We start from the raw sequence: 72,089 nt of genomic DNA, 5'->3' as shown, positions 1-72,089 counted from the left end.
ATGGGGTGGTTAACAAAGAAAGATAGGATGCTGGGACCAGGACCCTATACACAAACACACACACACACACACACACAGTGGCCTGAGGCAGATTCTTGAGACTAAAGTCTCCATCCTGGGTGGCAAGATTCCCACACACACACACACACACAGTGCCGTACAGGTGATGGAAGTGCAGTGTGTAGTGTCATTGATAGATTAAAGAACATACCAGAAGTGTTGGAGTAATAAACCTGAACTGAAACCAGTCAAAAAATATCAATATCAATAGTTGCATGTGTATGTATATATATATGTGTGTGTGTGTTGCAGAGGGGTAGTAATTCCATCCGAGACCCCCAGAGTGACCCCAAAACACAAAGTAGCCCCTCTGGCCTAAGGCCGCACACAAGCCAAAACACACACTTAGCCAAGCCACACACAGTCACAGACAGACACCCTCACCTGCCCAACACACACACTCACTCTCACACACACACACACACAGAAACCGACAAAACCCGAAGAAGGTGCCCTTCATGGTGGTAGTCTCAACAGCAACAGCAGGTCACCTGGCCCGTTAGCATTAGCATCCACAGCTAATGTGAAACCCCAGGAAAGTACTGAAGACTTATAGTTTATATTTTCCAACAGTTGTGTTGATTGTCAAGCTCTCAGACACACCTGTAGATGTGGCTCATCTGTTTCAATAAAAACGATAGATTTAGATACACAAAACCCACTCAATGAATAATTCATGAATCGTAGCTCTCGTAGTGCCGCACTCAAGAAACATTCCTATCATAGTAGTCGTGTCACATTTCAGGTTATGTAAATATTCATGAGTGAGGATGATTGTAGTGCAGCTGAAACAGCTTTTCAGTGGACAGGCTTGAAGTTAAAATATGTTAAAATGTAGTCATTGGAATTTTGTCAAGATGTATATTTCAAACATACACTCAGTTTTAACCTAAACACCTTATTAACTGCACATTATCAAACTCATTATCCCTGGGTGGTACTATGAGATCATAGGTTGCAGCTTGATTGATATTTTTGGATTGCCGCCTGGATTTCGTTACAGGTTACAGCTGAACAAATGTATTTAAAAAATGTAGTGCAAAACATTCAGTAAGATTCTGCCACTGTCGTGAGGGGATGATGCTCGATGAAAACATAATATTGTGAACTTTTAGACTCTTTAAAAGCAGATATAAGTCACTGGTGTATGGTCTTTCAAATTAAAAGCACAGCCCCTGCTGCTGGGGCTGTGCTTTTAATTTGAAAGACCATGCACCAGTGACTTATATCTCATTTATACTGCAGCAGAATCACACAGAGGATTTGCTGAGCTCATCAGGAAGGTGGGTCTTCCGGACCAAGTTCCTTACGTCTGTATTCAGGTTTTTTGGCACAGGAGCTCCTCATCATCCAACCAGCCATTGAGTTGTGTTGGGCCAAACTTATATGGAACTAATGAACCAGGCCTATCAAATCAATCAAAAACTGCCGGACTACGGATTTGAAGTCCACGGGTCTTGGAAGTGCATCAATTCCACTGCAGTACCCAGTGTGTCTGTGAGTATAAATCTGGCAGAACCCTCAGATCAGGGTTATGGGTCTGACCTCATCAAGACGAGACGCTGCTTCAAAAAGGCCTCGGCAAGGTACGTCGGGCCAAAGCGTACGCTGCGCCCATGGAGCGAGACTGCGTACGTCACCGGGCAATCACATGTGATTAACGGTACCATGTGACCTACCCCGTAGCTATCCCACAGTCCAACAGCTGACTGGCAGGCGAGCCCTACCACATATCGACACTCATATTTAATATTTCACTTGTGCAATAATGTGAAGCCAAGCATTCAGTCTGATCATGTTTTTACTGTTAATTTTTTTTATTTTTTATGTATAGGTATAAATATATCCAGATATACCTTGACAGTTTGATTACCTATTTATTATACTTCTTAGTTTCTCACTGATGCCTCTTCTTCCTCCCTTTGCTGCTGTAATACTGAAAAATTGCCCCGTTGTTGGACCAAAAAAAAGGATAATGTTATCATATCTTATCTTATCTACCGGCGTACCACAGGAACTCGGTGGTGTGGCTGGCGCTGTGTTTCCAGCGACGTGTCTCCGCGTGATCAGCTCCTTGTGGCGCGTTAAAAGCAACATTTTAGAGAGTGTCATTTGGTATGGCAAACGAGTATTCTCCATATGATTGTATTGGGGACTAACGTATTGTGACTTGATTATCTATTATTGGTGTTTATCAAATCTAGCTTCATTATTAAAAAGTATTGTCATCATGTGTATTTAAGCATGTTTATGCAGGAGTGTATGCATGATATATGTTCGATATGTGCAGGTGAATTATGATGCTGATAAGTCACCACATTTAAGAGTAGACTTAAGACGTTCCTCTTTAATTGTGCTTTTAGGGCTGAATCAGGGTTCAATTCAGTTTTAGTTTAGTTTTCAGGGTTGCCCTGGTCCAGCCCCTTGAGATGCTGCTATAGACTTATAGGATGCTGGGGGATGTTTTTGCACCTATCTCCTCTTCTCTCTCTACTTATGGATGAATGTTCATCTCTCCATCACACATTACTAACTCTTCTTCCTCCCTGGAGTCTTTGTGACTTTACGTCTCATAGGATCCATTGGACCTGGCTGGGTCTGATGCCTCCTGCCATGGCCCTGCTGATGCTATATCAAATAAACTGAATTAAATTAAGTGTATTGTGTGATGCAGCGACTCGGAGCCCCGAGACAAATTTCCCTGCTGGACAATAAAGTGTATCTTATGTAATGTATGTGTATTAACCATAGTGTGTCCATGGTACAAACAGTAACGTCGCTAACGCATTTATGACTAAGTGAAGTTATTTTGGGTATCAATGGAGCCGCCAACGTTAGCTTAGCTTAGCACCGATCGATCCAAGCTCTTTTTAGGAAACACGCCTTCTAAAAGCTGTTTGCGTGTTGTCTCGCGGACACACCTGACAAAACATGAATCCAGACTGTTTTGCGAGTCGCCGTCATGATGAAGTCATTTAAAATCCCTTTTATCCCCAAAAATCTGTTTATTTTGAAATGCACGGAGCGCCTCATTGTAGTGAATCCAGATGCGACGGTGTTTGTCTCGCCCAGCGTACCCACAACATGCACAAAGCAGCAGCTGGAGTTATTACGGTCACGGTTGATGAAACGTTGTTGGTGTTTAAGTGGAGATAAGCTCCGCCCCCCCCTGTCCGTCTTGTCGATTGGGGCAAAAAAAAGAACGCCGCTTCAGAGTTTGTTGAACCTGCTTTCTGGAACAGGCTACTGGCAAGCATACGTCTTCATACGTCAGGATTTTTTTTGTATAGTCTGCTGTTGCTCTACCTTTCGTAAAAAAACGCAGCTTGATAATAAAGACGGGAGGCAGCTTCTCATTGAAGATAGACAGACCGCGGTGGTGAGCTCACCTCGGGGAGTGTCTGTGGTTACAGTGTTAAACCTCTCACAGCGAGATATGTATCGCTCCTTGTTGATTCAAGCTATTGCATTTTTAATCCCCGATACTTAAGATGATACCTTCGGTAAACTGTGCGCGTGTGTGAACTGTTGTTCTTGGCAACGTGGCCGATTTAGTAGAGGAGGGACGGAGCCAAATAAGTCGAAATGTTAACACCAAAGAAAAAGACACATGGATTGGATGGTTGCGAAGTTGCAGTACATTTAAAAATACCACTGGTGGGATTCTAATTCAACTACTAATTGAGTGTGTTTCGTTATGAATATATTTTAAAAGGTAATACAGTCAGTTACAGCACTTTGATGGTGGGAATACTAACAAGAAAATCTACCCGAAAACAATTTGAAATCAAACAAGAAAAATATCCTTTGAAATGTGTTGCACCATTGTTCCAAACTGCGAAAATAAAAATGTTACATTTCTGAGCAGCTGTCAGACGAGCTGTACATGTCCGATCCCTCTGAAGCCCGATCCACAACATGCTGCTCATTACCACACATGTTCTCCACATGTGTTTGTGCACAGAATGTATGAAAAACAGCAGTTGCGTAACGAATCGGACAGATTCATTGCAAATGGAAACAAAGGCTCGGATTCAGCCGCGATCAAATCTGATCCGACTCCGCGGCGTACCATCAGATAGCGCGCGGAGCCACCCAGAGATTGCACACAAGCCACATCTGCTCAACACATGACCCTGTATTCGTTTCCGAAAGAAGAAAAGACGAGCCGGGATGAGAGAGATGCACGAGACATGAGGGATGAGACCGACGTGTTGGCCGCGCCGAGAACGAGACGAGAGCCGACGGCACTGACGCGGCTATCGGTTATTGATTTCTGGTAAATTTGTCTTCTTGGTGATTTTTTCCAGATGATGCTTTAAATGACAATCGGGTGGCAATCAGAACTACCCGGCTCACCCACCTTGCGTCCTCCGGGCCAATCGTTCTCATCTCCTGACCGCCTCCGATCTCTGCCACGACCTCTGGGAACTCATCATTCTGTGCGGGTCCATTCGCACGTGTGCACCAATGAATTCATGCATTTACAACTCAGCGTGTGCATGTGCTTGTACGTATTTTTCTGTATCTATGTCAGAGCGGAAACAGGTCCCCCTCGCTGCCAGTAAAGTCCCATTAATCACCCCTGCAGCCACATGGCACGCCAGGCCGGCGGATGGGACCGTATGTCTGTAACTAAACACCACATTGTCTTGCCGCTTATGAACATCGTCCGTCCTCCCATCGATCACGCATCTGGATCCCATTGTCTTATGCCCCAACATCAGACACTCATCTGGAGCGCATGGAAGACAAGCGGGGGAACTGAGGGGGGAAGAAGGGCACTCCGATTACTGGTAGAGTGATTAATCATAAACATACTGGAAGCAGGACGAAGCAACGACAGAGTTGGACTACAGGGCGGTATGGTAATGGCCGCCCCTCTGGGGTCGGGGTGTCGGTGATACTGTAGAATCGCGGGGGCCGAAGCCAATAGGCGAACGCGAAGCCTGGATGAAAGGTTAAAGGGTTGGACCTGCAGGGTAATCGGAGAAGTTAAGGCGAATTAGCGCTTACGTTAGCAGTCACAGCTCTGTTTCACATTAGCATAAGAACGTTGTTGCTGTGTTCGAGTGATGCAGATCACCTGAGCCCCGACGGTCCCATTCCTGATTGTTAGTCTGTTTCTGGATGATATAAGAATGACTATTGTTCAGATTTTTCTTTCTTTATCAATGCTTTTTTGAAGTGGAAAAAGACAGCAGCCGAATTGCGTTGATTTAATTGCAATATTTACATAATTTGGTCCTGTTAGAGCTGAAACAAGGCTGGGGCAAACAGTATAGGCCCAACATGGAGGAACCTTCTCAGACTCAACTTGGTTTTCGAGGGTCCTTTGGGTGTCTGAGTGAGTGGATGCTTCATGTGCAGCTAACACATCTTGAGGAAAGTATGACTTCTTGAAGCTCTCACATTGACAGACTACATGCATCTTAAAAATGATCAGTCCGAGCATATAATTGGGTTCACTAAGATGCTTTGAGATCATTTTGATATGTTGTACGTCTGAACTAATTATAGCCTTTCGAGCTAAAATAACTTGAAATAAGTCAATGTCAACTTTTGATTTCACATCGGATGCAAACACCTGTCATCCTTGGGAAAGTCCTTTTAGTTTTTGGCCATTCCACCGACACTTACTTTCACATCATCGTTGGAAACAGATCAAGACGGCGTATTTGACAACTTGGGAGTGGAAACGAGCTGATAAGACGTTTAAAATAATTGCAACTGTCTGGCTTCAGATGAAGAAGAAGATATGGGGAACAGGCATGTTGATGTGGAAGAATGTGAAGATACAAGAGAAGGGGAACTATTCAAAGAAGACAGGGGGTTGTTAAGTATTTCTTAATGAGATATGTTTTTAGTTTGTGACAGAAGATGTGAAGGGAGGTGAGACCTTAAGGATGGATGACCGGCCTGCTTGTGGGGAAATGAAGGGAGGCAAGGATTCCCTGTACACTCCATCGTGGAGACATATTGTTGTCCTAGGGCCAAAGACGACGCACTTCAAACCCGAGGCCGCATCAGGAAACACCTGTACCTGCAGCGTGCTCTCTAGTCCCTCAGTGATTCCTTCACAATGAGCTAAAAGTGCAGTTCCATCCGGTTCACCTCTCTTTACTCGAGACAACTCTGACCAAAACAAGCCCTCTTGCCCTCACCAAAATGTCCTCTGGGCTTCAATCTCTAAATTCCTCTCAACTTCACCACGGGACAATCCTCTCGTCACGTGGCAGAGAAGGAGATGAGCTGTTGAAAGGTCAAATGTTTAAAGAAGAAAATCAATAAAAGTCTCTTGTGATTTCAGTGAGGCGCTCCAGATGCTGGACACCGGACAAATATCCATCTACGTCTTCTTCGCCTCCGCTCACAACAACAGCATCCCACGTTCAAAGGAATTCTCTCAACGGATGGAGAGTGAGTTGCAACTGTGCTTCCAAAACCCTCTCACCCTCTTTCCCCCGCAGTAACTTTATGTGGACACACAAATCTGACGCAAGTAATAAAATGCAGTAGTATGAGAATGAATATTGCTTGAAGTATAAAATATAAAATAGAATATATTTCTTTATTTCTTTAACTGATCATATATTTTATAATACGGCTGGCAGTGGAATAAAAAGTATTTTTCCTCGACGTTAAAAAGTACTTCAAAATTGTGAATGTCTGAATGGAAAATTAAATGCTTTGCCTTCGGGTCAATTTGACCCGATTCAATGTTTCACCCTCCTGTCGCCTTCGGGTCAATATGACCCGATTCAATGTTTAACCCTCCTGTTACCTTTATATTTACTAACATATTTTACCCTTGAGGTCAATATGACCCCAGCTATTAAAATCTCCAGAAAATTATTAGAATTAATATTGTTTTCCAAGTTTAAGTGTGAGGTACTTTATGTTTGTTTGTTGACTCCCGAAAGAACACCGACATTAAACATTGAATCGGGTCAAATTGACCCGAAGGCGACAGAAGGGTTAAATATTGAATCGGGTCAAAATGACCCGAAGGCAACACAAGGGTTAAGACGTCCATTTAGCATTTTCGCTTCCAAACTGCTCATTCTAAAAAATAAGTGACACAGGAAGTGACGTACCATGCGTAAGAGTTTTTTTTGTCGTGGCCGTGCTCGTTGATGTTGTTTTCGGCATACGCGTTCGCAAAATAGCTCGTTTCCACACGTCTTCACTTTTGTTTTCCGCGTTCACAAAACATTCAGTATTGTTCTCCAGGTTTCTCCTCAACTCGTCTCTTGCGCTGTCATTGGCTGCATCTCCCCTTCCTCCTGAGAGATCGGCGTTGGATCGAGGCCTCAGCTCTGTGGCTCCAAAAGAGACTTTCAGAGGTCAGAGAAGACTTTTCAGGGATCGATCATTGTCTCGTTGGCTGATTAAAATCCACCGTCTACTCTGATTTGAAATACCGAGAGTAGAGCGGAGGTGCCAGCGGGAGCCTGTTATCCAGAGAGTATCTGCAGATGAAATGAACTTCAAAGATTTTGGGCTATCTTTGATCTGCGGATTAAAGTAATTGATGCTGAGTTTTATGGGATGGACCGTGCTCGCAGTGTATGGAATATGTTCTCCGGCTGTGCCTGTAAGAATCTGGATGACTCATTACATCCACCCACCCAACTCCCCCACTCCCATTAAACTCCAGCTCTGGTCAGACGCCCACCCACCCCACCCACCCCTTCCCATCCCGCTCTGGCACCTCTCCTTCAGCCCCGTTCGGGGCGATAAGCCCCAATTATTACTGCCCTTGTCCGCAGTGCACACACACACACACACGCATAAAGGACGACACGTGAGTAAGCTCACACACACATACACACACACAGACACACACACACACACACCCACACACACAAAGTGAGAGGTCTGATGGTCAGGTGGCCCAGATAGCATTCCCCTGTGTGATTAGGCTTAGTGAGACATCTCCTCTCTCCAACCTGTCGCCAGTAGCTCTGCCCGGCCTTAACACCCGGCCAGCCGGCTACGCGACACCCCGCCGTCTGTGTCCGTGCGCGAGCCAGAGAGCCAGTGTGTGAAAGTATGCGTCCACAAATCCAGGCGGTGTGTGTGTGCGCTGTGTGTGTCTGTGCGTGTGTCAAATTTCTCTCTCACGTCGATCTACACTGTGTGTGTGTCTGCTGTCTGCAACCTCTAAAGCTGCGTGGATTAGTGACAGGGCCCCACCAGAGCATGACAAGGCTTTTGTCTCTGGAGCCCAGTGATTTTATGGCTGAGCACAGAGTGTTATGCATGTACGTGTGTGTGTGTGTGTGTGTGTGTGTGTGTGTGTGTGTGTGTGTGTGTGTGTGTGTGTGTGTGTGTGTGTGTGTGTGTGTGTGTGTGTGTGTGTGTGTGTGTGTGTGAGATGTAGCTCCACAGGCTGGAAGAAGCTGCTGTGTCACCAGCTGTCACTCAGGCAATCTCAGGCTACAGCTAAGACCGGAATGAAAGGGATGGATTTATTTTATAATTACAGTTCATCATGAAGTCCATAAGCATTGCTCTCGTAATTTTTGTGGACTCACAAAGGACAGTTTTTTTTTTTAAAGTGTAAAAATTGCGGCAGTTTACCTGTCGTTTTTTTTCTCCATTTATTCTTCCTCCACATTACCCACAATGCAATAGATCGCAGAGAGTTTGGTCAGAGGTTCATAAGGGCTGGACCATAGGCTGCGTATAAGAGGTGGACGTAGTCGTCGTGACGTCACCCATTGGTTTGTGCTTTTAAACCCCAAACTATTGTGTTACATGTAGAGTAACAAGCATAGTCCTTCACCTGGTTCACTTCACCTGGTCACGCTTCCTGTGTGTGTTTGCATCTACGTGTGTGTGTGTGTGTGTGTGTGTGTGTGTAGCTGAAGGAGCTCAGCCCGACAGAGAAAGCAGAGCAAATGTGAGCCGCAGCGTGATAAGAAAAGTCACCAAAACATTACATGAGCGGGGGCTAATCAATACTCCAATCTTTAATAATTTAGCATGGGGTATATTTAACACCAGGTTTCGGAACACATCCCCCCTTCAGGTAACTTAAAAATTGAGAATGGCTCTCGCCAGAGTCCGTGTCCGTTATGCTCCGTTGTAGAAACGTGGCGGTGCAACATGACGGACTTCGTTGAAGACATAAAAGGCTCATTTTAATCAGAGGAAAAGATCACGATTCTTAGTTTCAGGAGATAATATCTTGATTAAAATGAATATTATATTCCATTGCTGCCAACAGATCCCCCTGGAAGTCACTCGCTGTTCCTTGAACCCTGCTGTTTGTGTTTGCGTGTCCATGTGTCTGTGTGTGCTGGTAATTGGGGATCGTGGGGTTGACGCTGGGTTTTCCATGGAATTGTGATTCCGACTGGAAATACCAGAGCTCTGACCTCACGCAGCAAAGAGCCCCAACCCTAAATCCCTGTCTGCCATCTGATAGCACACACACACACACACACACACACACACACACACACACACACACACAGAGAGAGGTGTACTGAGGAACCACAAAGACCAGCGCGGTAAATTGGGGATGTTGGGGTACAGCTGGGGATTAGTGCCAGTATTGAATATATATTCACAATATATTGGTAAAAAAATACTAAAATGACAAGAAAAAACCCAATTCTGTTTACTCTACATAGGAACAACTAGCATCTGACATTTAAATGTTCTTGTTTCTCGGTGAAAGAGTATTCGCTTTGCAGACGAAACTGAGGGATGAAAAAGCCTCCTCACATGATTTATACTTTTTTATTTACTACAAAGAAATTACAAAAGCTAAAGGCACAAATAATTGATTTTTGGGGAATACAATTTGATAACAGTCTTGTGTGCCTTATATATTTATTATTAGATTTGAGATTTCCTCAAAAAAATTGTAAAAAGTGAAAGTGACTGGAGAGCAATGAGACCAGTGATGTGTCTGAGAGAGTAATCCTCTAATCTATGTTCCGAATGAACATGAAACCAAGACACTCTTATGTATTGCGTATATCTACTTTAAAGGAGCATGATAACCAGCTATAATACCACCTGCACCTCTCGAGGCACTAGTGAGTCACTATCACTTTTACAAGGTACAGGGTGATGGAAGTTTGTTTAATGGATGAGATCCAAATTGGCAGGAACAAAAAAAAACATTAATTTGGTTTCTTCCTTCAATTCTAAGACAGCATCCTGTGTATTACTCGTTTATTACCCTGTATGCTCCGCTCTTATTTGTTAATGCAACAAGTGTCCTTTCTAATGTCTGATCTGCATTAGTAAGGGGAAACGTTTGTGTGTGTGTGTGGGGGGGGGGGGGGGCGTGTGTGTGTGAGGGTGTGCATGCTTGCGTGTGTGTGTGTGTGTGTGTGTGTGTGTGCAACAAAAGAGGAGCAAACCGAGAGGTGAATCCCTGACAGCCGAGTCATCAGCAAAAACAACGAGCGGTGACGCGGTTCAGCATCCTCGGAAAACTAAGGAATGAACCAGATTAAATTAAACTCCGCTCTAAGCGTGTGCGTGCATGTGTGTGTGTGTGTGTGTGTCTTTGTGTGTGCGTGGGCAGGGAAGCCCGCGGTTAGCTGTTGTTGTTTTCACACGAGTGCTGTGCTGATGCCTGGAATACTTAAGCAAACCTCCGCGGCTGAAGGCAACTATCTGACTTCCTGTCCACGGCAGAAACGTCTCTGATAAGGCCGATGAACACACACCCGCCGAGAACCTGGATCCTCTCAACACGTTGACGCGCTCACTGTGCACGACGCTCCCTATCGCCTTTAACGACAGCGTGGGGCACTCCTGGCGACAGGCGCGCCGTGGAACGTTCAGCGCCAACGAACACAGCTTCTCTCACTTTTATTAGTATTTTTTTTTTCCTTTTGGGAGGAAACTGTTTCTGCTGGGTGACGCCGAGGGATAAACACACACATAGCTGCGGCTTCTGTCGCTAGAAACAGAGGAAGTCGCAGCCTGTAAATGTGGGGAAAGCGTGGGCCGAGCAACACTCCAGCCAGCACCTACGTTGTCGACGCCTCGGAGGCCCAACCGCCTCTACCTTGACTTTCTATGTCTCTCTTATTCCCCACATCGTTGCATACCCATGTGTGTTTGTGACCTGGATTGGATTTGAGTTTGCAGAAATCACCAAATGCGTCCGCATGAGTTACCGTGGTCACGGTTTAGGCGTCAAAAACCACGCTACCTATGCCGGTGCCGAAGCACGGTAAATTAAGGGATCCATAATTTCGAACCTCCAAACAGTCGCGCTGTCAGGTCGAGGTGCAGGACTCCTCCGTCGCATCCGACAATAAATCGTCCTCATTCAATTGTAAACAATTTATTGTCCTCTTAATGCTCTGCTGCACTGTTGCAGCACTTCCGCCACTTTGGATTTAAAGCCATCATTGCGCGTTGGCGAGTGACGCAAAAAGACATTTCCAGATCCGATCGAGACTGAGAAGCATCCGTGGGAATACGATTGGAATCGCAATATAAAACATCTCCAAGTGGTTTGGCTCACATTTACAAAAATGGCATGAAATGTGTTTTTATTTATTTGTATGTGCTGTCGAGACTTTCTGAAATCAAGCTGGATAGGGATTTGGATTGTCAGTCTGAGCGAGACCCGGGAGGCCGGCCATAAGTCTGTGAGAGGGGCCAGACGTTATGAGTTGCACAATGGAGATTAATGCTGCTCATATTCTGACAGTCTCTCCTTGAAAGCATTCGTAATATCACATTTGGTCGCACAGGGGAAACAAGTGATGGAAATATTGTGTAACAAATGTTGAAAAGGACACTTTTGATGTGGAGGTTCACCTGCCTCTTCTGCACATCTCGCCATTCACTGCATGAAGTGGGCACAATTTGAACGTGGTCCCCATATTTCTCATTTTAGCGACCTAAATAATACTCCAAAGGTGAAAACAATGTATATTGAAGAACTTCCACATTCAGTAGGCACCCAGTTTTTTATCTTGTACCATTTCAATGAAATCCTCTTAACTTAAGAGGGGGTATCCGAACTGCGAGGGAAGAGGTCGTTGGCTATGCTCACATTTTAGCCAACAGCTCGGCTTTAGGGATGGCAATGCCAATAAATTGGTCAGTTGGCTGCTCCACCATTTTGGTCCAAACTGAGAAAACTTTGATATGGATTGCTGTGGCATTTTGTATATTCATGGTCACCAGAAAAAGACTTTGGTGATCCTCACATTTTTATTCTAGCACCACCATGAGGTTTACGTTTTTGCCTTAATTGACTGTAGATAGATAATTCTTACGTGATGAGAGGCCTTGTTTTCTAGGATATTGTATATGTTGGAGCCTTTATTTTGTAAAACTGTCAATACAAGTATGTGTTGTCGTCTAACTTATGCTGGAAAGCTAGAAGAGCACTGGGAGAACAGTTTCCCTCCTCAGAGCAATAAAGAAAAAGGCCTCATTATATCACATTTTCTGACTAGATTGTCTCCAGACCTCCTTGTTAATCTCGCAAAGTCGTTTTTCGAGGTCTAATTATAATTTGATCCGATTCCAACCAGCTTTGCAGGTCTGTGTTTTGATTATTTCTGTATCGGATGTCTGAGCAGAGACATCATTCCACTGTGGTGTGGGAGAATTTTTCTCTCAAGTCAATAAAACCTGCAGTGAAACTGGCCTCGCCCTGTCTGCCATCATAACTTTGTAAAAATTTCACCAATGTGACTTTTCTGGAGGAGAGTTTTCAAAGTGTCCCTTCATGGGTAAAAAGAACCCTGTTCCGGGTGGACAAGAGGAGTACTCTGTGGCGTCAGATTTCTTTTCCATCCTTTGCGCCAGCTTGAGTGTGTGCACATCGGTGGAAGTGTGTGGTCAGTGTTGGCTTTTTTGTTGTTGCTGAAAGCCAAAGCTCTTCCAAAGCCACAGACAAAGCCACAGCAGGTGGATGGGTAACAGGGTGGAGGGGGAAGGTGGGGGGGTTACAGAGGGCTCAATGCCTCTCCTCATCACGCTCCTTGACTCTGAAGAAAAGGCCGATTAATCGGAGCCTAATAGGATGGAGGGGCCACACTCATCCTTTTGCTGCTGCCGGACAGGCCTGCAGGACACCGGCTCACAGGACCAGAAAGTGAGGAGAAAACAATGACAGTGAATTGCCGCAATGGAACAATGACTATCCTCGGCCCTGTCCAACACTGACTGAATAGTACATTTTATTTCTGATGAGGAGGTTTTCACTATTCCTGGCTGGTGGAGGTGTTCCTGCTGCGTTGATTTGATCAAGTAAAAGAACATCAGACACTGTTTGGTTTCACACCTAATGGTAAAAAATAGTCACCTTATCACGCATTCCAGCAACCTAAGCAGTCATATAAAGATTTGTTTCTGTCTCGGGACTCGGTAAACCCGGCTTGAAACCAGGGGGGGGGTACCGGAAATCCCTTTACGTCTGGAGCTGGAAGCTCGAGGCTGCATTAGCTGCTACTTAGAAAACACCAAGCAGAACCCCAAATCTCCAACCACACTGTCGGCGGTCGAGCCGCATTGCGGATAAAGTTTTGAAACAAGAATATCAGGAATGAATAAAAATGAGATCTCTGGTTCTGCTGCATAGGTTTTAGATAATGTTTCCAAATCCTCCATAGTCCATCGGACTGGAAATGCGTTTTGCGTCATTCGCCGGACCCTCGGCGAAAAACGAGCGGCGGGTGAGCAGGCGGGGGGGCGTTCCGGGCGTCGGTAACACAGAGGGAAGCCGCACGCCGTTGATTTGACTCAAACCACCCACATCGCAAAACGACACAAAAAGGTGCATTTAAGTTCCCCTTTAACATCGCTACACTCTGTCATGTCTCGTCGATTGTGTTAAGTTTTAGGTTTAAGTCCTGTTTTCCATGTCTGCTTTTATTTTGTAGTAACTGTCCTCTCTCATTTCAGAAACTTTATTTCCTGCACTGGTGTTTCCTCGTTAGTGTGATTGTCTGCTCCACCCCTGATTGTGTCCACCTGTTCCCCGTTTCCTCATATATTTAAGCCTGTGTCTACTTGTGAATTGTGGCAGATCGTCTTGTCTCGAGTCTCGTCATGATTGTTCTTTATAGTGTAGTTTTTTGTCCTAGTTTGCTTTTCCAATATAGTTGTGATTTTGTTTTGTACTTTGTTCAAAGTCATTTTCCAGCATAGCTGTGATTTTCTGTTTTTCTTATAAACCCTTTTTGATACCCCTGAACTTTGGAGTCGTGCTCTTGGGTCCTGCTTCTTGAGTCGTGACACACTCCACATCGGTTTGCAGTATATTCACGTTAGTTATTTGCCCACAAGCCATCGCCCTCTGAGGCTGAGTGTAGCCAGTGAAGGGGGGGGGGGCTCCCATGGGGGACTGCTGTGCTGCCCTGTGACGCCTGCCTGGCTTTGTAATGGACGCCTATTGCGTCCTTTCAACCGAGCTCAGTCCGGTCTCCTGGTCCATCGCAAGGCCTCTGGGAGCCCGCTGATGACTCCTCATTGTCTGCGTAGGCTAAGTGTGTGTGTGTGTGTGTGTGTTTTCAAAGGGGTCTTTGGAGGCCTCCTGGGGGACGATGACTCCTCTTTGTCTCCGGTTGGCCTGCTGTCAGAGTGTCTTTGTTATGACAGTTGGGCTGCTTTTATACAGACTAAATCACTGCTCTCAGCTGTTCATTTACTGGCCTAACCCCAGACAGCCCTCGTGACACCTAACACACACACACACACACACACTCACACACATCTCCAGCATCATCCTCATTTACTTCATTGCATCCACTTCTTTTACCAGACAATACGTCCACGTCCACCCCGTGGAAATCTCTATACGGTTACTTCTGAGAAGAAGGAGGGGGAAAAAAGGATTGAAACAAAAAGGAGGATGAGGAGGAAGGGTGACAAAGCAAATGAGAGGGGCAAAGGGCATTTGACCTTTGACCTTTGTGTTGTGGCTGGGGCACCAGGGGGGGGTCAGTGGACGCAGCAACCTGTGGTAATCAGTAACTACCCGCTCGATACGACACACAAACAGACAGCGCAACCAAATTCAGGCCAGTTTAAATCAGATTCATCTGCGTGGCGGGAAGCAGCAAACACAAACATAACACAAGATTCCCTCCGAGGCCATTAAGGCACCACAGCATTCAAAGTATCAAGTAATAATGAAGTTCATCTGGAAGGAAAACGCTGGGTAATCGTTGAAAAATACAACAAAGCATTAAAATTCCATTTAGAAAAATAGATCCATCAGTCATTTTATTCCGGCCTCTGATCAGCTGTAAAACACATTTAAAAAATAATTGAGCCAGATTATCGAGCTGCTGTTGCACTGGAAATTAACCCAAACAACGACCGTCCCACTGGCAGGATGCCGTCACTTGTTTGTAACATTTATCGTAAAATGGCTTAAAGAGTTAGAGAGCAGAGAGGAAGAGAGCAGAGAAGAAGAGAGGAAGAGAGCATGAGGAAGAGAGCAGAGAGGAAGAGAGCAGAGAGGAAGAGAGCATGAGGAAGAGAGCAGAGAGGAAGAGATCAGAGAGGAAGAGAGCAGAGAAGAAGAGAGGAAGAGAGCAGAGAGGAAGAGAGGAAGAGAGCAGAGAGGAAGAGAGCAGAGAGGAAGAGAGCAGAGAGGAAGAGAGGAAGAGAGCAGAGAGGAAGAGAGCAGAGAAGAAGAGAGGAAGAGAGCAGAGAGGAAGAGAGCAGAGAGGAAGAGAGGAAGAGAGCAGAGAGGAAGAGAGGATGGCATCCTCCTGATATCTACAGTCAATATTGGACAGCATCGATCTGGTTTGTGTTTGAAGAGGGAAGGAACATACACATGCATTCATTTTGTTACTACTTGGTGTGTGTGTGTGTGGGTGTGTGTCTCTGTGTGTGTGTGTGTGTGTGGGTGTGTGTGTGTGGGCCTCTGAATGCTGAGTGTGTTTACATACACACAAGTATCCTGGTTTAAAGAAAGTACCGTTTTTCATTTAAATCATTAGTAGGATGAACCTCTCCATAGAACATTAAAATGTATAAACCTAAAGATGTTTATCCTCTTTATCTCCTTGTCTCCATAAATAAAAGAGATTGGCGTCGCACATTTTCTCCAAAAAGGAAGATGGGAATGCGCTCGCTATTTGCGTCCAGTGTGAAATAAAAGTACGCCTACATGAAGTCTGCAAAGAAATCACACTATTCCCACTCTGCTCTCAGTCCATCCCGAACTGCAGCTTCTTCCTCATCCTCTTCGTCAAACTCTTTTCAGGCAGCGGGAGGAGGTCCAGTTTCAGAAAGAGAGAGAGAGAGAGAAAGAGAAGGGGAGAGAGATTAAGAAACAGTGGGAAAGAGGAAGAGACGTGTCATAGTTGTCATAACTCTTCCAGGGGTCACACCCTGCCTGTGTTAGTGTGTGTGTGTGTGTGTGTGTGTGTGTGTGTGTGTGTGTGTGTGTGTGTGTGTGTGTGAGAGAGAGTAAATGTTAGAGGGCCGAGCAGTATTAGTGTTACCTTGGTGATGGCACAGGAGTTTAAAGCCAGGGGGGCAATATAAAACCTGTGCTTTTCCCAGAATGCCTTTGTGCCGTGGCGTCCGTGCCAGCTCCCGTTGCCACGGGGACGGAGGTTGTAGTGGGTGAGGGGGGGGATAAGGGTTGTTAGGGTAACACGTCCTGACTCAGACCTTTTCTACCATGACCCCCTTTCACTGTGTTTTGTGAACACACACCGTCCACGCCTGTCCGTCTCTTCCGCTCACCGTCTTCATCTGTCGCACACACACAGTTGTGCACAGGTGTGTGTGTGTGTGTGTGTGTGTGGGCTGCCTGCACGCTGTGTGTAGCAAGCCCAGATGTCTGAGGCCTCCGTGGGGGATAATGGTTTATTTCACTGTGTGTGTGTGTGAGAAAGAGAGAGAGGCTATAGACCATATGTGAGCTCGCAGCGATCTTACTTCAGCAGACTGAATGGGAGTTAGCAACACCACACACACACACACACACACACACACACACGCACACGCACACACACACACAGCAGCGCAGAGGGGAGCAGCGCCTGCACGCTTACGTGTTTTGTGCAAAGCTTCGATTTGATCGTGATTGTGAGCAGCGGAGGACACTTCAGGACACAGCGGGCGAGTGAGGATGTCTGCTGACAGCTGACTGCTCTCTCTCTCTTTAGTTTATTAGAAAAAACATTGTTTAAGTATTTAAAGTGATATTTTTCTTTCTTTCCTATATTTATATATGTTCGTCCTCAGTGACTGTTTATGAATCCTTGATGGACTAAAAGAGGCTAAAGCAGTTCCAGTTTTGTTTTGGCCTATTCCATCCAACAGATGCACTTTGTGGTTCCCTCTGCAGATCAGCCTGAGCTCAAACATCTTGCAAACAAGCGTAGTAATATAGTGTTTGATGTCAATTTAAACCAGCTTTCCTTTTTAAGTTTTGAGGTTATGATTTAAATGCTGTTTCATGTTTATTCTCATTCTTATATCGACCCAAGATCTTCCCGGTGGCTCGTGTTTTGGTCCACTTTGTGAGACGAAAAAGAAGAAACAAACAGGTATGATGAAATATTTCAGCGAAGAGGAAGCAATTGATTTATGGTGTACATTTTGAACAACCGTGTCATTCACAAGTGCCTTCTTCATTTCAAGTGTTGATTGTACAAATGGATGTTATTTCTCCCCTGTAAGATTTAACATAAAACACTTAGTTTTTAGGAATACATATAAAAATCCATCACAGCACAAGTCATATTTGTGGTAACTAATTGTACATTTTTGCAAACCGAACAATTGTAATTAATACATCAACATCCCATCAAATGGTCTGATGACAATGAAATATTTTTTTCAAAAAACATGTTTGACCAAATATATAGGAATGTCCATGTATGGTAAGGTGGTTTTTGGAGATAATGTTGTCAGGTGATAAATGTAATGTTATTTTAATGTGTATTTTGATATCATTATGAGTTTTACAATGGAAATACAGTCATTGAGCCAGATACATGCAGGGTAATACTGATAACCTCTTATCTCTGGGGGTGGGCCGACCCCTGAGGAAGTGTCTTTTAGAGAAGTGTAACGGAAATAAAATGTTTAATGTTAGAATTAGATCATTTTAAATTTGATTTATGTCTCAAAAGAAATGTTTTCAGTTCATATGATGTCAAATGTTTAATTTATCAAATTTTACAAATTGTTCAATCGAATTTATTTTTTAATCTAGAACACGTATATGCCAATTATTACGACTTTTATTTTCGTTTGCTTTTACTATAACCATATTTTAAATCCATTCTCTCTGTTTATATTGGTGAATATGCGTTACATCATATCTTTAATTCCATTAACGTTGATTAATTTTACAAAAAGAAACCTCTTAACTATGCTCCCTGTAATATTCCAGTAATATAATATCATATTATTAATATTATTATATTATGAACTGTTGATTCCCTGCTGAGCATCAACGAGCTCCTCTACTCACTGCCCCCCTCTGTTGGCCGACCGGCAGCAGAGCTGCGGCAGGTGGCCTCTGGGAAACCCCGCGCGCGCTCGTGGGGTTGTCGCCCACTCCCTCTCACCGCCGAGGCCCTCGCGGGCGGTGGCGGCTCCCGGGGGGGCCACACTGTGAGGTACCACAGGGTCTCGTCCCAGCAGGGTGTATTCTTAGCTCCCTAAAACCCAATAAGTGAAAATGAGATTAGCCGAACACACATATACACAAACACACCCACACACAAACCTCAACCACCACACACACACACACACACACACACGCACACACACACACACAGGCTCAATACTTTTTTCTTCTGGCTGTTCCACATCTGCAGGCTGTGGATGCCACACGTTAACTCCACGTTCATCTTCCTTAACCACTTCACGTCCACCGCTCCTTTTTATTTACCCCCCCCCCCCCCCCCCACACACACACACACACACACACACACACACACACACACACACACACACGCACACACACACACACTAAAGTTGAAGTACTCATCTTGTATGGCTGCAACATTTGCTTTAGATGTCTCGTGCATTGTTTTTATGAGCATTTCTATGAGTTGTTGTCTCAGGGTTTGAATAAAGAGTTTTTGTTGGTTTCTCTGCATTCATGAGAGTTTGCCTGGACCTTTATTTACAGTGTTCTTCCATTCATGCATGGATATTTTCGTTTTTTTCTAATGTATTTACTCTATTGTATATAATGTGCATGTTTATAATGTATAATGAACAGAGCTCGGGTCCCCACTGACCCTCGTGAACAGATTTATTTGATTTATTTTATCTTATATGTTGACTGTTGATTGTTTTTGATTGTTGTTGTTTTGTTTGTCTGTCTAATCTACACACCAGCCATCAAGTCAAATTATGTACACATAGCTAATAAATGGTTCTGATTATGATGGTGTCCTAATTGCATCAGCCTGTTTGTAATGCTCATATTACATATTATTTTGATGTACATCTGTACTAGACAGCTCTCATTGATGAATAATGTGTTACTTTCTCCTCAATGTATCTGTATTTCTCAGTCTTTGTTAGTTGTGTTCCAATAACACCCACATTTCTCCTCTGGAGATCAATAAACAAAAATATTATCTTGTATATTAAATCCATTGAATTCATGTTGATATATGTAGAGAACATATACATAAATATCCATATTTGACTCATCTTCCTCTCGTCTTATTATTTATGTGCTGTTAAATGTATTTATTTAATGATGTATGTGTGTATGGCTGTATATGCATATATCTGTGGGTATTTTATGTATGTATCCATGTGTCTCTTTATGTATTTAGGTTCACTATTTATTTCACTCTGAATATTGAGCATCTTTGAATAAAGATACATGTATGTGAAATGAACCTCTCTGACTCTCCTCTTGAATAACTACAATTATTCTTCTCTGTTTCATCATTTCATTCAAACTGCTGCAGCTGAAATACTGAATGAGCATTCAGACCGAACACTCTGCGTCTCATGGCTGCAACATATTAGACAGAGGTACATATTTGTCCATCTTTTTATACACATTTACCTATAATTCAGTCTGGCATGTTTGGTAACTTTGGGATTCTCACTGGTGTTAAAAATAAAAGTCCTTGATATACACCCAGCCTGTGTTGATTGCACAATAAATAAGGTGATTATCCCTCTCATAATCTTTATGTTAATGTAAATAAAATATCATCTTGTAATCTTCAGTCGTCCACCTCGCTCCTCTTCTTCACCAGGTGAGTCATGGAGTCCTCCGTGGTGTTAATTACACGATGGCAGCATGGCTGCCTCTTCTTATTACCCTCCTCGCTTTCATCAATTAATAACGAGTGGCTGGACATCTGTCGGATTATTGGAATTGGCTGAGTTTTTTTCTTTAAAATGCTGATTTTTTTGCAGTCACGCTTTAAATAGCCCGCTGACCGCAGAATAATGTGTGTGTGTGTGTGCGTGCGTGTGTGTGCGTGCGTGTGTGTGTGTATGTGTGTGTGTGACAGGGAGAGCGACGCGCTGCCAAGACGTGTGTGTGCGGTTTTGAGGAGCGCGAGTGAAAGAGAGCGTGTTTATGTGTGCGTTGGAGAGGAGCGCACGCGCGCGAGGGGGAGCCGCGCGAGGGGCATTAGTGAATGGCTGCAGCTCTTGCACACACACACACACACACACACACACACATTGTCCCGTCCACACACACACGCACACAGACACGCACACACACACCGTACCTTAGCAGCGCGCTATGAACCCGCCTCCTTCACCCCCCCCCCCCCCCCAAAAAAAAAACTCCCATCTCACTGCCATACCTCTATATGCTCGCGCCGCCCCTCCACTAAAGTCAGCACACTTCTCTCCTCCGCCAGACGCACCGAGAGACGGTGGTGTGCGAGCAAGGGGAGCCCGTGCGTATTTACGCTCATCAGAAACCGGTGGGGGGGGTGGGTGGGGGGCGCGCGGGCGGAAAGTCCTGCGGAGAGCCCCGCTGGTCTGAGTGCGAAGCCCCGGGAGCCGGCAGTGAGTGACAGAGCCGTCAGAGAGGAGGAAGGAGCGCATGAGATTGCTTGCTCATATTTTGGCTTTTTTTTTTTTAAATATTGACTGCTCATCCGCGCGCGCTGTCCCGGCTGGCGTTCACGCGCGGCCGAGGAAAGAAAGCAAACAAGTTGTCTCTAAGAAGAAAGGTCCGATTCAGCCCGAGCGGCTCCAGATTTATATTCAAATATATATTTGTTCAAGCATCCCTCTTTCTCTGCCCTCCTTCGACCCGTCCCTTCTGAGTGCGGAGCGGCAGAGGGAGGGACGGGAGAACCCGGGCGGACTGACCGTGAAGCTGCGCGCCTCCCCGGTGGATGAGCCACTGCATGCGGGGCGATGGATTAACAGCCTCCTATACGGACCCCTGCGGCTGCTTCTTTTTTTCTTTTCTTTTTTTCACCCCCTGTTCACCTCGGGATTATTTCATCTTTCACCGACCTGCCCGACAGTCCTTCTCGAGATGACCGAGGAATATGTTTTGCGGTGGGTCCTGATGCTCTGCTGCGCGCTCCTCACGGCCAACGCAAGTAACTGGCTGTAAGTTGGACTCCACACTTTCTTCTTCTTCTATTCCTTGACTATAGAAAGTGAAGCACATCTCTCTCGCCTCGTTCACCTGACCTCTTTTCCGTTCCTCCTCATCTTCACGTGTTTACTCATCTGCCTCTTGTCTTCTTTCACTCAGTTGCCGCTCAGGTTAATTGTTAACCATCACGCACACACACACGCGCTCTCTCTCTCTCCCCCCTCTCTCTCAGACTTAATAACTAAACTTACGAACACGGCTACATCCCCCCCCCCCCCCCCCCCAGCAAAGACCTTTACAAAAAATAAATGCCAACAGAAACACGTGTTCTTTTTTGGAAAGGTGCAGATGTCCATAAAGGTGCAATTCCATATTACGGATTGAAAATGACATGCATGCGTAAAAAAATAATTTGTAAACTACTATATTTAATGTCAGGTGGAAATGGGACAATAAGATGCAATGCAAGTGCCTGAAGATAAAAAGGTGTATAAAGTTGGCGTTTGGTGGGATTTTGTTTTGCTGAAATATCACGTTTTCGTTTTGCCCAGATTAATGGGATTTGTTCATGAAGTAAATATCAGAACATTTGGGAAATCATTTGAGTAAAAAAGTGTGGAAAAAAATCTGATTTCTTTTTGTGCAGCCTGTAAAAATGAATGTGCTCATTTCCTTGTAAATGAGAAAAACTAATTGAGAAACTGAAAACAAATATATCTTGGAGGAACCATTAGGGGTCCTGACTTGTGTTCTTATAAAAAAAAAACTTTATGCAAAACGTCTTTTGTTGTCTTAACTTCATATTTTGTCATCAGCAACAGTCTTCAAGACCATGACAGTATAGACGGTGGTGCTGTTAACATGAGGCCGGTGTGTGTGAGGTCATGTTCAGCTGCTTTGTGCTGAACATGAGTTCATAAAAAACTCTTGAAAGAATTGTCATTTATTTAAATGTGAATGCTTTTATATCACAACAAACTATCAGTGCCTGCACATAGATATTAAAATGATACTAAAACAATAAACAAAATGCCCTGAATATGTTTTAAAAAAGTAGTAAGACATGCAGTAGCAGCATAACAGAAATGCGAATCTCTAATCAGGTCATGATAAGCTCATGCCGGCCCGGGGTGATACATGTATTTGAAGCGGTCGGACTGCGGTGGCTCCAAACACAACCGTGTGACTCCCATGTGCCACCTCTTCCTGAGGTCGCATGTGTGTGCCTGTGTGGGATGCGGTCAGGTGGGTTCTTGCATTCCTCCGCAAGCAGTGCTCCGCACTCATTTTACATTCATTCTCCTGCGTATAGATTCACAAGCAGCGCTCATCATTCAGTGGCGTGGTTGGTTGGTTGATTGATTGGTTGGTTTGTTTGTTGGCTGGTTGGCTGGTTGGTTGGTTGGGTGGTTGGGTGGTTGGTTGGTTGGTTGATTGGCTGGTTTGTTTGTTGGCTGGTTGGCTGGCTGGTTGGTTGGTTGGTTGGTTGGGTGGTTGGTTGATTGATTGGTTGGTTTGTTTGTTGGCTGGTTGGTTGGGTGGTTGGTTGGTTGGTTGATTGGTTGGTTTGTTTGTTGGCTGGTTGGTTGATTGGTTGGTTGATTGGTTGGGTGGTTGGTTTGTTGGTTGATTGGTTGGTTGGTTGGGTGGGGATGCACATCGTTATTCTCCCCAATGTAAAATCGAGGCTCTGGTTGGGAGGAACTATTCCTGGCATTGGCGGTTATTATTATACGACACACTTTGCCACTCTATACGAGTCTTCTTATAGGGGGGGGGGTCTTAGGTTGTCACCATTTAGCTTTTCTGCTTCTTTTACGTCGCTTCATGTCTCTGTGTTAAGAGGTTGTGAGACTTGCAATACGAGCACTGCAGCTTGGCGTGTTGGCATGCGCGTGCAGCGCGCGGCAGATGGCCTAACTGGTATCCCTGACAGATTTTTCAGAATAAATCAAACTGAGAGTCTCGCCAAACAGCACCGTCGGCCTTGAACTCTGTCACAGAGTGCAGGGTAATTGTGCTGTTTGGGGCTGAAGGTGTGGTGACAGCAGCAGCGCAGGGCAGGCGTGTACAGGCAGGCCATTTGAGCTGCCAGTCTGCTCGACGGGAATCGCTCCGGGGAGGAAAACCTGTGTCGTCAGTCCGCAACGCCTCAACAGACTCCTCGAGCTTCAGCTGGTGCGCTCGGGGCCAAAAGGATGGGAGGCAACGATAGGGGGAGAGAGTGTTGCTGTTAGGTATTGCCATTACCAATAAAAACATGCTAATCAACATGTACACACTGAGAAGTTTGCAAGGACTCTTCATCGGTATATTTTTCTATGGTTATTTGTGCTATAGACTGTGAGAAGTGTACGTAGCAATTGTGGCGTCACCCATTGGTTTATGGACCGTTGTTATGAACCCTTGAGTTTGGCTATTTGGTCGTTGCCATCTTGGCTTTTTTGCAACCGATGAACTGGATCTACCATATTTGGAATGCGGACGAGTGATGTAGAGACGCCGTACCGAATACGTCTCTGGTAGTGGCAGCGACCTGTCAATCACAGTAAGCCCGCCCTAAAGCATACTCTGCATCAAGTTCTATTTGACTTTAAATGGACCATCATTTACTGAATGAACATTATACTCTATTAAAGAAGACTTGGAACTAGTGATTGAGACCATAAACTCATGTTTACCATGTATACTGAGGGAATAAATCAAGTGAGAAGCAGAGTAATTTTCTCATAGACTTCTATACAATCAGAGAGCTGCCCCCTGCTGGTCGGTAGAGAGAATGCAGGTTTAGGACACCTCTGCATCAGCGCCACTCGACAGAGGCGGAGGTTGCCTGATGCGTACGCCATGTCGTCTGTGCTGGCTGCAATGTGAACGTATCTGTGTGACTGTGAAGTGACTTAGTTAAAAATGTGAGAGAGAGAGAAAGAGAGAGAGAGAGAGAGAGTGCAGGTGATTGGTCAGTGAGTGTTAGTCAGTGATGTTTGTGACGTGTTTTCCTGTTTCGTTGTTTCCATTAACTGTTTCACAAAGTTTCTGTACTTTTTTTACAGTGCTTTTTATTGTGTCATAAAAATATTGTAATTATTAAATATCTTATTATTACATAGTTTGGTGAAGAAATGTTGTATATTCATGTTGATAGATCATATTCAGACGGCCACTGTGATATGACACTAATATGACATAAGTGCGGTCTTTCCCTAGTCTGACTTCATGACAGTAGAGTGATGTGATTTTCTGAATTCAGTAAAAGCGGCAAAGATCGATGAAACAATAACGTTACTTTATCGATATCGAAGTATTAAAAAAAGGGCAGAATTTAAAAAAATTAAAGGCAGTGTTAAATGTACCATGCTTAATCACTATAGTGGTATTTATTATTGCACTTTCAACTTTCAGAAGACAGATTATAAATGTTTGGTGAAAATTAAATCCGAGCAGCAGGCAGACAGATATCCAGATTTACACACCGAGTCGGAATCAAGCTACAAATACACAGGTTCCTACATTTCCCATAATGCATCTTTTCATTAGTTGGTTCCTGCCTGTTAAATGACCTGTCTTTTAAACTCCAAACCTCCACTTCGTAACCTTGGCTATCGGTTATAAATGACCCAAACGAAGATGATCAATATGACATGTTTTTATTTATTTTTACTCATTGTAAATACATTATACTTACTTTATTACTTTGTCAAGGTTACTTTCTCAGACTTGACAAAGCTCCTCCACAGCTCTATTGTGCAGCTGTTTTTCTAAGGTCAACCAGTTCGGTCAGGTTGTGTGATTGATGAATGCGTCTTGCTACTTTTATGGGCTAGTGTTAACTTTTCAATAAAATGGATTGCATTGTGTTTTTCAAATTACTTTTCATCAGGTATGTTTTACTAGTCATCAGGTATGTTTTACCAGTCATCAGGTATATTTTACTAGTCATCAGGTATGTTTTACCAGTCATAAGGTATGTTTTACTAGTCATCAGGTATGTTTTACTAGTCATCAGGTATGTTTTACCAGTCATCAGGTATGTTTTACTAGTCATAAGGTATGTTTTACTAGTCATAAGGTATGTTTTACCAGTCATAAGGTATGTTTGCTGAGCTATTTTTACCCCAAAATATTCACCTCCATCTATAAATTGCATTATGTTGCCTTTGGCTGTTAGCGATTGTGACAGCTATTTTCCCTATTTCATGTTTATTAATTCATTAATTTTTAAACATTATTATGAGTTGCTGCCCTGTGTGGAGACATTTGACAGGTAATTATCGTTTGAAGAGCTTAAATCTCCACTGACACGTGTTGTGTATAGAACCACTTTATTATCAAGACCTCTATCGTGACCTCTTCAGGCCTCTTCCCTTTTCCACGCGCGTAGAAGTAGGTGAAGTTGTGCCAGAACCCTCCACCCTACTCGGCTCCTAAGTTATTATTGTTTCGCACTTCAAACGTGTCTTAAAATGACCGTGATTCAGGACAGCTGTAGAGTTTCTAACACCTCTCAGCTGTTCTGACGTCACGCTCAACCACAGCCTGTTTGTTTACCTGCAGCTCTGCCTTCAGACCCTCAGCCAGGATGTGATCACTTTGCCAAATCTCCGCGGCCGCTGAGTCATGCGCAGCGTCCCGCTGCCCGAACGGAGATTTAAATGCTACTTTTCATTAGTTTGTTCGTCATCACCCTCCTCCACCTCCTCTTCCTCCTCTTGCCCTGCTCCAACTGGTTCTACTGCACCTGCACGCTGCTCCAGGGCTGCAGTGTGTGTGTGTGTGTGTGTGTGTGTGTGTGTGTGTGTGTGTGTGTGTGTGTGTGTGTGTGTGTGTGTGTGTGTGTTGAGCGTGTAAACTGGCATCTTCCCCAACAGTGGCACACACTCAGTAATTACCACACTGGCCGTGGAAGAATGGTGGCCACACAACGCACGCTCCAACTCCCACGTAGACGCACACACAGCCGAACACCATGTTGGAGAAGAAGGAAAGTTGTGTGTGTGTGTGTGTGTGTGTGCATGTTTGTGTGTGTAAGAGCATGGGGTTTAAAATCAAATAAAACAATCTAGGAATGTACTGGCTAGTGAAAAACCGAATGAATTAGCAAGAGGACTTCAGTCTCATCTTTAGAGGAAACAATTCAGTGGTTTAACCTTTTCAGTTACTAATTACAGTTCTCACTTGATTTATTACCTCAGTATTAATATTGTAAACATGAGTTTATAAACTCAATCGCTAGTTTCAAGTCTCCTTCAATACAGCATGATGTTCATTTAGTACATTAGAGTATGTTTAGAGTAAAATAGACCATAAAGCAGAGTATGCTTTCGGGCCTTGTGATTGACAGGTCGTTACCACGGCAATGTTCAGTCTGGGTGTATACATCCCAAAAATGTCTTATTCAGCGTTTCTACCGACTACTTCTGGTTGCTAAAAACTGAGATGGCGACGGCCAAAAACCCGAGCCCTGAAAAACCGTAGTCCACAAACCAATGTGTGATCTCGCAGTCACTATCTCCACTTCTTAATTACAGTATATGATAGCACTAAACATCTAGCCGCTCATGAGATAATTATATGGTAAGTATATGGTCATAAACCAAAGTATTGGACAAATCAAAACATTTTGGAAAAATGGAAGCCGACAATGCTATGGTAAAGGTCTGGTTGGATTTCAGCACAAAAGACTTGGTTAAGGTAACGGAAATATCCAGATTTTTGGTTAAAATGAGAAGGAAATTCAATTAAGCTTAGCCAAACATTGTGGTCATGGTCAAAGGAAATAGAAGTTGACTGTAGGTATCGGGAAACGAAAAACAGTCTCCTGTGTTAAAGTCAAGTCTTCAGACTTTGTTTCTCTTCTAAACTGTGATGGGACTTCCTCCTTTGCTTGGAGCAGACAAGTGTCACCACTCTGCTAGAGGGCTTTGTCACTTCGTTGTAAATAAATTTAATTTTGGGGCATTTGCTGAAAAGATTTGTTCAGGTTTTCTTTGTTCTTGGGAAGATCGTCTCTTCTCTACTGCCTATAATATAGACATGTAAAAAAATTCTTTTTGTTGACATGATTTTGGGGATGGATATGAAAAGTCCGGTGATCACCAACATTATTACAATTCAGCCAACTGTAAACGTCAATGTCTGTACCAGATTTCAGAACAATCTATCTAGTGGTGGACCGACCAAACGACGGACTGACCAACATTGGCATCCATAAAGTAAAGTTTCAAATATGAATAAAGTATAAGAAATAGTGGGTTACTGCCAGGAGCAGATGATGAACCTTTTTAGATAAGTTATCACTTATGTTGTGTATCACATCCACACTTCTACCTGTATTGTAATTCAAAACATTGTCCCTCAACCATTGTTTTCGACACTTGGGGAGGACCGGCAGAATTATCTTTTGTCCAAAGAGAAACTTTAATTGCCGGATGTTTATCCAGGGAGTTTGTGGGAACTGTTTTCAATTTCCAACGTGTCTTTTTATAATACAATTAAGTAGCAACTGTAGAAAATGCCATGTTTGATGTGCACATAAGCATCAAGGTTTTTGGGGAGTTATTTTGCTAAATGGCTCATGCAAAATGCAACCAGTGGGTGTACAAGTGTGCAATTGTGGTGCAACATCGATCACCCAGTCGGAGTACGTGGAGCCGATCAGATTTAAATCATCACCAAAGTAAAGGAAAGGCCTTCATAAGCCTACTAACTGTTGCAAAACATAACTAAAAAAGTGTGTGTACTTCCCCAAAGGAAGTGACCAGATATTATGGACCGTGTGAGACAAACTCACACCGAGCCACAAAGATACAAAACTGGAGCAGTTCGGGGAATAAAACCAAAAACAGTACTCACAAGATGACACTGACTTAAAGCCACTACGAGGAACTTTCATTGTGTGTTGATTTAGCTTGTAGTGTTTTTAGAAAACCTTCCATTTGACTGCAGCAGGGTGGTTCTGGTTCTCCCGGGCCACCCTTACCTTCACTGGGCGCTGTAATATAGCCGTGGCGTCCAGCAGCGTGGCTGTCGGTGTTGGCTCTCGCCGGGGACGAGCGGAGCAGCAACGGCGAACCTAGACTCTACTCCTGGCTGGAACCTGCATGCCATGAATCGAAAGTCTGATATCACAGGGCAATCGGACCAGATGTCAGGGATTAAGAAAGACAATATTCTTATTGATGGAATTTTTTGCTTTAAAATGTCATACAAAGGCATCAGTTTTAGATTCGGACTTCATTACCAGTTAAAAACCTGATAAAGTAACTTAAAGCAAAAGCCACCTTGGTGGTTGTGAATAATCCATCCTGTTTAGCAAAAGAAGGATTCCATCTGGTATCCGTCTGAAGACGAGACAAAACCCCGAGAGCGGCCTTGCTCGGCTTCATTTATTTGTTCAGTTAAACTGTCACGAATCGACTCGGGAGAAAGGATTAGAATGCCCGTTTATTTGCTCAGGAAAGGACATCTCCTTTAAAGCCTTCGAATGGGTTGAGTGTTTGCTTTCTAAACACTTCACTTTGGGTCGGGAACAGTGGGTTCAAGTTTGGAGGACGTGTGCTGCCGTCAACGTGAAGCAGAAGATGCGGCAGAAGAGCGACCGCCATATGGAGAAAACAAAATGTGGTTAGAAGTTTGGTTGTGATTGTCTTCTATACTAGCAGATACTCTAGTGGTAGCATCACGGACTGACACATACAATAGACTAGAATGGGCACTCGGTAGAGCGCATACCTTCACATATCACAAGATTGGGCATTGAATTATGAAAATTTTGGCATAAGTTGCAGGCCAATTGGATACAAATTGACCGCTATGGTAAAAAGAAGATGTTGACCTTTTCATGACCTTGACCTTGACCTTTGACCCGATCGATCCCAAAATCGAATCAAATGGTCCCCGGATAATAACTAATAATCCCACCAAATTTCATGCGATTCGGTTTAATACTTTTTTAGTTATGCGAGTAACACGCATACAAATAAATAAATAAATACACGGCGATCAAAACATAACCTTCCGCATTTTCAATGCGAAGGTAATAACTCACCAACAGCACCTAAACCATATCATTTCATGCACTGTGTGAGCACACGCACTGGTCCCTCCTTCTGCGTCTCAGTGTCTGTGTCTCGGTGTGTCTTTGTGTGTAAGTGTGTGAACATGAATGCACATGTCCCCGGCCACCATGGTGAGGTGCTAAAGAGATGGCCAGCTGACGGGTAACCAGAGAAAGCAGGAACCTTGGCATTGCCGTACTTACTGGCGCCTCACACTTCTTTACGTCGTAAAAAAGCCGCGGCATGTTATTTTGAGCACTCTCGTCACAAGAGTGTGTGCAAATATATCGGAACACACTCCGGAGACGCTCGCGGCGAGCAGATCCCCGCCAGGACAAACTCCGGCTGACGAGGAAACACCCGGGTCGCCGAGAGACAAGAGATGGCTGTGTGGGATCAACAGCGGTGGCCATGTTTGAAGGGGCTCATGCTCCGCGGGGGCAACAATGGCTGTGAACAGCTGATCGTATTTCTGAATGTTCCCTGCAGCTTCTCTTGGATGCATTGGCTGGGAGGTAGTCATTGTAGTTCGGCCCGCTCGCCAACACGGTCAGCTGAACCAACAGTGGCTGGGACTCTAAAGCCTTGAGCCCGATTGCATATATTGACGTCAAAACTTCCCTTTGAAGTGTTTTTGACTTTCCGAGGATATTTCCATCCGACGGGCTGTCGAGAATCAACGTCCATTAGAAATCCTTCTTTTTTTTAAGTCGCTCTTCGTAAGTCCAGAATGTGCCTGGGAATCATTGAGTTCTCCTCGGATTCAAAGCAATCCAGTGGCGCTCCCAGAGCGCAGACCTTCGCCGAGGCCATTTCCATGGGGTGAAAAAGTGAATGTGCGAGTTCGCCTTGTGATTTAATTTGAATTCATTGGGATCCTCTTTGGCCTTTGCCTTTCAAACGGTTTCTTAAAAATTGGACACAGAGTTTTGTCCATCGTCCTGCTCACAAACCGAACCGAAAACATGACCTCCTTGGCGGAGGTAACGAGAACTAGTAATAGCTAATTTGGCATATACTTTTAATCGGGCCATTTTGCCAAAATGTACTGATATAGGTTCAAACAAAATAGGGCACCCGTTTGGGGTCTCTCGCATCAAGATCCTGTCCAGGGGGGAAAACCCCTTAGTTATTACTGCAAGAGTATAAAAAACATTTTAGGATATTTTGGGTAACATTTATGGTTTGATTTTGGTCTGTATAAAAAGGTATTTTTCTCCCTTTCAGTTACTAACTCCATAAACATTTCCTCTTTATTTGACAATGTAAAGCCTGAGGAGAACATGGTATTCTGCTCCGTCGCGATGGCTAAGTATCAGATAGGTGAGAACCGTGCTGAATGTTCTAATCACACACACAGAGGGTTCTCTACACACACAAACTTGTGTACAACACAGTTTATACACGCGTGTTAACTGTGTAAATAGTTAGCAGGAATGGTGCGTGTCCCAACCTGCCCGCCGCACATGAAGAATTCCACTTTCAACAGCAAGCTTATCTCCTTATCTATCCCAAACTGAATGTGGAAATAGAAAAAACAACAACCACAAACGCCATCAATTATGCAATCGCATTTCTTCTCAGCTCGTGATTTCATTACCTTTTTTTTTATCCAACAAATGGACAGTATGGGAGAGCCAGGCGTTAGTCTGCATTAGTTTCAAGCCGTCCTCTTCACTCGCTCAGTTGGCTGCCATTTCATTTGAAGCTTAACATTCTCAACGAAACCAAATTAGATGTTATTATCCTTTCACATTTAAAAAAAGGACATAATTAACCATGAATTAACCAGACACATTTATAATTTCCGATTTTGGCCCAACCAATTGACAGGGCCGGTTCCAAGAGGCACGGGACACTGGGCCCCCTAATCTGATCGGCCACCTCAATGCTTCATCACTGAAGCTACTATATTTTGTTTTATTCATGCTTACTACTGCAACTCCTGGATGGAATGCGGTTTTGTTTACAAAAGACAAATCCAAATGACTTTCGTAAAAAAACGTTATCTTATCATCTTGCGTTGTCATCCGGTCAAAATCTCAATTTGTCCAATACGTTGTTGGATTACCAACTACCAGCAAAACTAATGACATACCAGTCACCCTCAGTTGTACTTTTATGTTTTGTAAAAAATCGGCAAATGTTAGCATCGTCAGTGTGCGCGCGTTGGCTAGTCAATGTCATCGTTTAGTTCACAGCACTGGCCGGCGTGGCTGTGGTCTCCTAAGGCTGAGTAAATATTGGGTGAAAAAAGACGAAGTGCATACATTTTGTTTTGTGATCAAATCTTGTATTGGTTTTTGAGATATGCACATGCAAAGGAAAATATGTACACATTGTACGGATACAAAGGTTCTCAGACAAAAAACATTTTTTTTTTTAAATTAAAATAAAAAATAATATATATATAAATACGGGTAGAAATGCAAAAACCTGCACACATATTGACATATATATGCACATACATGCATACACTAATACATACACACACATAAATACTATTAAGAAGGTGAGAAGGTGCGCCGCAGAATGGTCGCACTGATGAGAGCTCCGCCAAAACTATCTTCTTGTACAGTGTGTATGTCATGTTATATTATGTTCGGCTATGATAGTTGTGTGGTGCCTTGTCCTAAGAATTTCAGTGCCCAGTCTGACCCTGTGTCATTCTGTGTATCTGACAATAAAAGACTTGACTTGACTTAATTTACCCCTCTCCCACTGTTGGCGACGCCCACCCCCCTCATACATCTCCAGATATTACATAAGGGAATGTATTATATTATGTTACAATTATAATATATATTGTTGAATTTTGCTTAAAGCCGTGGACCAGGATACGATTGAGATGCATACATTTGTAATAACAAGTCATTCAACAGAAGGAGGAGAAATAAAAAAACATGTTTCAGCTCTTCGGAAAGTCGTGAGAGAAACGTTGTGAATATTTACGCCAAACAGAGAAACTCGTCCACCAACGAGTCTGCCTTTACGGACTCTACTGTCTTTACAAGCAGTCGTTGTGTTTCTACTCGTGTTATTGCGAACTAAACTCTCCAACTTGTAGATTCACGCTGGATGTCGTTGTTAAGAGGAAAGGCTTCTGTAGAGAGAAGTACGTAAAGGCTTGGCGGTGGTGACGTATGCCACATGTTGGAGCAGCTTTAGCCATGTGGTAAGCTAACTGATGAGATGACTTTACCGAAACACAACAATGGTGACCGGAACACGCCACAGGAATCTTCCTCCTGCATTTAAGTGGTTACCAAGAGCTGCACACCTCCAACATGGTGTTAGTGTTACATCACCTGGAAGACCTTCGTGGGCAGAAACAAGACGATAGAAAGCACGACAGTCACAGTCGGACAGGCTGATGCCAACGGTTGGGTGAGGCATTAAACTTAGACTCACACACTAATTGATGCCTGGCCTTAAGTGGGCCACGGCACTAACACCCGGCAAGGAGGTCGATTTCATGGCTTTTATTGCCACTTTCCCCCCTGTGTGAAAGTGTGTTGTTGTGTATACGTGTGTGTGTGTCTGTGTGTGAGTGGTTGTGGTGTTGGCAGAGCATGTTATTTTTAGGGGGAAATGAGCTCTAGTGGAGCCAGCAGCATATAAATACACCCAGACACGCGCGTGGACACACACACACACACACACACACATGCAAGCCTCGAGATGCTCAGTAACTACGTTAACTGGACTTACCAGACACATTTCACCTCCACCTCTTTCCCCTCTTATCACTTTCCTGTCTCCACGCTTTGCTTTCCATTTTTTTTTCCTTTTGTGCTACGAAATGATCCCCTTTGACCTTTTCCATTGTCTCATGCTCCCTTCCCTTCTAATCTTCCATTCCTTTCTTTGAAGCTACCGTTTCCCCTCTGCCTTGATGTAATTTGTCACCGAATACATAAGAGCAAAGGCTATTTTGAGCATTGTGATTTAAAATTAGATCTACGTCGTCCTTTATATAAAAGCCGACCCACTGTTGCTACCACCACCGCCCAAAAGCTCCTGAACCGACTGCTGCAGGTCAGCGGGGCTTTATTTTTCATTTGGAAGTTTTGTTCAAAAGGCATTTTATGAGTTTCATTCCTCAATGAGACATCCATGCTTTCGCAATGGTTAGTATTTAATTTTTTTTAAATGCTCTGATCAAAAAAATATTAATAGAGCAAATGCATGTTATTTCAATATCTCAAAGCGAAGTTTATGTCAAAAATTCCAATGTTTTTTTAACTATATGTTATAAAATCACTATTTTGTTCTTCTTTTTTTCTTTATTTTAGTATTTAAAATCAACAAAAGGCTTTCATTATGCAGGTGGCCATTCATTTCACATTAACTGGTCTGACTTCAGAGCCCAAGAATATTTTTGATACTCTTATATCAATCCATTATTTTTGGGACATTCCAACAACAAGCCTGTAGTGAGCCATAGTCTGATCAAATAAAACTATCTAGAAATGTAACCCCCCTTTCCCCCTCACCCCCTCTTCCCCCCGAAAATGAAAGTGGGTTGCATTGTTATTCTTATATCATGGACACTTACCAAGAAAAGAAAACTGAACTGACAGACATGTTACTTTTTACCGTGGGGAAACTTCTTTATTTTTCATGTGTTTGTATCAAAGTGACGAATGTGGACAGTCATTTTTTTAATCGGTCCAGTGAGAGTTGACTCGTTGCCAGAGAGAGGAGGGCCGGTGTTGTCGGAGTGGGGAAATTGTGACTCGGTGTTATCGAGAAGATCTTCGACGTCATGGCTGGATATTTGACCGAGTCGTGCGATGTGGACGAGGCCTTTGACTTAAACGTCACCTCTCATGAGATTGCGGAACAGACTCCTCCTTGAGCCTCTCCTGGTTAGACGCAGTAACAGAATGGAGCCAGTGAAACGGTGAGGGGGGAAAAGTTCTGATTTGTTTGTGTTTTCAGAAACACGCAAAAACATTGGGAGCCCGTCAGTGGTGAAAAACTAGCGATTTTTAGCTCATTGGCGCGTGGGCAGTTTCCCCTCTCTGCAGCGTTGCTCCTCAATACTGGACAAATGTGTTTGTCATTGTCCACTTAAACACAACAACATGGGGACAACAGGGTACAGGAGGAAAGATACCCTTTCAGATCTCTAAAGGATAGCTCAAATGCGTAAACATGATGGATTCAGAACACAGGTCAGAGGTCCGAGGTCAGAGGTCAGCTTCAGCTTTGCTCAGATTCAGTGTCTTCTTAAGCCATTGGCCTCGGGACGACAGGCCAACATAGTGCTGAAGTGTGTCATAATGAGAACGCTTTCATTTCTGTGCTGCTCTGCCTGATCTTTATTTCTCCCTTTGGAAATAACCGAGGTCTGGTGGCAGCTTTTATTGGACGTGCAGATCGATGCTCACCGCGGACACATATTGAAGCATTTTATCTATATTTTCTCTGACAGTACTCAATTGTTTCACATGCTGATTTCTATAAATGTAGATCGTTAATGTTTATGTCCAGACTCCAGATTTAAACTCATACATATCTGTCATTCCAGAACATTCCATCACAAACTAGTCTAACGAGGAAAATGGGGTCTATTTTTTTCTTCTTCTTGCAATCTGTTTTTGGGCTACATGACCCTGATTAGACAATCAACAGAGGTGTTTTTCCTCAGGGACCATCTGGTTCATCAGCCACAACAGGTTCAGTGGCTGGAGGTAAACTGAGAGGACAGTGCCCTCTTCAGCTCACTATGTGTTTTACATCCTGTAGGTGTCCACTGCGGAGGGGGGTCGGGGGAGGGTTAGCTCAGGTCACACTCATCTTCATCACGAGCACTTTGAACCTGCGCAGCCTGGCCGGCTCTCTGCCCGCCGCACGCCGAATGAAAAGGGGTTTCATTCTGTCGCACTTCACTTCATTGCCACAAAACTAACGCACTAAATATAAAGCCCGCGCCGCGTCAAAGTCGAGGAACCGTAACCCTGACACGGCGCCGCTCGCGGGCCTGTACCCAGCGCCTGGGTGGAGGAGAGCTCTCTTAGGCCCTTTTCTTGCAGCTCTCCTCCTTGCGTTTCCCACCCATGCTATATTTACCTGTCACTGTGTGCCTCCGCTGTGTGCTCAGCGCTGGAAAGGCAAACACCAGGGTATTTTCATATAAATACACAGAGGACGGGATGGATGCATAGAGTGCGCTACAGTAGTTTGCTGAAGCGCATTACTGTCATGCAGATGTGTCCAGTCTCCACCTGTCACCCCCCCCCCCCCCCCCTTAATATAGTTTTCTCTTCATGCTGAACACTAAAGCTTAATATGTCAACAGTTTACCAAATCAAATTGTGAAATACGCTGTTCACAAGTTGCCAGAACCCAGAGGGATATTTACAATTTTAAAAAATCGTACCAAAGAGTAAAAAACTAATAAGTATCAAAATAATACTCATGTTTTAAATGTAAAACCAGCGTATATGCAGTTTGACATTTTGGGGAAATACGCTTCTTGGTTTCCAGCTGAGAGTTAGATGAGGAGACCTGAACCTCTGAAGCCAATAGACAAAATAGCCTGGCCAACTTGTTGTTTCACTCGTCTGTGTATTGATCGAGCAATTAATAATCATTAATAGATTGAGTCTTTTTGCTTTGGACAAAGCCAAGTCAGATGTTTCTCCCTGTTTCCAATCTTCATGCGAAGCTAAACTATTTACCATACAGACATTACGGATTATTGCTTTAAAAAAAAGACATTTTAATCAATCTTCTCTTCTTACGCTGCAAAAAAGCAATATATGTATTTTCCGAAAGAACTTAAGTGCTTTAACCACTGGAGGGGAAAAAAAGGTTTGGCACCTGGACCCGTGGTTCCCCTTTAGTAACAGAGACAGGTCCACTTACCAGCTCCCTGAGCTCTCAGTCACATCTCAAGGTTTTCATTCAGAGTGAAGCTCTGATAGATAGGAAGTGGACCTTCATGCTTTCTTTCTTTCTTTTATTTCATCGGACATAACAATCGAATAAAGATCTTTTCAAAGCAAGAACTAATTTTCCTTTAGAATTATTTTAAATAAATAAAAAAACACATAGATTAGTAAAGTAATATAAAACTAAATAATCATGAAAGAAAGAAACAACAACAACAAAGAACTCCCAAGAAAATAAATAAGACTTAGCCTTAAGGAGACAATTTCTATGATCTCCAAATATGTCTGTCAAGTCAGCATCCATCACCGAATGAGGCAGCACAATGGCGACCCATCGATGAAGTGCGCCGCACACCTACAGTCTATACCAGCGACTGGGCGTCTGTGGCGACGCCCAGAAAAGTGCACACACACAAATGGGACTATGCACACAATTCCCAAAAACCTAAAGCTCATGACCAACAGAAACACTCCAGACTGCCAAACTCCAACTACACAAATCCCATTGTCCTCCCTCCAGTAGAAATCCAAATCATCCAAGACTGGAGTGCCACCCTTACTATATGCAAGATTTAGGATTATGTTCATAAAGTGTTTTTGACTTCAATAACGGCAACGTTTCCATGACAGTAATTCATATCTACGATGCATGAAAGTGCTTCGGATGGGAGTTTTGTTTGGTATTCACTATTTTCGAACGTTAGCCTTTATTTCCTGCCTCCAGATAACAACCCGCTTCACAAACGGCTCCTCTGTTGAGAATGATCTCTTATGTTCAGTCCGAGCCTCCCATGGGGGCCGTGTGGGGGGTGGGGGAGAGGGGGGGAGGGATGCTCTGGGTGGGAGGTATGGAGCGTTCCACCTGGACCGCGGTGCGTCGGCGTGTTTGTGTTGCATGACGCGTCGCAGCCTTCACAACACCAACCGGCTCCACTGGGCTTTAGGCCCCCTGGGATTTGAGCACGCAAACCACCAAGAGGGGGGGGGGGGGGCAATGAGGATGAGATGGGGGGTATGATGGCGCGCGGTTTGGACTCCTCCGTCTCCTTGTTGAGGCGTTTGGTTAACCTCGTCTCTGGGAAGCGAAGGGCACGCACGTGCAGAGGGAGCAGATAAAAGGGAGACGGGGATGAAACGCTCACACACACACACACAATGGCCCAAGGCCTCTGCTGAACTTTTCCCAGGCGTCTACACACACACACACACACACACACACAGACATAGACGTATCCAGAAAATAACCGGCATAGCAGCTTATCCGATGTTTATGAAACGTTTCCAAGGTGAACGTCGGGCCAGTGGGGTTGCCGTCCAGCTGTTTGTGTCTCGTGGGACGCTGCGCCGCCCCGACGGTTGTCGCCTCGTGTTGTTTTCACCGCGGTCGTTCTCATCGCCGTCGGATCGGTCTCCCGGCTGGATGCCTCCACCCCAACGTAGCGCTGTGGCCAAGGCTACGCTAAACAACAAAGAGGGATCAAACGGCACACATGGCTTTGATGACCCCCCCCCCCCACCTCACGACTGCAATAGAGCCAATCAGAGCTGGGCAGAGCCGAGTTGGACTCCATCCACACCGGGAAAGGGGGGGTCGGGACCTGTATATTTTGGGAAAAGATATAACCACGCAAAGGGATCGTGGATAGAGATGGGCTTTAGAGTTCCCCCAAGATTTTAGATTTACAGCAACTCAATTAGTATATTTTTAAAGTGTTATATTTATGAGTGAAATACACTAATCTAGGATGATTTGGGGAGTTTTTCCTGATCCGATGTGAGGTCCCGGGACAGGGATGTCGTATGTGTACAGATTGTTAAGCCCTTTGAGGTAAATTTGTCATTTGTGATATTGGGCTATGTAAAATAAACTGAATTGAATTGATTCTATCCTTCCTGCCACAATTGTCTTTGTTCTGGTTTCGTGGTTGCAGCCATGACTCCGTAACATGAGGTCTTCATATCAGTTATTGGCCACTTGGAGGCAGCGGAAGCAAGTTGTGAACACAACATTGACATATTATCCCCCTTTTAAGGTTTTTGATACGGCGGACTTCAGTACTTAGGACACATTGTAGAGCTCCTCTTGTCGACTGTGACGGCCTCTTCATTGATAGAGCCTCATGCCGGTCTATTAGGGTTGATTGCTCTTTGATTCGGGTCTAATTATACGACAATGTCTCTTTAAATGGTGAATGTGAGCTCTGGCAACGTGAACATATCCCTACTCCTCCTATTTTGTCTCTTGGATAGAAGCCTTTGTCTTCGTATCCTGACGCAGGCGCGTGGTCAACGTCGGGAAACGGTCGCAGTTAAGTTTATGCAATACAACTGTTTGGTGTAAGTTAAAAAAACACAAGGTTTGGTTACGTGACGTCACGTGACTCAGTGTCTTGTAACCTTATTGTCGTCAGTAAATATAACAAGTATAGTATAGTAATATACATTTTGGTATTACACGGGGCACAAAAGCATCAAGGCGCAGGGCGCTGCTGCCCAAGTGCCGTTGTTTGAAGCCCTGGGAGCGACATCTGGCTGGCTCAGGTCTCTCTTTTTACCTTCGCATTGAAAATGCGGAAGGTTATGTTTTGATCGCCGTGTATTTATTTATTTATTTGTATGCGTGTTACTCGCATAACTAAAAAAGTATTAAACCGAATCGCATGAAATTTGGTGGGATGATTGGTTATTATCCGGGGACCATTTGATTCGATTTTGGGATCGATCGGGTCAAAGGTCAAGGTCATGAAAAAGTCAACATCTTCTTGTTACCATAGCACGGTCCATTTTTATCCAATTGGCATGCAACTAATGCCAAAATGTTCATAATTCAATGCCCAATCTTGTGATATGCGAAGGTATGCGCTCTACCGAGTGCCCATTCTAGTTTGAAAATGAATTGATGCACCGGTTCGGGTCGGGTTTCCACAGGTCCATCTTGGATCAGTAATATGTTGGACCTGTAAAGACCTCTACCTGTAGTTTAACTCTGAAGCCAAAGATGCAGCCTTGCTCATAGCTTTTCAAAAATATTGTCAGGCCTGGTTTCCTGAGTCAACCTCACGAGAGAGTGAGGTCACCTGTGAGAGCGGATGTGGCGGAGTGGCCGGAGAGCGGGGTTATCGCAGCGATGAGTGCTAAATACTGACAGTGTCTGAAGGGGAAGAGAAGAGGAAGGCCATCAAAGAGACGGAGAGAGAGAGAGAGAGAGATGTTATCTGAGCTGTTGAGAGGAGGAGACGAGAGGGTGGATGGAGAGGAGGAGCTGTTTGACCTCTGGAAGGATGATGCACTAATTATACGACCACATTTACAAACAGTACTGAAGATGATGCACTGAGGCAACACGTGCACATTACCAACCAAACTCAGGAAGGTGTAAAGGAGCAACAAGCTGATCCATGTGTAATAAAATCAATAATTTGGATTTCACTAGAACTCTTTGATACCATTCAGCTGGTGTGCAACATTGGTGGTGCCACTTTGTATATATAATTCCCAAATATTATTATTATTATTATTATATATATATATATGTATATATTTATATATATATACATATATATATCCCAGAAATATATAGATATACATATATATATATATATATTATATATGTATTTCCCAACATTTTTGAACTATTCCTTTCAGGGAGTTTAAAGAAAAAACATGCTGGTGTTACTAGGCAAAGTCCAAAGTATATTTTATTATTTTATATATAGAAAATATATAAAACATAAACTGCATTAAATCCAAGCGGCACATTTACATTTGATTGTCCATAGCTGACATCCTATATGAAATATACCACCACTGCTGACTCTTTAAGGACAACAACAACAACACCTGTAGCTCATGAAAACTATTATTATAATAGTAAAAAACTATTAAATGTTTCAGTATTTGCAGGCTCCTCCATACGGTGGACAGAGTCTGAATATCAAAAATATCCCTTAATAAAGGCAAATTCAAACCAAATTAATTCCGTTCAGGCGGACATGTTTTCCCTTCAGGGTTCTCGAAAGCTTGTTTCATGAGTCCCGGGTTATGAGTTCCCAAGAACACACATACCTCGGCAAAGCCCCGCTAGCCCGTCTCAATCAAGCCGTGGCACACATCCAGATTGCAGAGAATTCGTCTGTCGGATCATTGACAGCGCTATAATAATGCACAACAAGGAAATCTATACCAACAGTCTGTCTACTTATTCTAATGCTGAAGTGATGAATATAAAGTAAACAGAAAACGTCTAACTAGTTTCCACTTTTTACAGTGTAGTTAAACTTTCCTTCAAAACTCCTTGACTGTGACTCTGACTTTCCATTGTTTGAGGAAAGTACACATTTTAGACTCAATAAACGTTTACATGAGTCGTGTGTAGACGGTACATAATCAGGGAGACTCACCGCCAGCTTACGAGGAAGCCTATTTCTGTAAGGTGCAGCTGGGACTGAAGATATGAGACTGAAGTGAGGTGAGGTGAATGTGTGAGGGTCAGGGCATCCAGACTGATGCCATTTTCTCACACATCTTAGATTGTGTGTGTGTGTCTGTATGTGTGTGGGTGTGTGTGTGTGTGTGTGCCGTATATCTCCCGGACCTGTCTGGCCTGGAGGTGGTGTGTATGATAAGCCACTTTCCCTCCTCTCAGTGTCCTCACAACCAGACATTTATCCAAAACATTCCCACAACGTCATGGGAACCAAACGCCCTTCTGTACGCGAGCTGTGCTTCTTCTGAACGGCGTGCCTAAAAATCTCCGTCTCGCCCGTATCTCACCTCACGGCGCGTTAAACACAGACATCCAGATGCTGTACTTTCAGCCTCTTACTAACGAGGTCCTGATGGTTGTGTTTCAGGTACCTGGCCAAGCTGTCGTCAGTGGGAAGCATCCGGGACGAGGAGACGTGCGAGAGGTTACGAGGCCTCATCCAGAGACAGGTACAGACCTCCACCTGTGTGCACCTGGTTTACTGTAAAGTGTAGACAGCAGTGTTTTCTCGTCTTTTTTTCTTTTCTTTGCTTTGTGTACTGTTCCTTTAAAAAATATATATATATATTTATTTAGTTTTGAAAGAAAATTACAATACAGGACTTTAAGGATACAATACAAAGGGAAAGGAGAAATAAAAGAGTAAAAAACAATAAAGAAATAATAAGAAATAATTCGAAAAACCACAACAAATATCACTTTCACACATCACCAGTCTGACAGAAGCACATCTTGGTTGTATCATCAAATCAAGTCAGCATCGGTACCAGTGTTTTTAATCGGGCACGGCAAAGTCCAGCCAGGAGGGGTCCACCATGTCTAAGATGGAGAACTTTCAAAATCCCCTTGTAATTTCCCGCTTGCGGGATCAATAAAGTATACATCTATCTATCTATCTATCCGTAGAAGGGGTATCTTTAGAAATCAAAAATGTAAGAATAGTCTTTCGTGCAATGTACAATAGTATTCCAATCTGTTTCGCGTTGTTGTTGCTCCTTGCACGCCTCACTTTAGCTGCCAGAACACATTGAGGAGGTGAAAGCTCCAGGTAGCAGTGTTTTCTTTCAGCATGTGGTATCTACTTTCTATATCTGCTTTTAATTTGACAAATTTATTCCAGGAAAAATAGATTAGATGAGATATTCCTTTATTAGTCCCACAGTGGGGAAATTGCAGGATCACAGCAGCGGGTGCACATAAGAGCATTAATAAAAGATAAAGATAAAACACAAAACACAATAACAACACTAAATACTAATACTAAAATACCAAATATACAGAGGAAAGAAAATACATACACAAGGCAGTGACCAAAGAAAGTGAAGTATTTTGTTGGTATGTATTTTATTGCTGTCTCCGCTCCAGGTCCAGATCTGTAAGCGCAATGTGGAGGTGATGGACGCGGTGCGTCGTGGAGCCCAGCTGGCTATCGACGAGTGTCAGTTCCAGTTCCGCAGCCGCCGATGGAACTGCTCCACTCTGGAGACCATGCCCGTGTTTGGCAAAATCGTCACCCAGAGTAAGATGATGCACCGCGCGGCCATCTTGACGCAAAAAGAGATCAGCCTCTATCCCAACGTGTCGCATGAGACGGACGTTTTATCCCACGGGGAAGTTATCCACTACCGTTCAAAAGTTTGGGGTCATCCAGACAATTTCGTGTCTTCCATGAAAACTCACTTTTATTTATCAAATGAATTGAAAATTGAATAGAACATATAGTCAAGACATTGACAAGGTTAGAAATAATGATTAATATTTGAAGTATTAATTTTGTTCTTCAAACTTCAAGCTCAAAGGAAGGCCAGTTGTATAGCTTATATCACCAGCATAACTGTTTTCAGCTGTGCTAGCATAATTGCACAAGGGTTTTCTAATCAGATATTAGTCTTCTAAGGCGATTAGCAAACACAATGTACCATTAGAACACTGGAGTGATAGTTGATGGAAATGGGCCTCTCTGCACCTATGGAGATATTTCATTAGAAACCAGACACTTCCACCTAGAATAGTCATTTACCACATTAACAATGTAGAGAGTGTATTTTTGATTAATGTTATCTTTATTGAAAAAACAGTGATTTTCTTTGAAAAATAAAGACATTTCTAAGTGACCCCAAACTTTTGAACGGTAGTGTAGGTTTGGGTGAAGATGACATCACTTCAGTTAACTACGTAGCTTATGTTCAGCGGCGTGATGTAAGTTAAGAAAGTTGCGCAACGTGGCGTACTTAAACTGCCGAAAACAGATTTCACCGTGAACACAAACAGTGCTCTCCCTTATGCGCTTGATCCATCCATCCATCGTCTCCAACCACCACCCCCTTGGCCTTGTCGCTCGTTATACTATGCCATCGTGGGCGGGCCAGAGGAAGTCCCTTTGAGTGACAGATATTGCTTTACATTGGGGTTACTTGACAGCCATGTGCATCGGTATCAGACGTCAAGGGCCATGAAAATTTTTTGGTATTTGACGATATTTAACGCCCTGGGAACCGAGCTGGCCTCACAGCTGATTGACACTGAAACAACTTCATCAGTCGACTGTCCAACCTGCAGGCGTTTATAAAATGTGGATTATTCCATTCCGTTCTAACACATTCTGACATTTTAGAGCTGGTTTCCATTTGTATTGGCTTAACCAGCTCCTGTAAGTCAATGTCGGTGCTCCCCTCCCTGAGACTTTAACACAGTCTTCATCTGTAGAACTTTTCTTGCCATTACAAATGAGAAGCTCTTTTCGGTTACAGAATGAAACAATACGACTGTGTGTGCCTGTGTTTGTGTGTGTGTTAGGCACCCGTGAGGCAGCCTTTGTGTACGCCATCTCAGCAGCCAGTGTGGCGTTTGCGGTCACGAGGGCCTGCAGCAGTGGAGAGCTGGAAAAATGTGGCTGCGACCACAATGTGCATGGAGTCAGTCCAGAGGGTAGGTCTCTCTTTTCCCTTTCACACACACACACACACACACACACACACACACACACACACACAAACCCAAAGGAAACAGAAGGACCAACTGATCCAGTACATTTGAATGCAATGCAATTTGAAGGTTAATAATGCCAGATTTAAAATATTCATTTTGTTTAAAAAAAAAGGCCAGACAGATGTCATTAGTAGCATTTTAATAATGCCATCTTATCTCCATGTGCTCATAGGTTTCCAGTGGTCGGGCTGCAGTGATAACATCGCCTATGGCGTGGCCTTTTCCCAGTCCTTTGTGGACGTGAGGGAGAGGAGTAAAGGCCAGTCCTCCAGTCGAGCTCTCATGAACTTGCACAACAACGAGGCTGGCAGGAAGGTAACTTATATGCACTTTACATATATACACTTCTTTTAGTACAACGCACCTGAAGAGTCAAGGCTTCTTTTTTTCTGTACTGCTTTGGCAGTTGCTTCACAACATTTGTTCGACACAACTTGTTATGTCTTAAGTCATCCAAGAGAAGTCCAGGTACAGCCTTTATTCATTTAAGACAAGTCACAGCCAAGTTTAAAGTCATTCAAATAATTCCAGCTCAAGTCATTTAAGTCATTTAACCCTCCTGTTACCTTTAGGGTCAATTTGACCCCATTCAATGTTTAATGTCGGTGTTCTTTGGGTTTTTATATATTTAAAGGGCTATTTAGGTAGTCAACAAACAAACAGAAAGTACCTCACACTTAAACTTGGGAAACAATATTAATTCTAATAATTTTCTGGAGGTTTTAATTGCTGGGGTCAAATTGACCCCGAGGGTAAAATATGTGAGTAAATGTGAAGTTAACAGGAGGGTTAAGACATGTCAATTTCAAAATAGCTTATAAAATATGTACGTTTCACTCAAAGCAGTCACAATCAAATACCAATCCTTAGTTGTTGTGACTCAAGTCCTCAGGGAGCAGTAGAAGATGTGATTATGCATTGTCATCATATTATTTCAAGGTCTTTCTGTTCACTAAAACCTTCTTTGGCATCTCCGCAGGCCATCTTGTCCCACATGCGTGTGGAGTGCAAATGTCACGGCGTGTCAGGGTCCTGTGAGGTCAAGACCTGCTGGAAAGCCATGCCGCCCTTCCGCAAAGTGGGCAACATCATCAAGGAGAAGTTCGACGGCGCCACTGAGGTGGAGCAGCGCAAGGTGGGCACCACCAAAGTCCTGATGCCTCGGAACTCCCAGTTCAAACCTCACACGGACGAAGATCTGGTCTACCTGGAACCCAGTCCGGATTTCTGCGACTATGACCCGCGCACTCCGGGTATGCTGGGCACCGTGGGCCGCCAGTGCAACCGAACGTCGAAGGCCATCGACGGCTGCGAGCTGATGTGCTGCGGCCGCGGCTTCCAGACGCAGGAAGTGGAGGTGGTGGACAGGTGCAGCTGTAAGTTCCACTGGTGCTGTTATGTCAAATGCAAACAGTGTCGCAAAATGGTGGAGATGCACACTTGCCGGTGATGGGAGTGGCGGGGGGACACAGAGGGCACTGCTGATGAACAAAACAAACGCCCCCACACTCGATTACGAAACGCCAAAGGGAGCAAGGAGGACTTCCTGCTTGAAACCACCCCACCCCCCGACTACTGGTCAACGGAAACAGACTGAATGGCTCAGAAGTCAATTGTCATCTTATTCATGCTACGACACCTTCATGGACTTCAGTAGATATTATGCATGAGGATTTCCTACAAAACCACAGAGGCAGGTTGTTTCTTCTCAAGTCGAGAGCGTCTTTCCCTTTCTGCCTCCTCCCCTCACTCTGATGTTTGCTTTGTCATTGATGCTTCTTATTTTTGTAATGTTTAACTTATTTGTGTTGAGACTGATGAGGGGTGGACCTAGAAGGAGGGGACAGACCAATGGAGATAATAAGGGACAAACTGGACCCACGGGTGGGCAGACGGGTGGGTGGGGTTCAAATGGGTTGGGGGTCGGAGGGTCAAGGGGAGGGGTTGTTTGCCCTCGATCCTTGCTGCTGCTGCTGCTGCTTTTGGAGGACTCAGTTGGAGTGCCGGATGTCAAAAAATAAATGAAAAAGGGAGACGGCGAGTCGGTCGGAGGACGGACTTGAACAACAAGGAGGAACATGTCGCAGACGACTTTCTGTGATTCGCTTCCTGAGTGTAACGTGGCTGTTCTGCACTGAGGGTCGGTTGCTGTCGAGTCATTTATTTTGCCCCCTGCAATGCCCTGATGCTGCTCCACTCACTCACACACACACACACACATACACATTCACTGTCTTTCTATCAGAGGGAGGATGCTGATAAGACAGGTGAACGGCCACTGTCAGCTCCTTCCTTGTCTTTTCTTTACAATTCAGGCGATAGTCACAACGAGACACACATACCCAGCAAACATTGATTTAAAAAAATGGACACCCGTATTCAACCTCGGCTGCTCTGCCGGCAACAAAGAAACCAGACACCTTGCAACACAAAGAGCTTCCAAATCCGATTTGAAATAATTTGTGAAAAAGTCTTCCCGTTCTGGTTTGCCTGTCGGTCTCGGCCTCCGCGCGACCGTCGCCGTCTGCTTAAGATGCGAGACGGGTTCATGCAAAACATGAGTGAACGCATGCAACGGCAAACACGTGGGTTCTGCCAGAGGGTTGCCGAGCACACTCACCACGCATGAAGACTGAAGCACTTTCTCTCCAGGCGCACATAGAGCCCTCGACCCGCATCTCAAGGAACCATCGCACCACGTACTCAACTTTCCCTGTTCCTCTTACTCACACACACACACACACACACGGTTTCCCATGCCACTGTCAGGACTCTATTGTCGTCTTGTATCACCACCATAAAGCCAAGCTTTCCTATAATAACGTGCTATCATTATAGAGACATACTGTAGATCTGTAAAGACGTATACACTGAAGAAGACTATACTGCCTATGAATGTATGTTAATACGGAATATATGCTGTGTCAAAAATGACTGTTGTCGCTTCTTTCACTTAGTGTTGTGTGGTGTGTGTGTGTGTGGGGGGGGGGCGGGAGCGAGAGAGAGAACGCCAACACAAAACCGTGTTGCCAAGAAGGAAAGAAAGAACATGAGAGGGATAGAAATATGGAAAGCGAGAGAGTCGAACCCCATTCCACCACCGGGCCCTGACACACACACACACACACACACACACACACACAGCCCTGCTGACAGACATATATTTCAATACAATGTCCATTTCCCGTGTCTATCAACTGCGTTATTATGTGGCTACAGTGTGCACTGTGCAGCAATTTCTTAGTGTGTGTGTGTGTGTGTGTTTTTGATGTTTGTGTGAGGTACATGACACCCCGAGGTCCATCCCACGCCCCCCCCGACACGTACGAACACAATATTTAAATGTGACATGTATTCCTGCATACAGCACATCGATCAGAGATAAATGGATGTGTTCCCCGCGGCGCTGGGAACCTGGTATTCTGGTTTTGGGAAGAACTAGAGCGGCCGCTCGGGTTTCAGCGACCGCCTGATTGGGTTTGGGGCTGAAGAGGGAACAGAGGCAAGGAACTCCGAGCTCGAGCAGGGATTACAGCGAAATGCAGACCACATGGCACAAGCTTTTTCCCTCCTTCTGTCTCTATCAATATCATCCTGCCCCCACCCACCACCCCACTCAAGCTTTCTCGCTCTTTCTCCTTCAATATCTTTGAGTCGCGCCGGTTCCAGTCCGCTCTGCGGAAAAGTGTAACCCTAACCGCCCTCGGTCTGCGACGGTGAGGATCTGTCCTACATTAAGCCACCGTGATGGGCCGGGATGAGGTGGGTGGTGGGGGGCCGCACTGATTGGGAAATGTCTGTGGGTTTGACTGTGTGTGTGTGTGTGTGTGTGTGTGTGTGTGTGTTAGCGCAGGCTGTCAGACAGCCAGATAGTCAGTCAGTCAGAGAACTCTAATGCCGTTTGTGGTTTGCTGCGGTTGTGGCGCAGACAAGAGGCTGACAGTGGGGTTTTACCACTTAGTATGTGTGTGGGTGTCTGGGTGTGTGTGTGGTGTCGAAGTTGAGATGCAACAAATACAGGGTTTTAAATACTGGTTCAAATATGTGTGTATTAAAAACTACTCTTTGTGTTTATGCTTTATTAATATCTTACATCCATACAAACAATTTTCAGTCTAAAAAATACCCCAAATATGTATACTCCATATGTACACTGCTTTGATAGACATAGTCTTGTTCAGAACTAGTGTGTAGTCTACTGAAAACCAACTGCTTCATCATCATCATCATCATCATCATCATCATCATGTCTTTCTTTTTAGTAGGCTACTCATTTAAAACGTGTGTTTAACAGGGAGCTTAGCTTGCATCGTAACTCATGTAGTCTACTGGATCAGAATGATGGCCAAATGTAGTAAAACCAAATATATATATTATATATGTATATCAGAATATATCAGAAGTGGACGTCGTCATCATTACGTTACCCGTTGATTTGTGAGCTACCATTACGAAACCTTGAATTCGTAAAACATAGCTTAACATTAGGAAGTTTTTCTTTGACAAATGTTTTTACAAGAAAAGGGTGAAGGCAAGACTAGAAATTACCATGTTATAACTTGCAGGCTATGAATAGAGTCAGGTGTGTTGCTGCTGCAGCTGCACATCGTCTGGTAAAATCGGTAGCTCTTAGGTGGCTAATGTTAGCTAACGTTAGCTAACTTTAGATATTGCTGTGTTATTAACATAATTGTGCCAGTTAATTAAATTGTCTCTATGTGTGCTACTGTTACTATTATTCTGTAGTCATCACTTGTTCAGCAGAAGTTACATTAGCGCACTAAAATCAAACATTGTTGGTGAAATGTTGCTGTTATAAATGATGTGTATTATTCATGAGATTACAAAGCATGACAATATTTAACCAATGTGTTTCACTTTCTTATTTGACTCAGGGGTCATTAGGGGTTCATGTGCCACATTGTAATCAACAGAGTGCGAGAATTAAGAATATAAATACACATAATACATTTTAAATACTTGTTTTTTAATAAGCCCATCCCTCTATTTTCTTGAAACAATGGGATGAGATGCATGTCCCATCTCGGATGCAAACCTCTGTGGTATCTAAAAAAAAAATACTATGTTAAATAAAAAGTCATAAAAAAATGTAAAAAATCATATTTACAAAATTATTTTAAAAAATGGATAGTATAAAAAGAGGAACATAAAATTCATAGTATAGTATAACAAAATAATAAATAAGGAATAGTGTAGTATGTCGAAAAAAGTGAACAAAAAAGTGATAATAAGTCTGCCAAAAAATGTCACGATGATAAAATAGTGCCGTTAGCTGCCATCCGCTGGCTCGGCCCGCCGCCGCATTCAGAGCCGCGTGGAAGCCACAGATGATGGCCGGAATTTTGCATTTGGCGCCGAAACCAAAACATGGATCCAGTGATGAAAACAACGTGAGGAAACAAATGAATGAATACAATGTGACATTTGGCTAATTAGCATGTGTTATTCGTGAGCCACGGGAGCAAGGGAGCTTCTCCCGGCGTACTTTCCTGAAGGCATGAGAGGTAATGGCATAACGACGGTGTGATTTCGCCCTATCACATAAATCTTCCAGACAATTCTCTTCCCAGACAGTCGAATTACACCTCGGGTCCCTGTGCATACCTCGGGTTCAAGGTTTTCTGATGCCGCCTCTCGCTCTGTCTGTCTGTCTGTCTGTGCCGTGAGTGTGAAGGGTTAAAAGTGCAGGTTGGCTGGATATTAATGCCACTCGCTCAGAGAACCCGGGAGAAGGCTGGCTTTAGCCCAGGGCCCGGCCCTCCCAGGCCTCTCTCAAACTCCTAGATTTCTTCGGCATACTTCTCATATTAAAAGTAAACAAGTCACACAAATGAGACAGATGGTTCTTGTTTGTGATGACAGTTGCAATTCTTTGTGTGTGTCCCCCCCCCCCTCCTCCTCCTCTATTCCCTCTCAGCTTCTCCTCTGGTGTTGCGCAATACAAGTCGGTCTCTGCAGGGCAACACTCTCCACATCGGACATGGCTACGCACTGGCAGGGGACCCGTCTGTTTACTGATTTGACCTTTACACTGCTTCGGCTTATTATGTCCCGAGTCAATCAAACGAAGGGCAAAACAGGGTTTTTGTGTTTTCATTCATACTTTTTCAAGAAAGGACATGAATAAACATCACAGAAAATGTGAAATGGCAGCCAAACACTTTGGCATCAAAACTACTCATGCCATGCAGCAATGCAGATTTACGCCAGTTGCAATTAATTAAAGATTTGAATAGATGGGTGCAGGTACAGAGCACCAGGATCCTATTGACCCATGAGCGGCTCTGTCAGTCTAGTCCAGTGGTCCCCAAACTATGGCCCGCGGGCCGGATGCGGCCCGCCTCCACATTTGGACCGGCCCCCTGAACAATACCAGAGACGCGTTCCGATTTATTATTTTTTTCACCTGGACCGCTGCCGTTGAGATTGCAGTGAGACGCGGAGAAAATGTGAAGTGGTGCTCTTCGCAATAGAACATCTTTGATGGACGTGTCGCGTCTCGGCCAATCAGCGTTCAGATGTCCACAGCGTTTGGGAAGTTAGGTTAGCTTGAATGTTAGTCCGCTACATCTGCTGCTGTCACGCTGCACGGTGTAGCGATACTAACAAAGTACCCGTGCGTTAAAAACGATGTGATTTAGCATATTTTTAGGATCGATACTTCATTAAAGTGGCCCTCCAGCAGACAAGGGAAACGTTATGTGGCCCTCTCAGGAAAAAGTTTGGAGACCCCTGGTCTAGTCTGAGGGTCTATTGTTGTAAAGCCAAAGCTATACTGTGACTTCTTTTCATTTTGGAAAACATTCTCAAGTCAATTTGAGTTCCCTCTGGTAAACAGTTACGCGGTGTATACGTCTAGGGCTTTTATTGTGAAAGGTAAAACTGATTAGTTGATGCTTTTATTCTCGGCGCGAAAGGCCAGAAAAACGAAACCTCTTTTTACCGAAATAAATTACATTGCGAAATCTGGAACGTGCGTCAACGACCAAACAATGTGATCATTGATCTATTGCGGCATCAGACTAAGACGGAGCGATTGGAACATCGTTGAAATTTCATAAGCGGAAGGAGGAGAGGGAGCTTGATCATTGGTCACTCTGCCTCGGAAGCTTCTTCACCCCGTGGAAATGCAATATGTATTTATTTTAAGCGGAATTGAGGCTAAAAACCCAGCATCAAGCATGCAGTGTGCACTCTTTGTGGAAATGCTTTCGATTCCTTCGCGTTGACTTCAGGCCCGAGACTTGACCTTTACCCTCAAAATGAGCCCAAAACAGCTCGATGTAATGGTGGACACTGGACAAGACGTACATGTAAAGGGTTAATCCAGCAAAACAGATTCAGAGTGAAATCTAACCAGGTCTGTCGTTCACGTTCATCCAAAACAAACTCACTGAGCTTCACCGGAGCGAATTCCAAGCAGTCATCTTGAGGCAACGTTGTATCCCAGCGCGAGAAGATCAGATAAGAACAGATGAGTTTAGAGTGAAAGTGACAACACACACACACACACACACACACACACACGGTGGATCAGGCTTAAGCTGCCACAGTTTCATCTCTGGATGCAGGTATGAAGGATCACTGTGAGCTTACGTCTCCACACACACACACACACACTCTCTCTCTCTCTCTCTTCATGGATGACTATAGCCGTGTGTCTGTCATCGGGGGAGATTTGAGCCCAACTGCAAAGAACTTTCCCATCACACCTGAACACTAAACACCCAAAGATGTGTGTGCATGCGGGCCAAATGAGGTCGGAGCGTGTGTGTTCGGTGTATCACAATAGTCCTCGCCGTGACCAGCGGTGGCGTCGCTTGATGGTCGCCCTGAAAAGGTCATCGGCGAGGAGAGCAATGCTCGTCTCTGCCTCTCATCGGAGGCTCATCTCTTTGGAACGGCGGCAGCACAGTGCAACCACAACATGGTGGGTTATGAGGAATGAGAAGTATGAAATAGAGGAATTACTGCATTCATGGACCGGATGCAAAATAGTTCAATAAATAAAAACCAACAACTTAATTTCTTCATCGAACATCCCTTGGATACTAATTACCCCCTCCCTCTCGTCAGACTGGCATGTCCTCACTTATCCTACTTAAACTGATTTTCTAAAATATTAAATGTGTTGTGGCAGGGGGGGGGCAGCATCAACAAGGTGTTTTAGCCACCTAAAATAAAGGCCAACCAAAAGTGGCTGCAGCACACAAAGGCAGCTCTGTGCCAGCATTGTGTGTGTGTGTGTGTGTGTGTGTGTGTGTGTGTGTGTCAGGTAGTTAAAATGAGGTTGCTTGATCATTACATTCCCATCCCTGGCTCCTCGGTCCAGGCTGCATGGTGATTGGACGATCTCGGAGGGCCACAAATATTTCGCCTCATTTGTCAAAACACGATGAAGACCAATGACGGCCAGGTGGTGTGTGTCTCTCTGCGTTTGTGTTTGTGTGTGTGTGCGTCGTGCGCGCACACCGATATTTCAGCAGAGAGGAATGCCCTTCTTTTGACCTCCGTGATAATTAATAGCTGTCAGTGTCTCTTTTGTGGAACGAGGCCGCTGACAGACAGCACTCCAGAAACGTGGGGAATGTGTGAACACCTCTCGGGGGTTGGGTGGGGGCCGAGGGTCGTGGTGGAGAGACGCTGGGTGGTGCAAGCAGCACTCCAAAACCGTTCGTTTTAGATGATCCGGCTCACCAAACCCGGGATATATCATCCTCATTTGGTGGCATCTGAGAAATTCCGTGACATCTGTGAAAGTGATAGTGGTGCTATACTGAGTGTATGTGTGTGTGTGTGTGTGTGTGTGTGTGTGTGTGTATAGCTGTGAGGCCAAACTGATTTAAGTTGAACATAAAACTGATAGGATAGCCTACTATCAGTGCTATATTTGACTGCTTAATTATGGCTTGTATGTGGTGGCTAACTGTTTGCTGGCCTATTGCTATTTCTCTTAATTCAGGTGTCTCCCCTAGAAGAACTCCTCTCTGGATCCAGAGGTATAACTGAACTACAGAAAGGTGAAACTTTCCTCTCCTCTCCTGAAGAAGCCCATCTGGAGAAAAACCCTTCTCCTTCCATCCGTTTATCATATAGGCAAATTTTATTTCAATTTCTACATCAAAATTTAGAATTTGAGAGGCGGCAGACAGATTACAAAATACCAATGACACAAAGAGGGCAAACTGGCAGAAATAAATGATCCTGGTCTTGGCAGACCTACCTGTCTCTGTAAAATTGTTTGACAGATCTGCACCAGACACCGAGACTGGAGCATCGATGACAATTTCAGGCAGGCACTAATTTTCGATAGTTCCACACTGATCGATCTCAGTTTGTATTTGTAAACGATTGGCATTCGAGATCCACCGTTATTTTTGTAACGATGGCCTCACAGATCGATCTCAGTTTTTATTTCCACTAGGTTTCATACTGCTTCAATTAAATTTTTATATCACAAACACTCCATAAAAATTCATAACACTGACAGAAAATAAACTTTCATTGTTATATTAGAAAAACTACCTTAATGTAAAACCAAAACTGAGCCATCAACATAAAAACATAAAACATCAAAACTTCGATGATAAAAACATGGATGCGCTGCAAAGAATTAAAAAACAATCAAGACGAAAGTAAATAATGGAGATCAATTATCTGGTGATTTGCCTCTGCATTGCCCTGTGAATGTACACAATCTGGGCTCTATCACGGATCTATCTTGTCTTTAACTGTCTCGTAACTCCCACGTAAAGCTACCTTTCATCATCACTCTAACATCTACTAAAATTTCAATAAATATATCATCTTGTCTCAAAAACAAAAGAAAATCTTGTCTCAAAACTCGAAACTGATTACTGCAGACTGGATTAGTGCCTTGCTCACTTAAGAACTATTAAATCTCTTAGGTCCCTCCTCCAGACTGGATTACTGCAACCTCTCGGCATCTAAATCTGAAGAATCAAACTAATCAACAAGAGATCCAGAATCTTGCCTAGGCAAAATCCTGATCTCACTTTCAAAATTAAATCTCCTTCTTTTAACTACTTTGGAAAAATCCATCATATCTTATATCTTTGTCTATATTCATTGCATAAGACTAGACTCGCTCACTCTAAACTAGAACTACTAGTCTTCTAATCCCACTAGAGTGTAGTTCAGAGAAATGCGAAGTAGATTGGTCTCTAGAGCCAGAACTTACTTCCAATTTCAGTCCGGGAAGCAGCCTTTAATTATCGTTAAGAGTACAACTTCCTACCTCGTTTAAGAAGACTTATAGTTAGGCTGAATCAGGACAGGTTAGGGGTCCATTTGGTTTGCACTGCTGCTAATAGCTAGCCAGCCGGGGACGTTTTAGGATGCTCTGATAGAGAGTTTAGGATTTTTATCCTCTCTCTTTCTTTTCTCTCTCTCTCGCTTTTCACTCTCTCTCTCTCACTTCCTTACTAACTCTGCTTTCTCCCCCTTGACTGGTTTTCATGGGGTCGCCGGACGCCCCATCTGAGCATCGATCTATCTGATTGCCTGTCGTCGTCTGGGCTGTCCAATTCTACGCCACTGTCCTGTGTTGAGACCCACCCTCCTCCTCCTCGCCATCTGCCTGATGGATCGATGGATCTCCATCGTGCCATCTATGAACTATAACTACTATGAACTATTCATACACTCTGTATTATTCATTTTTAACTCTAAATCTGTCCTTCTGTACATACACTCTCATGCATCACCATCTTGCATCTGTAGGATCCTCCTCCTCTCCTCTCTCCTTTTTCCTTTTTTTTTTTTTTCCCTATTTGGGAGTTTTTTTCCCTGTCCCGTGAGGTTTTTTGGCAGAGGGATGATGTGTGTACAGTAAAGCAAAGCACTCGAGACAAAATTTTGTGAAATTGGGCTATACAAATAAACTGAATTGAATTGAATTGAATTAATTGATATTGATTTCCATAAAGTGATGATGATGACAGACACAAAGATAGGAAATGTGTTTTTGACATGGCCCACAAACCACATGGAGGTAAAACAATTACAAAAGGTGTACCACAAGGCACTATACGAGCCCATGTTCTAGTTTACATTTGTAATGATGAATAGGACAGAATAGCCACGATTCTTATTTGATTGTATTCCCAAATTTTAAAGGGGACATATCACTCTGATTTTCTTGTTCATAATTGTATTTTCGGTTCTTCTCAGAACACGTTGACACACCTTACTGTTCAAAAACACACCACAAAATTTACGTTGCTAATTTTTTTAGTAACGTGAGTCGTTAGCGTAGTTAATCACGTGGCTTGTTTGAGTCGTTATTCTGAGTGAATTGTTGTATTTTGTAGTTTATGGGTGGTTATAAACAAGTTCGTTTTTCTTGTCCCTGAGCACATATACCTTGATGCGTGACTTTTTCATATCACGTTTCTTTATTTATATCACTAAAGCCATTGTTTATCCATTAAGTGGTTTTCAAATGTGGCTTCCTTAATGTTGGTTAATGTAATCCTGACGTCCAGCTAACGTTGGATTTTTGAACAGAATTTAAAGGGATTTGTTGTGTATTCATACAGTGTGACTGCAATGTGTTTCTGCCAACACAATTCAATAACCATAAACCAACTAAGAAAGAGATCTTTTTAAAATCTTTAACTTAAAAAAGAGGTGGAGCTTAAACTGCTAAATCTGTTTTCAGCTAAGTGAACCCTGTAGTTATGAATGTGAATGAAGCATTAAATGATTTAAAGATATTTAACCACATATTCATCCCAATTTGTGTAACCGACACCAGAGTGTGGATGGACAGCGCCTCCTGCTGGCTGAACACGCCATGACAGATGTGATGGAAATCAAACCATCGATGCGGTGGTCCACGAATTGCTCGATAAACATAGTTATACATAAATAACATGTGCTCGGTCAATAATCTGCTTTGTTTACTCACTCTCTTAAACTAACATACAGGAAAAAAATAAGAAAATATTCTCGTCATGGTAATCATAGTTTGGTTATACAACGGTGCATTGGCCACAATAAACACAGAATGGCAACAGACAAGTGGTAAAGGCAATTAAGGTATAAGTTTAATATTTTTTTAAAGAATGCATATACAAATAACCAATACTTTCGACAGAGCATTTGGTTTTGCACCAAAACAACAACGGGTTATAATAATTATACTGACTTGGGCTAGAAATTTACCCAACTCTAAGCCACCAGTAAAGAAAAACAAGAACCAACTGATCACAAATCATCTTTACCTAAACAGACTGTCGTTGGGGATTTTTAAATTTTTTTATTCAACTAAACCAATCAGAGCATTTTCTTGGTATAAACAGGCAGGGAAGAGTTTACATGAGTTTCCACCCCTAAATGTAAAAGGAGTGAAAGTAACCTTTTTTATATATATATATATATATATAAAAATTTTAAAAAACAGCACAAACTAAAAATAACGAAGAGAAAAAGAAAAAAAAATGGTTTGGTAAAAACACCCGGAGCCTACATCAAACATTGTGTGCCAGCTTATATTATAATTACATCTGTTGAACCTATCATTTAGAACAGAGACCAAGGCCCGGCGACACGCAGCACCGGGACAACAGAGCCGACGGCCCTTCACAGCGTCACAGAAATCTGCTGGAAATTCATCCATCAGCTGTTCAGGGATGACTCGGCACGATTTGGCTGCCAGTGCAGCTCTGCTGTCCCCGTTCCAAGTGCGAGGTGACGACCATGTTAAAACAGCCTCCTGCTTCACCCGTCCTTGGTCTACCCACCCCCACGGCAAAGCATCAAGAGCACACCACTTGCTCTGCTAACACTGTTTAAGTTCCTTGCATCTTAAAAAGACCCCATTCCTTTTACTAATGGTCGCCTTTTTTTTATGCTCTTCAAGTGGTCACCACGCTCAAAATGGACACTCGATGGCGATTTCGACTAATTCAATTAAAGAGCTGTGTGGAGGTTTGAGTTGCTGGGTCCCATCAGACCTACAGTTTTCCATAGTGGTTAGGAGCGCATCTATGCGGAACATGGAATAAATAGCTCAGGCGTGTCATGTTTTTGAGGAGGAAAGGGGGGGGGGTTGGCAAAAAAGTAACAAAACACGACTTTTGTTAGCGTTTCTTCTGGTAGCGCTGAGAAAGAAATGCAGGGATCGGCCGACGACTGTGCTCGTCAATGGGGGGGAGGGGGGGGACCTTCAAGCGTGAGCAGCCACCGATCGAGCAGCCGAGAGGGGCCGGCCTCACATCCGTGGGCATCTGAAAAGTCAATCGGGCCACAACACTGACAGAATAAGAAGAAAAAAAAACAATCTATCAAAAGCTCGACGGGGCGAATTCTACTTGCACGTGAGCTCGGTGTCCGGATACCTCTGACGGAGGCCGCGCCGCCCTCGGAGCCCAGCTGGGTCTCAGGGGCCGAAGCTTCTTATTATTGCAGAGAATTATGGAAAACCTTCTTTCTTTCTCGTCTTCTCTGTGGAGGGCAACGCCAACGACCAATCGCAGCACAGCGAGGAGGAAGGAGGGGTAGAGACTCTGTGTGTTTTTAAGATGCATGTACGTGTGTGCGTGTGTCTGTGTGTGTATGTGTGTGTTTGTGTGTGTGTGCACTCGAAAAGGTGAGAGCCTCTCATAGCAGCACGCATTTGCGTTTCTTCTTGGGCTCTGGGGGCTCCAGCGCAGCCAATATCGCCTCATCAAACACATTCTTTAGGCCTTTCTGTGAACACAAACACACAAGCACAGGCTCAATTGAAATGGACAACGCAAAACACACAGGTCAATCAGAAAGGGAGGCGGGGAATAAACAATGACCGCTAAAGCAGAGAGGGAAAATAACAAAAGTGAGAACACAGTCAGTGGCAAGTCATAAGAAAGGGGGGGGGGAATGTGCAACAACAGAAATTCAACAAATATGGAAATCATTTCAAGGACATCAAATCAGATCTGCGACAAACATTCCTACTAAATGTGTCGAGTCGTGTGAGCCGGATCAGGGATGAAGACAAATCACATGCAGGCTTGAGCGCAGAGTGGAGCTGACCGGTGGCAGCTGGAACCAAAAGACAAACAAGGAAGCGGAGGGGGGAAAGGGAAGCACGCCCCACCCCCCCCACGCTACGCAAAACAAAACCAAAATGAACAAGTGGGCATTTACATTCCACGCCTGCCTGTTTCACTTCTAATGCTTCTACTTCTAATGGATTCAACTTGCTGAATTACTCACAAGAGGCCATCCGGATACCAAATAAGTAAAATAAAAACCACCACAAAGAGCTTGGTCAAGTGACGTAACCAGAGCTGCACTACCAATGAACTGGTGCAGTTTAACTCAGTTTATTAACCCGACTAAATTCTCTGACGAAGCACTGGAAAAAGAAAGAGCAAGAGAGGAGAGCAAGTTCATTTGTCCTTTAATATTTATTTCACAGGTAATTTCACAAAATTAAAGCTTCTTTATTATTCTTCTTCTTGTTATTATTATTATTATTATTATTATTATCTGGACTTTCATAACAGCAGTGTGTTCAACACAGTTAAATGTAAAGAAAGTTTGGGCCAAAATAGGTAAGAAAGAAAGATTTTAGCTATGGACTTCTGTCATGCTTGGAAACAGGGATGAAAGAAGAGCATAATAATCATGTAAAGATCACAATCCACAGAACTTTAACGCATTATACAGTCAAAATAAAAATCAGTTTATGGAAGTAGTTTGAACATGGAGCATAATGGCCACCAAACAGCTGACGGTATCATCGTGTAAAGAGTATATTCTTTGCATTTTTACAGTAATACACTACCGCTGTTGTAGATGACAGCAGATACACTGTAGAATAACTGCAGCTGCCAGTAGTTTGGTGTAATGCAACAGGGTTATTGTTCCAGTGATGGGGACCAACTCGCCCCGGAAGTAACATAATCTTACTCCTAAAAAGAAAACTGGAAGTGAAAATAAACTTAACCCCCCTGACACGGCCAAACACTCCCTATATTTGACTCACGTACATAAAAGCCCTCCATGTAACCATAGCCTGGTTAATCAAGGTACAACAGTATCAACAGTAGTACAAGAAAATATACATTAGCATTAAAAATGGAAGCTCTGTCTCGGGGTTGAGATCGATCTCAGTTGTGGAGCCATGTGAGGTCTCCACCCTCCTTCTGGTCCAAACCCTCCACACATTGACTACGACTACAACACAGAGGGGAGAGGCTGACGAAAACAACGGCGACATCCCAAATGACATCCTACATCCTCAGTCACATACCACTCTGCTGTTGGCCAGAGGCCAATTAGGAATAATACAGTGGTGAAGTTAGGGTTGGGTAACTGGGTAAGTTCAGGCTGTGCCGCATTATACAATATATATATATTGTGGCAGAACAGGGGGCAAAGCAGAGCAGACAGGGCACAGGAGGCGGATCCCAAAGCTCAGGTTGGGGGAAGTGATCCACAGGGTGCTACAGCCAATTGGCACATGGGAGTGGTCACACCTGCAGCCCATCAGCTGATGAGAGACACAGACTATATCTACCCTCCACTGGAAGGCATCAGGGGAGAGCAGCCTGAACAGGAGAGAAGACCCCGACCGGGAAGAATCCTTTGTTGCCGTTAGATGCCCATTCCCCCCTTTTCCTATACGTTTTATTAAAAAGACACTTTATTTTGCGCTACGTCTCTGAATCTCCTGATTTTATTCAGAATCTCACCTTCAAGTCCCCCGGGTTGCCACAATATATATAAACTGCGTTCACCGCCTACGCTCCTGCCGTAATGCTTCGGATAAACAAGGCAGGGGCTAGTTTGACCTTTTTTCATCAAAGTGGAGGCTGACATCTTCAATTACTGAACTAAATACATATCGACTTGCTTTGGCGAGTCTTTCCCTGTTGCTTGCTTCCTGGATACAAAACAAAAACCTACCCCCTGACTCACTCATTTGTTTTTGCGTGAGAGAGCGGGATGCGAAACGCCAACGCAAGTCTTGGAGCCGGCGGCTTAGAAACAAGACGTGACCATTTTGTCCTCGATGTTATCGCTATAGTGTCACGAACTTCACCGCGGATCAAGCTCCAATACATCGAGTGTATTTGACACATTGCTCACCTCGAGGTGAGGATTTAGATGGAAATCCCTCCAGGGGAAGACGCGCCGTAGAGGAGAACACAAACCAAACCGAATGTCAGGGTTAGAAAAGGCAACGAGTGAAGTCATCGAAGCAATGAGACGCAGGCCGTGAGACAGAGAGACGTTGCAATGCAGAGGAGGAGTTGGGGTCTGGAGTTGGAGCGCTGGCAGGTCGACGTTTCAAATGCGGCACGTGTAAATACATCGAGGGGGAGATGGAAGAGGAAATGAGAAAGATGGGGTGACTGAGTGAAAGATGGCTATCAGAGGAGGAGCGGTGGCACGGAGAGAGACATTAGAATATACAGCATTTCCTCTTTCTCTGCGTCTCAGGAGGCTCTAGGGCAGCTAGGATAGCTTCGTCAAACACATTCTTCAGCCCTCGCTACAGTGGCAGGAGAGGGAAGAGAACAACAGCACAGTTAGCAATAGCAAACACAGAAAGACAGACAGGAGGAGGAGGATGAGGAGGAGGGCAGTGTTTGTGTGAAATGCAAAGAGACGGTATGAGAGTAACAGGACGGGCGGATGGAGGAGGGGCACGGGAGACGATGAGCTGACCGGCGGGCGATGGACGCAGCACGTGAGATCCTCAAGAATCAGGAAATGACATCAGCAGCGATGGGAGGGGGAGGGGAGAGAGGTGGGGGCTCCACCTCGACTCCATCAACACGATTGTTCTCGTGCCCGAGTGAGGCCGATCTGTCCTCCTGTGAGTCATGGTCCCTCTGCTCGTTTCCCTCCTTCGGTCTCTAACGGACGTTTACCGATGACAATACAAGGACTCAAGACTCAACACTGAGCAGATGAACTCCACCGACTGATTTATTAAGCAGACATGACAATACAAGTACCACACTGCTAATGGTAATAATGGTAATTCATCTGGGCTACTCTTAGTCTTAAACATTCCCACTGATGGCATATAACTCATTAGATCTATTCACTAAGTGGCCATTACAATTCCAGGGCTCGAAATATCAATAAAAGATGTTTTTTTTGGTGCATTTAACTTAACGTTAATATAATAGTCAAACTTTTTACAAATATTACGTTGACAATTTAATCAAACCATGAAAACAATATAATTTCACGCTGACTTGTCCTTGTGAAGTCATGTATGTTGAAATGACTTCAAATTTAAAACATTTTGACCATAAATTGACTCTCAAATCTCCGCCCACCTGTTACAGGGACGACATCCAATCAGAACATCTTCCGACGGATTTAATTAATAAACGTGCGTCACAATCTCTAAGTCAGTGGTCGCGATCACGATCGATCTCAGAGACTTGCCCTGTCTCTCCCCAAAATAAAATATGAATAAATTCAGAAGCCCATTGGGCCCCATTCTCGACCATTTTCTGAAATGTTTTCTTACTGAAGACCAAAGTCAGACAAGATCTCCTTCTGATTCACGAACGCCGGCAGACGGGTTCTGAGCTGTGCTCCCCCGAATGAGGATTCTTAAATTGACCCGGCGTTCTCGTGCACCTGGATTTGCACACAGAAATGCCCCGTCGGCTCCTTATAAGGGCATGCAACCGAAGGGCTCACAATCGACACTCCACAGGCAACGCGAAAGCAACTTCAGATTGAAATCGCGTTGGAGCGGAAAGCGAGCGCCGGTCGAGTAAACTGCCTGAGACCGAACTTCACCGGCGCAGATTCTGTTGTCGGATGTAGATGTGTCCATTCTAGTCCACTGTGGGTATATAGTGCTTATCTATTTATTCACTTACATTCGTGAAACGTAATTGTTAATGTAAAAATATTCTCAAATATGTTGTCAGTGTTAATATTGGTAGTTCATCCAGCCTGCTTATTGCAAATGTGTTTTTTCTTGTTCATATTGTGTGCGGTTAACGAATAATTTCCTTTTTATGTTGCACTAAAATGAATCAATCAATTTGAAAGCTGGACAAAGGTGTTTGATTTCATTCAATTAGGACAAATAAAAAGCCTCAAGTTGTAAGTAGAGTCTGGACAGTCCTTTTCTCTCAACGCCTCAATAGGTAGATCTTGCCTGTCACCAAGGCAGAGGTCAGGGATCTTGTTGACCACTGCTCTAAGCGATATGCGCACCATGTTTGTTGAGCTAACGATAACCTGAACAGCTCCATATGTACGTGCTCTATTGGTATTTTGAGCTTGGAATTCCCGTTAAAGGTTCGCCTGCACAACCATGGCGCCTCTGCCAAAAAGCATGAGTGTTGTTCTCTTTGAGGGTTTGGAGGATTACAGATTCTAGCACACACCCAACACAGAGAAACCAGGATGCCCTACGGTCTGAGGCAAGGTTTACAAACTATATGAAAAATACCTGATGATATATAATTAGCAACAACATCTAGAACTCATCTAGTGTGCACAGGCCAGGGGGGACAATGTTCCTCTTTCCTCCTTTTTCTTAGCTCTTGCCATTAAGATGTAAGTCGTGTGTGTGTATATGTATATATGTGTGTCTGTGTGTGGGGGACAGCGTATATTCATATATATTACCTGCGTGAGGGCTGAGCACTCCACGTATTTCACAGCCTTTAGGTCTCTCGCCAGCTTCTCGGCCGTCTCCGGGTTGATGGGCTTCTGCTTGTTCTTGGCCAGTTTCTCTATGGTGGATGGGTCATCCCGCAAGTCGATCTGAGTCCCGACTAGCAGGAAGGGGGTCTTTGGACAATGGTGGGTAATCTCTGGAACCCACTGGAAACACAAAAACAGGGTTACACAACTGCCGACACGCTGCATCACAAGCATTTAACGTTGGGTTTCTTATTCGTGGGCTTCCCTCCGCACGGATTAAAGTTTGATCGGCTGTTAGTGGATGTCAGAATGTTCAGATCCAACACCAAAATATTGCACACAAAAATTCATTAGAAACTACGGCTTTGTTAGAAATATACATTTCATTGTTATTATTAAAGTTAACATAAATGTTCTTGAAGTGTATACTATAACTATATTATCTAGGAAAATAGAAGTCTCCGTATTGAAAAGGGAAGCGTCCATATTTCAAGGACTGGGGGAAAAGAAAAGCGGCAAGGAAATTAAGAATTAAGCATTTGACTTGCCTTTTCTTTGACGTTTTCAAAGGAGGATGGGGACACAACGGAGAAACAGACAAGGAAGACATCCGTCTGGGGATAACTCAAAGGTCGTAACCTGTCGTAGTCTTCCTGACCTAGAGAAACCACACAAACAGGTTTAACTCGCACTGTCTGGCGATCATTCATATATAACCTGTGTTTGTGATTAAAGTTCACTAGAGCAGTGTAAAAACACTAAATCCTGGATTCTACTGAAGTAGAAGTTCAGAGAGCATCAAATGCAGGCAAAATAAGACCTCAACAAAAGTACATTTTAACTCTTTATGTAGAATGAAAGCCGAGCTTCCAGTTAACATGCAGGGTTGTTACACATTTTGACTAATGGATTTCCAGGACTTTAAAGATTAAGATTATATTATTTTTATTAACAAGGGGAAATTAGTTTCTCATTAACATCCATCCTAAGTTTTTAAGGAGCAGATGCAGGCTGGCTGCTTTCGGGGAAACAACTGGGGGGGGGTTCTGCCCCTTGCTCAGACACTTCGACTTGCAACTAATGGGGGGGGGGGGAACAGACAAACCTGGGTTTGCTGCAGGACGACCCTCTTACCCCACTGAGCTACAGCCGCCAAACCAAATTTCCATGACCAAACTGAAATCTCGGTATAAATATGAAAACTGTAGAAAATTTTGCGTATTGACAGCTATCGCTGGCTTATATTTTGAGCGTCTTTCTTTAAAAAATATATTAATTATTTCAAACTCGGTGTAAATGAACATGTGATTTTAACAAATTTCCATGACTTTTTCAAAATTTTTAAAAATATAAAGTTACATAAAATTGAAAAACCCAAATAACGTACAAGTACCTCATAATTATATTCAAAAACATTAATTAAGTTGTTTAAATCTACTTAGATACATTCCAACACTGCAAGAGCACAAGAAGAGTCTTGTGCTCTTGCAGTGTTGGAATGTGTAATCTAATCTCATTATTTTGCTTTTTAAAGTGAACTAGATTGATTCATTCCAACTTTAAAATACACATTGTTTCTAAAAAGGAGGGGGCCTTCCCCCGTATTCCCCCAAGAGGGCCCGAGGTCCACTGACCATAGTATGATAAAAAGAAAAGCGGGAAACATTGAACCCACACCCTACAAACACAAATATTAACGTGGGGATAGAAGATAAAAGAAAGTTTTCCCCATGATTTCAATTGAACATTTTAAGATCACAGAAACACTTTGTAGTGGTATATAATGACAATTGCTTAAGAGGAAATAGTGACATTAACCTGGATGACCAGAACTACTAAGTAGGTGTAGGGTGGAATAAGAAATGCATACCTGCTGTATCAAACAAGCCCAGAGTGTAGGGCTCGCCTCCAATCATTACAGTTACAGCATAATTATCAAACACCTACAGCACAGACCCGAAAACAATGGTTAGCTCATTTGCTCAACAGTGAACAACATGTGTTGAAGAGTTTGACAAATAAGGCAATGTTATTAAAATGTGCTTTTTCAATATCTTTTAAAGATAGCTGCATGCAAAATGTTTTACTTTGATCACGCAGCGAGAGGCCAAGCATGGTTAAGCACTTAGTTATACATACTCCAATACAAATATTAAATATTAGTAACATAAGAACAGCAGCTAGAAACATGAACACTATGAAATGGATTTACGGCCGAATTAATTTTGTATAAAAATAACAAAAAGAGCTACAAAGAAACACCGCGTTGCATGGGAACTACCACTTACCGTAGGTACATACTCAGAAGGAAACTTGTTTGTCGTGTAAGAGATGAGCAGGCAGGTTTTACCCACCGCACCATCCCCGACGACAACACACTTGATGGTCTGCATAGCTGCTGTGTTTTACAGTCGTCGCTACTCATTCAAGATCTGGGGGAGACAAACAAGCAGAAGGAAACTTCATTAACCGATGGCACCCACCGCTTATTGCGACAAACATATTTTCTGTTTCCTTTGTGTTCAGTTTAACATTTTGCAGCTGCATTGGACGGCATGGATACGTTATGTCAACAGGACACACAGAAAGGGAGGAAGCGTGGGATCGGGATAAACACATTTCTCGGGGAGACCTTGGAAAGTGCAACACCAGGTGGCATTTTCATTTGTGTCTACGAACTGCTGGTAAAAGCACTTTTCAACATACCCGTAGCTATAAAGGTTTAGCTTAATGTACGTCTGAAAATGTAGAAGATCCAAGCCCAGAATAAAAAGGAAATTATCTATTTGACATGTTTATTGGGGAATAACGCTGTCCAGTCACAGATCAATAACCTCGCCTCCCCGATCACCAAATGGATCAACGGGTCAATGGCCGTGTCTAGATGTCCAAATGAGTTGGGTCTATTTTACTTCAAGAGATTGAGGGGAAGCAGGGTTCGTACACATGTTGACCAATGAAATTCCAGGACTTTTAACCAAATTTCCATGACCAAACTGAAATCTCGGTGTGTACATGAAAACTTTTTGAAAATGTAGTTTTCAAGCAATGAGAATTACAAAGCATACAATATACCTGAAATGAAACAAATGAATGAGACAATAGTTTAATTAAAAGAATAAACATTACTATACATGTTTATTCTTAGAAACACTTATATAAATGTTTATTCTTTTAATCAAACTTTTATCCTTTATGTGCAAATCCATCTGTTTGGACTTGGCGTATGCCGGCTTATAATTTGAGTGTCTTCCCTTCAAAAACATATGAATTATTTCAAACTCGACGTAAATGAACATGTGAATATAACAAATGTCCATGACCTTTCCAAAACTTTTGTGATTTAAGTATTTTCCATGACTTTTCCAGGCCTGGAAATTACCATTTTAAAATGCCATGACTTTTCCAGGTTTTCCATGACCGTACGAACCCTGGGGAGGAGCCACAGCTGGACGAATGACAGTAGAAATGTGCGCCGTTCAACCGGCGTTGCACATTCTGTGGCGATGCTCGTTCCTGATTATGGGAAAACACCAGATATGGGTCGACTCCTTTCGACTCAATGTTTCAAGAAACGGAATGGAAATCAAATCATACGAGTGTTGGTCTGACACTAGTAGTAAAAGACGTCATGGAACAACATAAAATCTTTCCTAAAAAACACGTTAAAATGTCTAACTATTCAAATATCTATTTGCAGGACACCATTTTGAGCTGAACTCTTGTCAGACACCCTGTCGCTTTTTGTGAAATGAGGAGTTATTGATGCAACACCTCCGCATTTCACAACCAAAACTCAGATGAGGTTTCAGCTGGCTAGAGGGACATCCCCAGGCGACGGCCTCAAAGCATCCGACTGGCTGCTGCCTGCATTTACTTTTCAGTAGATATCACAATATGAACCAGGGTTCTCTTGTGCAGTGGTTCTCCACCTTTTTCTGGTGATGTACCCCCTGTGAAATATTTGTTCAACCAAGCAAGCAAAGCATTTTTGGTGGAAACAAATATGTAATACACAGCGATGTGCAAGCAGTGTCTGATTTAATATAAAATATATGAAATTCAGATAATGAATTTACATTAGGTGTAAACTTGGCTGGAAGGGTATTTCACGAGGGCTACTTTACTCTCAAATGGTTGAGAACCACTGCTCTAGAGCATACAGTACCCCCCTGACGGGTGAAAATAGTAACCAAGTGGGGAACCGGCCAGAGAGAGAAAAACAGTCATGCTTTTGTAAAATAGCGTATGCATGCACGTCCAACATGAGGGAGACATTTAACTGGCTTGGGGGGAAAAAGTAAGAAAGTAAGAAATGTTTAAATGTCCAGCCATCCAGCAGACAGCTCCGATAGTGGTGCTTTAAAAAGGAAAATCATAATTGAATATCTGTTATATTTATTGATAGCACAGCCGGACACCATATGATCCCTGATGATATTTACAAATAATAAAGCATTGAAAACACGGTCACAACTTGTCAGTATTTTCAGGTTTATGTTCAATGCTGCTGAGAAATAAAGGTTCAAAAAGCTCACAGAATTGAGCCCAACACAGTTCATAAGAAGAGGTGGTTCCTGTCTCCCCTCTCAGCGAAGCAGGAGACCAGTTTGACGAAACGAAACACGAGGATCTGGGCAAACTTGGCTGCACAAAGAGAAGCTGCTTGTAAAAGTTGCTGTAAAGGCCGAGCGATCATTACACAGCCTGTGTCTGAATCCAAACAGCAACACGGTCATTTTGACTGATAGTACGAAGAGCACAGGTGCTCCTAATGACATTAACGATGGCTTTGTTCTTTTCATGGGTCCCAGACCGTGAACCATACGAAGGATCCCCGGAAAACTAATGCAGCGACACAGAATTCCGTTAAAGTGTCAAACCAGCTGCTGATCTTTCCAATTACAGTTAATTTTTCTACTTTGGGTTTTGACAAAACAGAACCGTAAAATCTATTTGAAAAACGAAATTTCCCCCAATTTTTTCAATTACGATAAATGGAGAAAATAAACTGCATATCACCAGATAATGAAAATAATCTTCAGTCGCAGCCCACATTTATGTGCTTCTGTCGAAATGCCTTCAGTGAAAAAAGGCGTACGAGACAATCGAAACAATAAACAAACAACAATGAAAGTTGACCGCGAATCATTGTCTGCAACAATGTGGTGCATCTTGGTGCATTGTGCATTTAGAGACAACACACTATATGTAGTATGTGGGCCGCAGCATTCCCCCGTCGGTGCCAAGCTACTGCGGAGCTCTGCACCACAGTAGGGGGGGGGGGGGGGGCATTGAATGAAGCAGAAGGGGCCAGAACTGCAGTCGCCAAATGTTACAGTGTGAACGTGGTTTAAACTTGGGAACAGGGTGCAGGTGGATGTCCCGCAGAAACACAGGGAACACATTGATATGCATTTCTTCAGCAAACGATATCAAGAAACACCTGGTCAAGATAAACACGTTCCCGGACTAGACGCGGTGGTAGAATACCAAAAACAAACTTGAGATTAAAGCGTAAAGCTGCTTCTGGTATTGGTCAACTGATAGATTACGCTTGTGCAGGCAGCCCAGATGGAGGCGCAGACTCAACAGCTTGCAACCTTGACGAAAGGTTCCGTTAACGCTCAAAGGAGGTTTCCACCACTGTAGACTAAACTGGAAAAGTTAGAGACTGCCACTAGACACAATCAAGAGAAGGCGCCATTTGCATGGCAGACTTCGATATTAAGCCATCCTTCATACACAAAGTCCAAAGATAATGAAACTCTGTATGCAAATAATGAGAAACAGAATGTCTAATATTGTCGGGTTCATCCGTCTGGGACAATAAAGGCTTTGTTTGCTTACAAACAATAAGCCGTTGTGGGTAAGTTCCATAACTGTGTTCAAAACATGATTGCTGATGCGTGTTTATAATGGTACGTTCTGCAGGACAAGTGGAGGGTGCTATGGAGGTCCCTTTGCATTCTGAATGGACTCCACTAAGACAGAGAACCCCCGTTTCTTTTCATGTGCAGTGCTGGAAACAGGGAAACAGAAAAATCTTAATTTTACCAGATCGGAATCACGGCAGTCCCTGAAGATGACCATCATTGATGATCGTTAAGAACCTGAATTGTGGACTTTGGTCAATTGCTATTTGCTTGTTATGAATGATAATTGACAACACAGCTCCAGACTGAAATCCTTTTCACGATCCATTCACAAATCAGTTCCTTTCTAATATATTAATGATCAAGAAAATACACGCCTATGTGTATTACACTATGCAGCATTATATTATGACTGTTGAGTAACAGTTACAATGTTATCCAATGCAGTGTTGGTCATACTATAAAACTATTTATTTGCAGTGTATAGTGAATAATAAAGAATATAAGGAACTTCTTTTAAATCACAGACCGAATCGATGTCATTCATCCATTACTTCTACTGGTTATTGTTGCATGAAGAAGGGGTGGGAAAATGTGGACCCCTCAGTAAACTTCTCACAAACAAGGGAAGTTTGTAATTACAAAGAATGCATCCAACATATCTCGATGCAAAGCAGCCATATGAAGTGTTGTTTTAAAACCCTAACTTTAGATGTGCCCTTCTTCGGTTGTGTATTTGGATGATCTTCAACTTTCCAACATACAACTTATTTTTTTTTTTCAACAAAAGCTTGGCCTTAAGCACAAACTAAACCGACTGTTTAGCAAGCAAAAGCACTGCCATTGTCTGGAGGAATCCGTTTACCAGTTCCACTGCACTCATCGCAGTTACATTCATAGAACAATATGTGGCAGAGGACAGCGTCAAACTTCTTCTAATGGGAGTAGTTCTGACTCATTAGACAAACTCTTAAAGACGAGCACAAGCAGTGAGAGATGGCCATGGGCAACAGAGGGTGACTGGCTGCAATAACGCCTGTATGCTTAATCCACGATTTGTGTTTGTAGGCCAGTAATCAGGGCCAGCTTAAAGAATAGCAGTGAAAGCCGCTGAATATCAGTTTGATGATGTATTTCCACGTGAATCGTAAACCAAGACAACTCTGTAAACTGGACACTGCGTCTATGACGAAGTTTTGAAAGACTGATGAGCTCACCGGATCTGACCAGCGTGCACTGCCAGTGGAAGTGTAATAACATTACTTCTACGAAAGCACAGAAACGAGCCATGAAACCCTCGCGCCTTCATGGTGGGAGGTTGTGACCGCCACTAATTCATATTCCTCAATAATTAGTCGAGCGTTCACCTGAAACAAAGATTTCGCGGTCTTCAAGAGGACAATTTTCTTTCACATTAGTGAAACGTCTCATAGGTATGAGACAGCCAGTGATGTGTGGGATTTCTACCACCAGCCTGTATGTAAACCGGCAATTAAAGCCAACTAACGTTACATCAGAGGAACAATCGGCGAGCAAAGCCGAGTGCTATTGCTACCGTTAGCTCGGACGCCTTAGCTGCAGTATTTTGGCCTAATTTCCGGTCGGCTGTTTCAACGAACTCCCATAGCCGTCCCTCTTCTTTTATAACCCAGTCAGTATTGTAAACATTCGCGCTAGCACACAAACATTTACGTTACATTAAACCATTTTATCATCCGAGACCATGCTTAGAATATTTTTTTAAGCGTCGCTGACCGAGCGTTTGTTACGCCTTTTTTTTCATTCAGCTAGTTAACCAGTTAACCGCAAGCTAGTGACCAGCAGCGTATTGTGCCATTTACTGCTTTAGCGTTATTTCTGAAAAGTATAGCACATTATCACGACAATTACATCGACAATACATTTGAAGTGAAATGGGGCTGTCAGTGCTTTGCTAACGTCCTCTTCGATTAGCCAGCTAGCTTGCCAAGCTAACCAACTGAGCTAACCTTAGCGGATGCTGTTGTCGAATGACCTGTTTTAATTCGAAAGTCACAACCCATGTATAAGAGCACAGATGTTGACGGCATTATATATGAAATTTAAATCACAGTTACAGCCCAATATGCATTTAAAACCCAAAATGTTCCGTACCGTATCCTCTATTTGTGTCTTTACGCCGGGCGTTGGCAGCTCCGCGCTCGGGGCTTCCCAGTCAACAGAACAGGGACACGTTGCGTGCGTAGTGCCGTACCACGTAATTACGTTAATCGATTTAAAGAGAACAGGGCTCCTTTTTTTACAGCAAAAACAGTAATACTAAACTAAGCAAACAGATGGTTTAACCTGCGGCCCAAATGGTCATGTGAAAGAAAACAAACATTAACGTATGCTAAATAGTGCCGTTTGAAGAGTTTTAGATGTGAGGAAGTTACAAGTGTTACACTCATTGCATTGGTCCCATCTATGTTACAATAAATGATTGGTTATTTCAAGGTGGGAATAGGTAACAAACACCTCAAGGCACAACATGGACAGTCTAGATTGTTGCTCGACTCGATTTGTCACATTTAACTCAATCTACATTCATGTTTAACTCACCAAAAAAACGTTACGCCTTTTTTACAAGGTGCCAGAGTAATCTACTTGTCACCATATAGTTTGTCAAATTATAGGAGACAAAACAAAAAACAGTCACATCTAATTCTTATTTGGAGTTGGAGAAGCTTGACCTACATACGTACCTTGCAATAGTGCGGTCTGCCACTAGATGGCACATTAGCCTAATGACCCAATTACTCTGCAAAAAAGTGTGGCGTTATAAACATTTAGTGGAATAAGTCAAAAATACAAACAGCTGTAAGAAAAGAAAAAAGGATTTATTCTCATAACCACGTGTTAGAAAGAATCAAGTACAATATTCATGTCGTATAAACAAGCACTCGATGCCAATTTGCAAACACAAAAAAGATGAAAAGGTAGGATTTTGTAGGCGTCGCCACTGTCCTAAGTAGTAGTCACAACACTCTGCAGCAAGGTAATGTTGTCTCCTTTCAACATTATCCTCCCTGGGAGACACAAGAGGAAGAAACAAAAGTGGAGATGAGAAGAGCAAGATAATGGTTGGAAATAGATACAAAGCAACACTTCACTTTTGGACCATCGAGTTGGCCACAGACGAAAGGGAACCACTAAGCCACAGTTGCACGGATGTAACATTTGTGCATCATCATATTAGCAGCCGGTGATATCAAAATCAATGATGAACGCAGAGAAAAAGCTACAAAACATCAAAAATGCATTTATTACCCAGCGGCTTCCGGTTCTTGGTCTTCATGTGGACCTCCTCGGCGTCATCTAGAACCAGGTTCATGTACTCATCAAAACCCTTCAAGAGAGACGGAACAGTTGGCCACAAATTAGTTTCAGTGGATCAACATTTTCGAATTCTCATCCTAAATTCCAGAAATTTGTCGTTTCCACTTTATATACGACACCACTTCCCGGGAAGTGCACGTTTATGAAATTTGAACATAGGCATTA

The 72,089-nt window shown here is 43.5% G+C and overlaps 3 protein-coding genes across 4 annotated transcripts in view; 1 reads left to right on the top strand and 2 right to left on the bottom strand.

Annotated features, from left to right (window-relative positions):
• Nucleotides 1–21,055: 21,055 nt before the first annotated feature.
• Nucleotides 21,056–45,895, top strand: wnt4 (wingless-type MMTV integration site family, member 4). Its single transcript, XM_056438267.1, has 6 exons — nt 21,056–21,603; nt 41,405–41,486; nt 42,403–42,556; nt 43,834–43,965; nt 44,198–44,340; nt 45,005–45,895. The coding sequence occupies exons 1-6, from the start codon at nt 21,083–21,085 to the stop codon at nt 45,473–45,475; spliced, it is 1,503 nt and encodes a 500-aa protein (XP_056294242.1). The 5' UTR covers nt 21,056–21,082; the 3' UTR covers nt 45,476–45,895.
• Nucleotides 45,896–56,095: 10,200 nt separating this feature from the next.
• LOC130208099 (cell division control protein 42 homolog) lies at nt 56,096–70,785 on the bottom strand. 2 transcript variants are annotated; one of them, XM_056437018.1, is made up of 6 exons: nt 70,701–70,785; nt 64,980–65,123; nt 64,562–64,634; nt 63,240–63,349; nt 62,674–62,871; nt 56,096–57,762 (listed from the first exon to the last, which is right to left on the bottom strand). In XM_056437018.1, exons 2-6 carry the CDS (start codon nt 65,082–65,084, stop codon nt 57,673–57,675), a joined length of 576 nt encoding a protein of 191 aa, XP_056292993.1. In that variant the 5' UTR covers nt 65,085–65,123; nt 70,701–70,785; the 3' UTR covers nt 56,096–57,672. The 2 variants fall into 2 exon arrangements, with proteins under 2 accessions (XP_056292993.1, XP_056292994.1); XM_056437019.1 differs by lacking the exon at nt 56,096–57,762 and adding an exon at nt 58,440–60,556.
• Nucleotides 70,786–71,404: 619 nt separating this feature from the next.
• Nucleotides 71,405–72,089, bottom strand: part of snrpe (small nuclear ribonucleoprotein polypeptide E) — a 2,712-nt gene continuing 2,027 nt past the window's right edge. The window contains exons 4-5 of the mRNA XM_056437493.1: nt 71,856–71,934; nt 71,405–71,614 (exon numbers count right to left, since the gene is read on the bottom strand). Coding sequence (XP_056293468.1) covers nt 71,553–71,614; nt 71,856–71,934 — 141 coding nt within the window. The 3' untranslated portion in view covers nt 71,405–71,552. The remainder of the gene's footprint in view (nt 71,615–71,855; nt 71,935–72,089) is intronic.

The sequence above is a fragment of the Pseudoliparis swirei genome, chromosome 18 (genome assembly GCF_029220125.1).
Source record: "Pseudoliparis swirei isolate HS2019 ecotype Mariana Trench chromosome 18, NWPU_hadal_v1, whole genome shotgun sequence".
NCBI lineage: Eukaryota > Metazoa > Chordata > Actinopteri > Perciformes > Liparidae > Pseudoliparis > Pseudoliparis swirei.
Note: the sequence above shows the minus strand (reverse complement) of the source record. Positions and strands in the feature narration are given on the sequence as shown.

Excerpts from the sequence above, each read along its gene's own strand:
- wnt4 (XM_056438267.1), top strand. The coding sequence starts at position 21,083 with ATGAGATTGCTTGCTCATATTTTGGCTTTTTTTTTTTTAAATATTGAC. Across the intron at positions 41,487-42,402 it reads GAGGCCTCATCCAGAGACAG|GTCCAGATCTGTAAGCGCAA; the intron begins GTACAGACCTCC and ends TCTCCGCTCCAG. Across the intron at positions 43,966-44,197 it reads GCATGGAGTCAGTCCAGAGG|GTTTCCAGTGGTCGGGCTGC; the intron begins GTAGGTCTCTCT and ends ATGTGCTCATAG.
- LOC130208099 (XM_056437018.1), bottom strand. The coding sequence starts at position 65,084 with ATGCAGACCATCAAGTGTGTTGTCGTCGGGGATGGTGCGGTGGGTAAA. Across the intron at positions 64,635-64,979 it reads CTTCTGAGTATGTACCTACG|GTGTTTGATAATTATGCTGT; the intron begins GTAAGTGGTAGT and ends TCTGTGCTGTAG. Across the intron at positions 57,763-62,673 it reads AGTGCTCAGCCCTCACGCAG|AAAGGCCTAAAGAATGTGTT; the intron begins GTAATATATATG and ends TTGTGTTCACAG.